The sequence below is a fragment of the Ranitomeya imitator genome, chromosome 7 (genome assembly GCF_032444005.1).
Source record: "Ranitomeya imitator isolate aRanImi1 chromosome 7, aRanImi1.pri, whole genome shotgun sequence".
Taxonomy (NCBI): Eukaryota; Metazoa; Chordata; class Amphibia; order Anura; family Dendrobatidae; genus Ranitomeya; species Ranitomeya imitator.
The window spans coordinates 104,559,530-104,631,618 of NC_091288.1; positions in this window are offsets into that span (position 1 = coordinate 104,559,530).

A 72,089-nucleotide genomic window follows, 5' to 3' on the forward strand; every position below is an offset into this window, starting at 1 on the left:
CAAAGACTCCTTAACATAACTCCGCATGGCGGTATGTTCAGGCACAGACAGGTTGAAAAGTCGACCCTTAGGAAACTTACAGCCTGGAATCAAGTCAATCGCACAATCACAGTCCCTATGCGGTGGAAGGGAACTGGTCTTGGGCTCATCGAATACATCCTGAAAATCAGACAAAAACTCTGGAATTTCAGAAGAGGAAGAAGAGGAGATTGACATCAAAGGAACATCATTATGAACCCCCTGACAACCCCAACTTGTCACAGACATAGACTTCCAATCCAACACAGGATTATGTACCTGCAACCACGGAAAACCCAGCACGATAGCATCATGCAGATTATGCAACACCAGAAATCGACAATCTTCCTGATGGGCTGGCGCCATGCGCATGGTCACCTGTGTCCAAAACTGGGGCTTATTTTTAGCCAAAGGTGTAGCATCAATGCCCCTTAAAGGAATAGGATTCTGCAAAGGCTGCAAGGGAAAACCACATCGCCTGGCAAACTCAAAGTCCATTAAGTTCAAGGCGGCGCCTGAATCCACAAACGCCATGACAGAAAATGATGACAATGAGCAGATCAAGGACACAGATAACAGAAATTTAGGTTGTACAGTACTGATGGTAAATGAACTAGCGATCCTCTTTGTCCGCTTAGGGCAGACTGAAATGACATGAGAAGCATCGCCACAATAATAACACAACCTATTCTGACGTCTGAATCCTTGTCGTTCCGTTCTAGACAGAATCCTATCACACTGCATTGGCTCAGGAATCTGCTCTGAGGACAACGCCACAGCGTGCACAGTTCTGCGCTCCCGTAAGCGCCGGTCAATATGAATGGCCAGAGACATAGAATCACTCAGACCGAAAGGCGTGGAAAACCCCACCATAACATCTTTAACGGATTCAGAAAGACCCTTTCTGAAAATTGCCGCCAAAGCATCATCATTCCATTTAGTCAACACAGACCATTTTCTAAATTTCTGACAACACAATTCTGCCACCTCTTGACCCTGAGACAGGGCCAACAAGGTCTTCTCCGCTTGATCCACAGAATTCGATTCATCATATAATAATCCTAAAGCCTGAAAAAAGGAGTCTACATTAAGCAAAGCCAGATTCCCAGATTCCAGGGAAAATGCCCAATCCTGTGGATCGCCACGCAGCAGGGAGATGACGATTTTAACCTGCTGAATGGAATCACCAGAGGATTGAGGTCTCAGAGCAAAAAACAGTTTACAGTTGTATTTAAAACTCAAAAATTTGGACCTGTCACCAAAAAACAAATCAGGAGTAGGAATCTTCGGCTCTAAAACAGGAGTCTGAACAATATAATCAGAAATACCCTGTACCCTAGCAGCAAGCTCGTCTACACGAGAAGCTAATTCCTGAACATCCATGCTAGCACAAGACTCCTCAGCCACCCAGAGAAAAAGAGGGAAGAGAAGACAAAGCAGACTGCAGAAAAAAAATGGCTCAACACCTTTCTTACCTTCTTCTGAGATGCATTTAACTCATTATTGGCCAGTTGTACTGTTATGATCCGGTGACCTTGGAGCCGCATGAATCATTCTCTGGAGTAGGTGGTAACTGTACTGACCGCAAATCCTGAACTAACACCGCACCTAGAAGTAGCCGTGGGGTGTGCCTAACAAATCCTAGACACCTCGACACTGCCGGAGGACTAAATACCCCTATAGATGGAAATAGGAATTCTACCTTGCCTCAGAGCAGAACCCAAAGGATAGGCAGCCCCCCACTATTTTGACTGTGAGTAGGAGAGGAAAGACACACGCAGGCAGAAAACAGGATTTAGCAAAAGAGGCCACTCTAGCCAAATAGGAAAGGATAGGACAGAATACTAAGCGGTCAGTATTAAAACCCTTCCAAAAATATCCACAGCAGATAATACAAAAAATTCCACCATCTAACTAAAGACGTGGAACGTATATCTGCAACTCCTGTATATCCAACTAGACTGAGTAAATACTGACACAATCTAAGCTGGGCAAGAAAAAACAAATGAATAGCACTGAATTATCAAGCACACAGCATGTGTGCCACAGAAACAAAACCAGACACTTATCTTTGCTGATTTGGCAGCAAGGCAGGAGGAACCAGACAGAGGTCCAACACCTCCCAAAAACCATGGACAACTGGCAAGGACTAATGAATCCTGCACACCTAAATACTCCAGTCAGAACTGCAATCAGCAGATGCACCTGACCAGGACTGCAACCCATGGACAACTGCATTACCACCTACAACCACCGGAGGGAGCCCAAAGGCAGAATTCACAAGACCTCACTGTTGCACTGCAGGTTAGCTCTGTTAGGGTATGTGTACACGTTGAGAGCTCCTCTGCAGATATTTCCGGAGCAGATTTGATAAATCCTCAGTGCAAAACCGCTGCGGTTTTTATTGCGGATTTATCGCATTTTCTATTGCGGATTCCGCTGCGGTTTTACATCTGCAGTTTTCTATTGGAGCAGATGTAAAAACACTGCGGATTCCGCACAAAGAATTGACATGCTGCAGAAAATAAAAGGCTGCATTTCCGCGCGTTTTTTTCCGCAGCATGGGCACAGCGTTTTTTGGTTTCCTATAGGTTTACTTTGTACTGTAAACTCATGGGAAACTGCTGGGGATCTGCAGCTGTGGAAACGCTACGGATGCAAAATCCGGAACGTGTGCACATACCCTGCTTCCTCTTTACTGCCATCTAGTGAAGCCTTTGCCTACCTGCATTGCAGCAGTATGACACAGGGATTATCTGCCATGCACTGTAATGCCGCAGCCATGTTGGTTGGAGCATTATAGTGATTGGCTAGCCGTACAGTGTCATCAGGTCTATATCAGACCTGGCACTGCCCTGCTCGTCACACTTTCACTGGAACCACCAATGTAGGGAGAGGTGCTGCTGAGCTAGGGCAGGATAGGTGGGGTATCAGTTAATGTGGGTATACCATTGTAGAATCCACAAATCCAGCTAAACCAACAGTCCTTCTAAGGCAGGGGTGGGCAATTAATTTTGCCATGGGGCCGCATGAGAAATTTGGATGGTTTTAGAGGGCCGGACTAATATAATTTACTAATTTTTACCCAATACTGTAGTATACATATGCTATATTTTCATGAACAAACAGTATGTTAAACAATGCAGAGATTATCCAGGCCCCATAATGTCCAGATTTCATTAGTGCCCCCATAATGTCCAGATTTCATTTGTGCCCCCATAATGTCCAGATTTCATTCATTAGTGCCCCCATAATGTCCAGATTTCATTAGTGCCCCCATAATGTCCAGATTTCATTAGTGCAGATAATAACCCAGTGCACAAGTATAGAGGAGCAGATAATAACCCAGAGCACAAGTACAGAGGAGCAGATAACCCAGAGCACAAGTACAGAGGAGCAGATAACTCAGAGCACAAGTACAAGGGAGCAGATAACCCAGAGCACAAGTACAGAGGAGCAGATAATAACCCAGAGCACAAGTACTGAGGAGCAGATAATAACCCAGAGCACAAGTACTGAGGAGCAGATAACCCAGAGCACAAGTACAGAGGAGCAGATAACTCAGAGCACAAGTACTGAGGAGCAGATAACCCAGAGCACAAGTACTGAGGAGCAGATAACCCAGAGCACAAGTACAGAGGAGCAGATAACTCAGAGCACAAGTACTGAGGAGCAGATAACCCAGAGCACAAGTACTGAGGAGCAGATAATAACCCAGAGCACAAGTACTGAGGAGCAGATAACCCAGAGCACAAGTACAGAGGAGCAGATAACCCAGAGCACAAGTACAGAGGAGCAGATAACTCAGAGCACAAGTACAGAGGAGCAGATAACACAGAGCACAAGTACTGAGGAGCAGATAATAACCCAGAGCACAAGTACTGAGGAGCAGATAAGCCAGAGCACAAGTACAGAGGAGCAGATAATCCAGAGCACAAGTACAGAGGAGCAGATAACCCAGAGCACAAGTACAGAGGAGCAGATAACCCAGAGCACAAGTACTGAGGAGCAGATAACCCAGAGCCCAAGTACAGCGGAGCAGATGACCCAGTGCGCAAGTACTGAGGAGCAGATAACCCAGAGCCCTTACCACCGACCACCGGCACCGTCCGACTCCACAAGTGACCTCAGTACAGCGCTGCAGTGCCACACAGAATACCGGCGCAACGGAGCAGAGCAGCAGCATGTGTCACGCTGAGGGACGTCACCTGCTGCTGGCGCTTCCCTGATGCGGAAGTGCCAGCGGCGGTCAGCGCCTCTCAGCGGACAGGAGTTTGAATGCAGGGCGCACAGGCGCAGGCGTGGCTGAAGGGAAGGGGAGCCGAACGGTGCCTCGGGCGGCAAGGGAAGGGGAGCCGAGCGGTGCCTGGGGCGGCGGGCGGCAAGGGAAGGGGAGCCGAGCGGTGCCTGGGGCGGCGGGCGGCAAGGGAAGGGGAGCCGAGCGGTGCCTGGGGCGGCGGGCGGCGGGCCGTTTACAACCGTCAGGCGGGCCGGATGCGGCCCGCGGGCCGCATCTTGCCCAGGTCTGTTCTAAGGACTAATTATGGGTTATATAGGTATCAGTGATAGGTAGGTTGGCAGAGTATGTGGCATACTTTATTACATACAGCAAGAGGGTCCATTCCATTACTGTCTGCTGCTGCCTATTACATATATTGACCGTATATACATATTCCTGGCCACTGATACCTGGGGCTATTTTTTTGCTCTTAATCCCGATTATTTTATTTAAAAGCAATACAGAGGACATGGAGTAAAAAACATTTGCTTGTTGGCTCTGAAAAATACAGCCAGATCCTTTCCATAGTACAGCGTTAAAATACAGCTATTTTAAACAGGGGTTTGGCTGTCACAGCAATCACATCTGAGTGCACATAATATTCTGCCATTTTTGTGTTACTGTAAAAAAAATTTAGAGTGTCTTATACAAGTTCTTGACACCAGTTTGCTTAAAAAAAAGTTACCTACAGGTCACATATTTTTGCACTGTGTTTTGTCCGCTACATGGATCGCCTATCATTGTTCTCAAAATTGTGCCATTTCAGGAATCGATTGCTTTTTTTGTTGTGTGTGTTAGGGGTCGAGTTCCCACTTCTGCACAGGGGGAATCTCGAGCCACCTCCGCTGCGGTCTCCCATTCTTGTCCAGCCGCAGTGGAGTCTGCTCAGCAAGGACGTCGGTCCCAGCGTCTTGCTCATTCTCACTCTGTTCTGAGAGTTACTGCTGCTTCTCCAGTCTCTGCTATTAAAGTCTGTGCTGGTCAGCAGCGAGCGGACTTCTCTGGGACTAAGTCCTTGTCTGCACGTACTGAGCATGCCCAGCGTAAGGTCTCCCGTTGGAGATCGAGGGTCATGTGCTCAGGCTCTGCAGCACATTCCATTGGTCCTCTTGGCAGGTCCTAGAAGGGCAAAAGTGCTGTGGCCACTTCCTGTGCTGCTGCTATATAAACTGCGCATGACCGCACGGCCATGCGCTAGTATTGTCAAACAATTGCTAATGTGTGTATGTTGTGAGTGCAAGTCGTCCTTGGATACCCCTACCCTATAGTATGACTGTTCGCGGAAGGTGTATGGCTGCTACCTAGCGCCCGACTTATCCTACAGCACTAGTCACACATTATAGCGTCCAGTTGCTGTGACCGCCAGTACGGCGCCGTGCACTTCCTCTGTGCTTTCCTTACCCAAGCCTGGGTGGTTAGTGGCGTTCGTCAGTGCGGCACTGCATGCTCTTCTGTTTCATTTCACACCCAGTTGCGGTGTTGCGCCAGCAAGGGTCTAATCGGACTTCAATCCCAGTTGAGGTTGAGTTCGCTGACTACTTGCTCGCGCTTTAGGTGCGGTACCGCGGTCCTGTGCCTTAACAGGATTGCTTCTTTCACGCTGGGTGAGGATAACCCACGCGTGTATACTCTAGTGTACCGCCATATAGTCTGCTAATTGCTAGCAGCAGGTTTTCACCTGCACGGTGGACCCCGGACTGCGAACGCATCTATACCATCTGTCTTGGTGCGTTCTGCCAGTCCTAACAGAATACTAGCGCCAGGGTCTGGCTAGTAAAATGGCGGACGACCAGCGTTTACAGCGGTACATCCAGCAGCTGGAGGGAAGGTTGGCGGCTCTTGAGCGTTCAACCTCAGCTGTGGATGTTACTGCTGTCGCTGTTCAGGCTGCAAGTGTGGCTGCAGCTACCTTGTCCACTGCCGCTCCTGTACCCGACGCTATCTCGCCTCCCGCTACCAGAGAAATTTTCTGGTGACAGTAAGTCCTGTAGGGGTTTCGAGAGTCAGTGCTCAATACATCTCGAGCTTCTGGCCTCTCGTTTCCCTACAGAGCGGGCTAAGGTGGGCTTTATAATTTCCTTATTGTCGGACAGGGCGTTGCAGTGGGCTACGCCGCTGTGGGAGCGTGGCGATCATGTGGTGCAGAGTGCTCCGTTATTCCTGAGCACTCTGATACAGGTCTTTCTAGGACCTCGTGTCACCCATGACACGGCGCTCCAACTGTTGGCACTGACTCAGGGCTTGTCCTTGGTCAGCCTTTTTGCCGTCCATTTCCGCACTCTGGCATCTGAGCTGGAGTGGTCGGATAAAGCCCTTATCCCTATATTTTGGAGGGGGCTGGCTGACCACGTTAAGGATGCTCTGGCCACTAGGGAGATTCCCGCCACACTGGAGGAGTTAATAGCAGTATCTACTCGCATTGACCTCCGTTTTCACGAGCGGAGGTTAGAGCGAGCCCAGGGTAGGCAGAGGTTTCGGCTGGCTCCCACCTTCGCCAAACCTTTGGAATTTCCAGTTCAGGCTCCTGAGTTCCAGGAACCTAAGGTGGTGTCACGAGCGGGATCTAAGTCCCAGACCGCTCATGCACTCCAGGGTTGCCATGTTTGCCAACAGTCAGGACATCTTGCCACCAGATGTCATCAGCGGTCGAGGAAACGTCAGCATCTAGTGGTAGTAGGTGGAGGTGCACTAGACACTGCGACGTTTGCCTCCAAATTGTCCTTTAAGGGGACAATTACCTTTGGCTCATCCTCCCACTCGGTAGACCTCTGCGTGGATTCTGGGGCGGAGGGCAATTTTATGTCTTCTGCCTTCGCCCAACGTCACGCAATACCCCTGGTTATGCTATCTCAACCAGTAACGGTACGAGTGGTGAATGGCTCGACACTCCCCGCACAGATAACACATCAGACCATCCCTGTTACTCTGTCCCTGTCGCCATCCCATCAGGAGGTTATTTCTCTGCTCGTCATTCCTGAGGGTATTGATGAGGTCCTGTTGGGGATACCTTGGCTACGGTACCACTCTCCTCACATCGAGTGGTCCTCAGGCAGAATTCTGGGATGGGGTGAGTCATGTGGGGGTAGGTGTCACCGAGAGTGCGTTCAGGTTGCTACTACTGAGGTACCCGCAGATCTATCCTCTCTCCCCAAGCAATATTGGTCTTACGCAGACGTGTTCTCCAAGAAGGCGGCGGAGACCCTTCCGCCCCATCGCCCCTATGACTGTCCTATCGATCTCTTGCCTGGTGCGGAGCCTCCCCGGGGTTGAGTTTATCCATTATCTCTCCCGGAGACGGAGGCCATGTCTCAGTACATTCAAGAGAATCTGGCAAGAGGGTTTATCAGGAAGTCAGTGTCACCTGCTGGGGCAGGGTTCTTCTTCGTGCAGAAGAAGAATGGGGAGCTACGTTCATGCATAGACTACAGGGGTCTTAACGCTATCACCGTTAAGAACAAGTATCCTTTGCCCTTGATATCTGAGCTCTTTGATAGGCTTCGGGGAGCAAGGGTATTTACTAAATTAGATCTGCGGGGTGCTTACAACCTGATTCGCATCCGTGAGGGGGACGAATGGAAAACGGCGTTTAACACCAGAGATGGGCACTATGAGTATCTGGTGATGCCCTTCGGGCTCTGTAATGCCCCAGCCGTTTTTCAAGACTTTGTCAACGACATCTTCCGGGATATGCTTTCCACCTCAGTTGTAGTCTATCTGGATGATATTCTCATCTTTTCTCCAGATATTGATTCCCACCGGAGAGATGTTGGCAGAGTCTTCGACCTCCTACGGGCAAACTCTCTTTACGCTAAGTTGGAGAAGTGTATGTTTGAGCAGGAGTCTTTGCCGTTCCTGGGCTATATCACCTCCGCCCAGGGATTGGCTATGGATCCTGCCAAACTACAGGCTGTGATGGACTGGCAAGAGCCCCATTCTCTTAAAGCGGTGCAGCGCTTTATGGGGTTCATTAACTATTACCGCCAGTTCATTCCCCACTTCTCAACTCTGGTAGCTCCCTTGGTAGCCCTCACCAAGAAGGGAGCGAATCCTAAATTGTGGTCGGAAGAGGTCTCCAAGGCCTTCACTTCTATTAAGTCCCACTTTGCTAGCGCTCCCATCTTACATTGTCCCGATGTGGATAAGCCATTCCTAATGGAGGTGGATGCCTCGTCCGTTGGTGCTGGAGCAGTCCTCTACCAGAAGGATGCTCAAGGTCGAAAGCATCCATGCTTCTTCTTCTCTAAGACTTTCTCGCCAGCGGAGAGAAACTACTCCATCGGGGATAGGGAGCTGCTAGCAATGAAGTTGGCCTTTTCAGAGTGGAGACATCTTCTGGAAGGTGCGCGGTTTCCCTTCCAGGTGTACACTGACCACAAAAATTTGGTCTACTTACAGACAGCCCAGCGGCTAAATTCTCGCCAAGCCAGATGGTCCTTGTTCTTTTCCCGGTTCCACTTTTCTCTTCATTTTCTCGCCGGGGAGAAGAATATTCGTGCTGATGCTCTCTCTCGCTCCCTTATGTCAACTGAAGAGGAGGAAGAGGAGCCTCGGCTTATTGTTCCCTCTGAGAGCCTGAGAACCGTAGCACCGGTTTCGCTTGAGTCTGTGCCTCCGGGCAAGACTTTTGTGCCCATTAATTTGCGACCGGAGGTTCTCTCTTGGGCTCATTCGTCCAGAGTGGGTGGACACTTTGGGACAAAGAGGACATCTGAGCTACTGGCGAGGACGTACTGGTGGCCGCATATGGTCCGGGATGTCAGGGATTATATTCTGGCGTGTGTCTCCTGCGCCAAAAATAAATCTCCGTGTCAAAGGCCAGCTGGGTTGTCCTATCCCTTGCCGGTGGCAGATAGGCCCTGGGAGATGGTCGGGATGGACTTTGTCGTGGGTTTGCCCAAGTCTCGCGGCTGTACCATCATTTGGGTCATCACCGATCATTTCTCGAAAATGGTGCATTTGGTGCCGCTACCACGGTTACCTTCTGCACGGGCCTTGGCTGCGTTGTTCATTAAGCACATCTTCCGCCTACATGGTATGCCTGACAAAATTGTCAGTGACCGGGGTCCCCAGTTTGCGTCTCGGTTCTGGAGAGAGCTGTGTCGTCTTCTCAGTATTGAGTTGAATCTCTCTTCCGCTTATCATCCCGAGACGAATGGGTTGGTAGAGAGGGCCAACCAGACCTTGGTCACATACCTTATATTTTGTTTCAGCCAGGCAGGATGACTGGGCATCCTTGCTATCATGGGCAGAGTTTGCGCTGAACAACGCCGTAGCCGACTCCACTGGACAAACCCCATTCCTCCTCAACTATGGTCAGCATCCACGGGTACCTGTGCCTATGCCCGTGTCTTCCGCAGACTCCAGGGTGGCAGACTGGGCTGTGGAGGCACAGGATATTTGGGACCGCACTCAGGATGCCATTCGGGCCTCTAAGGAGAGAATGAGGTCCTGCGCCGATGCTCATTGGCGCCCCGTCCTTTGCTCCTGGCGACTTGGTGTGGCTCTCCGCCCGTAACATCAGGCTGCGAGTTGAGTCCACTAAATTTGCTCCTCGCTACTTGGGTCCCTTCAAGGTCCTCGAACAGGTTAATCCTGTGGTCTACCGTCTGGCCCTTCCTCCACGCCTTGGTATCACCGACACCTTTCATGTGTCCCTCCTTAAGCCCGTATACATGTCTCGGTTTTCTGAGTCATCTGCCGGGACATCGGGTTCGTCTACGGACGATTTCGAGGTGAACGCTATCTTGGGGTGCAAGGTGGTACGTGGCAAAAAATTTTTTTTGGTGGACTGGAAGGGTTACGGCCCTGAGGATAGGTCCTGGGAGCCTGCCGAGCACATTCGGGCTCCGCAGCTCATTGCTGCCTTCGAACGTAGCGAGGCCCAAGGAGGGGGGGGGCCCTAGGAGGGGGGGGTAATGTTAGGGGTCGAGTTCCCACTTCTGCACAGGGGGAATCTCGAGCCACCTCCGCTGCGGTCTCCCATTCTTGTCCAGCCGCAGTGGAGTCTGCTCAGCAAGGACGTCGGTCCCAGCGTCTTGCTCATTCTCACTCTGTTCTGAGAGTTACTGCTGCTTCTCCAGTCTCTGCTATTAAAGTCTGTGCTGGTCAGCAGCGAGCGGACTTCTCTGGGACTAAGTCCTTGTCTGCACGTACTGAGCATGCCCAGCGTAAGGTCTCCCGTTGGAGATCGAGGGTCATGTGCTCAGGCTCTGCAGCACATTCCATTGGTCCTCTTGGCAGATCCTAGAAGGGCAAAAGTGCTGTGGCCACTTCCTGTGCTGCTGCTATATAAACTGCGCATGACCGCACGGCCATGCGCTAGTATTGTCAAACAATTGCTAATGTGTGTATGTTGTGAGTGCAAGTCGTCCTTGGATACCCCTACCCTATAGTATGACTGTTTGCGGAAGGTGTATGGCTGCTACCTAGCGCCTGACTTATCCTACAGCACTAGTCACACATTATAGCGTCCAGTTGCTGTGACCGCCAGTACGGCGCCGTGCACTTCCTCTGTGCTTTCCTTACCCAAGCCTGGGTGGTTAGTGGCGTTCGTCAGTGCAGCACTGCATGCTCTTCTGTTTCATTTCACACCCAGTTGCGGTGTTGCGCCAGCAAGGGTCTAATCGGACTTCAATCCCAGTTGGGGTTGAGTTCGCTGACTACTTGCTCGCGCTTTAGGTGCGGTACCGCGGTCCTGTGCCTTAACAGGATTGCTTCTTTCACGCTGGGTGAGGTTAACCCACGCGTGTATACTCTAGTGTACCGCTATATAGTCTGCTAATTGCTAGCAGCAGGTTTTCACCTGCACGGTGGACCCCGGACTGCGAACGCATCTATACCATCTGTCTTGGTGCGTTCCGCCAGTCCTAACAGTGTGGTAGTCTAGTTATTGACAACATTTTGCTGCAAAAAAAAAAAAATACAGGACAGATATTGTAACGTGGGATATCTGCGTCACATGCCTCACTTTTCTGTGGGCTAAAAATTGGGGCATTTTGTGTGCTACAATGAACTGTTTTTGCTGTGTCTTAGCCTACTTATTGACACAATGAAAGGTTCTAAAAAAAAGCCCAGATTATTTAAAGTGGGGTATCTGCATCACACGTTTTCTTTCCACTAAAAGTAGACAATTTAACACAGTGATTTTCTTTGTACACTTTCGCATTTTGTATTGATCCACTATTATTTTACTTTTAGCGGTACCTTCTTTCACCAGATAGGAGGTACCGCTATGGGTACTTCCTGTGCACCTACTTTTGCTAATTTCTTTTAGGGTGGTGGATACACAAGTACTTTGTGAAGATATTAATTTTGACATCAATCACATTTGATTTTGAGGCAGATACATTGATGATTAATTGATTTTATAGGAGGTTGCACAAGGAAATGACATCACATTTTTTTATTATAATATATTTTTATTTAGCTTACAAAAACGCATACAAAACTGCATGAAAAACCATAACAAAAACGCATAAAAATGAGCGGATTTTCCTCTGTGTTTTTCTGCCAAGAGATGCAGAAATTTCTGCAAGCAAATACGCAACGTGCGCACGTAGCCTAAGAGTTAGTAGATTAGAATAAAGAATAGTACGGGTAAACATCATTGGTGAAGACGTAGTGAAACAATGTACTTCTCTATATATCTACCAAATCAAAATATATTGTATTTATTACCAGAGTCAGAATAATAAAATAAATTAATTGGCAGTGTTTAAATGTATAAAGGATTGTGATTTTTATATCAAATGGAAATAGCTTTATTGATTGGGAATTAAGTGACATTTATTCTCTTAAAAATATGTTGGCATCAAAAAGGATAGATAAATGAATAATAAATATGAATAATTCCACCTACTTCATTGTATTGAATATTGTACTTTGAAGTAGAAGGTTATTCCTCTACAAATACTAAGTAAACATTATGATAGGCATGGTAGTATTATATCCCCGGCTTAATTAGTATAGAGGCGAAACACTGCTCCTGACATGCACAGATTAGTAACATTAATGCACGCTCTCGCCTTCTCTCAGGAAAGATTTTGGTCAGTGCGCATACACGGACTTGACAGTATGAAGACCCAGAAGAGAGGGACCTTACAGGCACTGCGTCATATCCCAGAAGGAAGGAAGCGAAAGGACGCACGCACCAAATATTCCTTATATCTCTTCCTGTGCTGATCACGCTGTGATAGGTTAGTACAATTTACAATAGACCTTTAAAGAACAAGGTGGATGTAATAACCCCAAAAGATGTTTACCACTGGCCCCTTCTGTGGTTAACAAGAATTGGCTATTACCTTATGACATCAGAACCAAGCCTTTAAAGGCTCCAGTTCCCTATGTGCTTGCTCATATAGCCTCAATCCCCTGATGATGCCAGATCTCTGGTGAAATATGTTGGGGAGGCTTTAAGATTTTTAAACTAGCATCAGTTAGTTGTGTATTGATGAAATATTAGGAAGTGAGGTAGCGGCCGTACCAAACTAATGCTTATTATAACTGAGATAGACAGCAATCTATTAATGGGACAGCAAATATCCAAACAATATTAATATTGAGATTAGTGATAGCATGTGAAATTCTCTGAATTAACCTGTATACACACTGACTTATGCAATTTGTACTTTATTGCTTTAAAACAGTTCATTAAAAATTATGTTTGGCGTTTTGGCTAGAGGGGTATTATTTGTTGTGAGATTGATGTCAACTGTTTTATGGCCGCTGACATCAAGCCCATGGGTTAGTAATGGAGAGGTATCTATAAGACACCCTCATTACTAACCCCATAGTCATATTGTCAATTAAAAAAAACACCCTGAATGAAGTACTTTAATTGAAATACAGACACTGACACCTTTTTTTAATTTAGAATAAAAAAAGCTAAATTATACTCACTTTTATGCCTAATCCACTGAAGCTCTTGTCTCCAGTAAAAGAATTAAAATAATAAACAACCATATCCCTCACCAATCTGACTTGAAGATAATTCTCAAACGCCCATGTCCCCTGTAAAAGCATAAAAATAAACAACCATATTCCTCTCTTGCTTGATAAGAAGATAATCCATTTGTCCCTTGACGAGTCTAGCTCTGCTACACCTAGATGCCAGGCTGAACGATGGCATGATTCGAGCATTCAGTCTGCCAGCCAGAAGAGACACTGAGCTAGCCTTCATAGCACAGTGTCAGTGCCTTGAGGTGTCATGAGGAAGTTCAGCAAAGTTCATAGCCAATTAGCTCAGTTCATCTCAATGACATCACCGCTAGGGTGAGAACTTTCTCACTTTCTGGCCGTGATGTTAGTGAGGTGAACGGTGTTCATCAGCTAAAAACCCAGCTCACCTTATTCACAGCACTGTGGGACAGGGATGCTGTGCTATTATGTATCAGTGACAAAATTTCGCTAGTTCACAACCAGGAGACAGCTTGTAATAGAAAAATTCGACAACTTTTCATTATACAATATATAACATTTATTTTCAGGAAATAAAGTACCCCTTTAAAGGAAGTAGTCAATAATTGCACTTGTAACTGAATGGAGTGTTTGGAAAAAGTTCTACTCCTTAAAGGAGGGTCATGTAACATAGCACCATTAAGTTAAAATAAAATGTGCTAAGAAAGTCAGAATTATAGACACAGTAGAAAGCACTTCTGTAGCTTTCAATTAAAATGCTTGGGGGACAATTTACCATAGTTAGCACAAATATTTACATGGATGATGAAGTATTTGCAAGACTCGTGTCTAGGTTGTTTAGAGCTAGTCTGAGACGTTTATTTGTTTATTTGCAATGTGATTTTTCTTTCACCTGAACATAAAATGTTACATTCAAAAAACCTTTCCTTTCTTTTTTCCGTCTCCTTTAATAGCTTTATAGTAAAAGTAATAAAGATGATATAGAGAAACAGAGGACAGGCTATTGTGTTTTTACAATGCTGAAAGTGTTTGTGCTCCAGTGTGGGTTTAAAGTAGCGCCAAAGGACTTTACTCTCCAATTTAAACTCACTGTCCAACCTTAACTTTTCTTGAGAAATTAAAGCTTTAGAAAAAAAACAGCCTTTCAACTCTTTTAGACAATCTAATATTGTGTTTATTATCTGTCAGTTCATTTCTCTGACAATGATAAGTGCATTGGGATCCCGACTTGCAAAACTCGTCATGACATTGTTACATTGCTATGTCCCCAATGGAACATTTTTTTCTTTAACGACAGTTTAGAAACATCTATTAAGTTTATTTTCTTTATTTATAGACAAAAAAAAATATTGAAGTAAAATTCAAATATCACAGCTAGCTTCCATCAATGGCATTTCAACCTCGGTTGAAAAAAATTATGTATCTTTATCACCTTAGTGATGGAGCCAATTTTGTACATTTTTAAAATCCATTGTGCTAATGACTCGAGAATGCTTGAACATGTCCCAGTAATTCAGAATTCTTTGTGCTAGTGATAAATTGAGGTTGATATGTTTTCTATTTTTTATGAAAATATCTGACATTTTATGAAAATTTAGAAAGCATCAATTTTCAAAATGTCAAAGCTTATACCCTTAAACTAGATAACATACAAATATAGGTAGGTATAGCAATATTGGGATTAAAGCTGCTATTATAGAAAGAGGTTAAAAACCAAACTAGACACACAACATATAACAAAACCTGAATGCTAAAAAACAGGTAGTTAATTACAGTTAATTACTAAATACTGACAATACAGCCAAGGTGGTATTGGGGAAAAAACACACTACCTCCTAATTACACATATGCCCAAGAGGGATATTACATATATATGACTTTGTGCAAGTTAAGTGTCAGAAAATACAGGTAATTGATATGCACCATAAGATTATCATAGGTAGCTGCCTGTATAACCACTGTTAGTCAGGGAGAGCGAAGTACACCCTGTATTAAATGCACCTAAGAGGAATTTTATATAATAGATGCAAATAGTTCAGTAAAAACACAGATCCACCATGGATCCATTAAGTGCAGCTCCTATAATGCCAGAGGTGAGTATACAGCTGTGCTCAAAAGTTTACATACCCCTGCAGAATTTTTGCTTTCTTGGCCTTTTTTCAAAGAATATGAATTACAGCACCAAAACTTGTTCTCCACTCATGGTTAGTGGTTGGGAGAAGCTATTTATTGTCAAACCACTGAGTTTTCTCTTTTTAAGGCTATGTGCACACGTTCAGGATTTCTCACAGAAAATTCCTGAGAAAAACCGGACATTTTCTGCAAGAAATCTGCAAGAAAACTGAATGCGTTTTTGCCGCGGTTTTGCCGCGTTTTTTTCCAGACATTTCCCAATGCATTTTGTAGTGGGAAATCCGCAAAAAAATCTGCAAAATTAATGAACATGCTGCGGTTTTTACCACGATGCGTTTTTTTAGCGGAAAAAAACGCATCATGTGCACAAGACATGCAGAATTCATTCTAAACGATGGGATGTTTATTGTATGCGTTTTTTTGCGGTTTTATGGCGTTTTTATCGGGAAAAACGCGAAAAAACAGCAACGTGTGCACACAGCCTAAATCATAATAACAACCCAAACCATCCAAATGACCCTGCTCAAAGCTCACATACCCCATTTCTTAATACCATGAATTGCCCCCTCTAACATCAATGACAGCTTGAAGTCTTTTGTGGTAGTTGTGGATGAAGTTCTTTATTTTCTCAGGTGGTAAAGCTGCCCACTCTTCTTGGCAAAAAGCCTCCAGTTCCTGTAAATTCCTTGGCTGTCTAGTATGAACTGTGCGCTTTAGATCTCCCCAGAGTGGTTCTATGATATTGAGGTCAGGAGACTGAGATTGCCACTTCAGAACCTTCACTTGATTCTGCTGTAGCCAATGAAAGTTCGACTTGGCCTTATGTTTTGGATTGTTGTCATGTTGGAACTTCCAAGTATGTCCCATGCGCAGCTACTGGGCTGATGATTACAAATTTACCTGTAGTATCTGCTGATAACATGCAGCATTCATCTTTCCTTCAACTTTGACCAAGTTAACTGTGCCTTTGTAGCTCACAAATGTCCAAAACATTAGCGATCCACCTCCGTGCTTACAGTAGGATTGGTGTTCCTTTAATCATAAGCCTTGTTGACCTCTCTCCAAATGTAACGTTTATGGTTGTGGCCAAAAAGTCCAATTTTGGTCTCATAAATCCAAATTACCTTGTTCCAGAAATTTTGAGGCTTGTCTTTGTACTGTTTTGCATATTGTAGCCAAGATGCTTTGTGGCATTTATGCAGTAATGGCTTTCTTTTGGCAACTCGACCATGCAGCCCATTTTTCTGCAAGTGCCTCCTTATTGTGCATCTTGAAACAGTCACACCACTAGTTTTCAGAGAGTCCAGTATTTCAGCTGATGTTATTTGTGAGTTTTTCTTTGCATCCTGAACAATTTTCCTGGCAGTTGTGGATGAAATTTTTGTTGGTCTACCTAACCGTGTTTCGTTTAGGTAGAGCCCCAGATTTCCCATTTGTTAGTCACAGTTTGAACACTGCCGACTGGCATTATCAATTCCTTGATATCTTTTCGTATCTCTTTCCTGTTTTCACAGTTCAACTACCTTTTCCCATAGATTCACTGACAATTCTTTTGCTTTCTCCATGACTTGCAATCTAGAAATGTCAGTGGCTGGATGAACGATGCAAGAGTCTGTCTGGATCCCATAAACTCAGCTTTTATGCACACACTAATTACAAGCAAACAGGTCACAGTTGAGGATGTTACCTTTAGTTGCCAGTCAAACCCATTTGTGTCAATTTCCGTGCATGTTGTCAGGCCAAAATCACATGGGTATGTAAACTTTTGATCAGGGTCATTTGGATGTTTTGGGATGTCATCATGATTTAAAAAGAGAAAACATAGTAGATTGACAATAAATGGCTTCACCCAACCACTAACCATGAGTGAAGAAAACGTTTTGGTGCTATCATTCATATTCTCTGAAAAAAGGCCAAGAAAGCAAAACATCTGCCGGCTTATGTAAACTTTTGAGCACAATTGTAATTCCCCACATTCCCATTCCATATTGTTGATTTCAAACAATCATAAACGTAGAAATAGATACCACACAAACTAGATAATAAACAACATTTTCCATGTCTACTTTATGTCAATATCATTTTCAAAAATTCTTTTACTTCTACAGGATATTAGAAGGGTTAAAATTTATGAGCAATTTTTCATTTTCGAGGAATTTTACAAATTCTAATTTTTATAGACCTGTTATGTTTTGAAGTGACTTTGAGAGCTCTAAATACAGTATTGCAGAACTCCCCGCCCCCAAAAGAAACTATACCTTTTAAAATAATGCACCCCTCAAATTATTCAACAACTGTTGTCAGGAAATGTACTAATCCTTCAGGTGCTTCACAGGAATTAATGCAGAGTGCAAGGAAAAATTATACGTTTTTCACAAAAATGTTGCTTTAGACCCAAACTTTTCACTGTTACAAGGGGTAATAGTAGAAAATGGACACAAAATTTGTTGTACAACGTCTCCCAAACATATGGAAAAAGAGAAAAAAAGCCAGCTCACCAGTCCTCGAGAGAAGCACGGAACTCAGTCTTTATGCGCCGTGAAAGCCATGAAAGAAAAAGCAAATGTTCCAGCTTCATGTGAATAAAAAAATAAATCTTTAATCCAAAAATTTAAAAAAGTATATGCTCCTCGGACCTCACCATGACCCAGTGAGGATAGCGACGCTTTCGACTGCTACCGCAGTCTTTATCCAAGCTAATCTATCCTGTGCAAGACCAGTATAAAAGAACCCATATACCAATCAAAGAATACTTACAAATCACATGATCAAAAGGTCCTAAATATCCGGTAACAACGTAACAAAAAAATAAAATAAATGAAAAAAACATATAAATGATTACATAGTAAAATAAATTGGATAATTTAAATAGATGACAAAATTTTACAAATGCTGCAATAAAGTGGATACTAATAATGAAACATTATTTCATTTCTGAGATTTAAGCCGTCAGGAAAACGTGTGCCCAAAATAAAGATCCAATATGCTTCCCTGGTAAGCAGAAGTCTATGAATATCCCCACCTCGATATGATTTTTTAATTCTCTCCAAGCCTGTAACCCGAAAAGATAAAATGTCCCGTGAATGGTAATCAATAAAATGTTTGGCAGCAGAAGATATGCTGCGATTATTGTTTCTTGTGTTAGAAATGTCATATAAATGTTCCACAATGCGTTTTTTTAATTTGCGGATAGTACAGCCTATGTAAGACTTATTACATGCGACACAATCAATTTTGTATATAACAAAGCGAGTTTTGCAATTAATGAATTCTTGTATATAGAATAAATTTGTATTATTATAATCTTGAAAAGACTTGGTTGCAATCATGTGTCTACATGTGGAGCAATTAGATGTATTGCATTTAAAGCTGCCTTTGCATTTTAACCACGTTGTTTGCGGTCTGTCTGAGATGAATGTACTGGGTGACAGAATGTTGCCTAGAGTGGGAGCTTTTCTAGCAACAATGTTGCAACCATTCTGCAGAATTTTAGCAAGAATAGGATCCTCATATAAGATCGGTATGGATTGGTAAATTATACCTTTGATGTCATTAAATTGCAGGCTGTACTGTAAACATACAAATGGTTTATCCCCACATTGGCTATTACTAACATTGGTTGCGGCATTGCTGCTAACAGGTGGTGTAATGAGATCTTTATGTTTCTTTTTGGACACGATATTTAAAGCTCTATTTAACATCCAGTTAGAATAGCCACGCTGTTTAAACTTAGTGCATGACTTGATCAGATCCTGTTTCAGAGCCACATTATCATTACAGTTACGTTTCAACCTCGTGAATTCTCCAACCGGGATAGATTGCACAATGTGTTTTGGATGGCTGCTATTCGCATGGGGAATGGTATTACCTGCTGGTGGTTTAGAAAAAGACCATGTGGAAATCAATTGATTAACAACTCCCGACAGTTCCAAGTCCAAAAAAGTGTTGTTATTAATGTAAATGATGAAATCCTGTATGGCAGATACATCGCCAAATGATGAATGTATCGTCGATGTATCTGCCATACCATGAAATAAAAGGTAAAAAACTGTGGCTAAAGATGGTGAAAATTTGGCCCCCATCGCCACACCTGTGTGCTGTAAATAATAATCACAGTCAAAGGAGAAAAAATTATGAGTTAACAGAAAAAATGTGACTTGTAAAATATACTCAATTAAAACCCGAGAATAACCACTATATTTGTTTAGATGAAATTGTAAAGCTTCCAATGCTATATGTGGGGTATACAAGTATATAAAGAAACCACATCGCAGCTCAGCCAAGTAAAATCTGGTAACCATTCTTTGTGTGACAAAATATCCAGAATATCCCTGGTATCTTTGATGTGGCCAGGCACTCTAAGAACTAGCGGCTGCAATAAAGAGTCCAGCCACTGTCCCATAAGTTCGTTGGTAGAACCTATACTGGATACAATAGGGCGCATACAGTTGTGTATTGACACCCTTGCAATTCTCTCAGATAATACTCAGTTTCTTCCTGAAAATGATTGCAATCACAAATTCTTTGGTATTATTATCTTTATTTAATTTGTCTTAAATGAAAAAACACAAAAGAGAATGAAGCAAAAAGCAAAACATTGATCATTTCATACAAAACTCCAAAAATGGGCCAGATAAAAGTGTTGGCACCCTCAGCCTAATACTTGGTTGCACAACCTTTAGCCAAAATAACTGCGACCAACTGCTTCCGGTAACCATCAATGAGTTTCTTAAAATGCTCTGCTGGAATTTTAGACCATTCTTCTTTGGCAAACAACTCCAGGTCCCTGATATTTGAAGGGTGCCTTCTCTAAACTGCCATTTTTAGATCTCTCCACAGGTGTTCTATGGGATTCAAGTTTGGACTCATTGCTGGCCACCTTAGAAGTCTCCAGTGCTTTCTCTCAAACCATTTTCCAGTGCTTTTTGAAGTGTGTTTTGGGTCATTGTCCGGCTGGAAGACCCATGACTTCTGAGGGAGACCCAGCTTTCTCACACTGGGCCCTACATTATGCTGCAAAATTTGTTGGTAGTCTTCAGACTTCATAATGCCATGCACACGGTCAAGCAGTCCAGTGCCAGAGGCAGCAAAGCAACCCCAAAACATCAGGGAACCTCCGCCATGTTTGACTGCAGGGACCGTGTTCTTTTCTTTGAATGCCTCTTCTTTGTCCTATAAACTCTATATTGATGCCTTTGCCCAAAAAGCTCTACTTTTGTCTCATCTGACCAGAGAACATTCTTCCAAAACGTTTTAGGCTTTTTCAGGTAAGTTTTGGCAAACTCTAGCCTGGCTTTTTTATGTCTCGGGGTAAGAAGTGAGGTCTTCCTGGGTCTCCTACCATACAGTCCCTTTTCATTCAGACACCGACGGATAGTACGGGTTGACACTGTTGTACCCTCGGACTGCAGGGCAACTTGAACTTGTTTGGATGTTAGTCGAGGTTCTTTATCCAACATCCGCAGAATCTTGCTTTGAAATCTCTTGTCAATTTTTTTTTCCGTCCACATCTAGGGAGGTTAGCCACAGTGCCATGGGCTTTAAACTTCTTGATGACACTGCGCACGGTAGACACAGGACCATTCAGGTCTTTGGAGATGGACTTGTAGCTTTGAGATTGCTCATGCTTCCTTACAATTTGGTTTCTCAAGTCCTCAGACAGTTATTTGGTCTTCTTTCTTTTCTCCATGCTCAATGTGGTACACTCAAGGACACAGGACAGAGGTTTAGTCAACTTTAATCCATGTTAACTGGCTGCAAGTGTGCTTTAGTTATTGCCAACACCTGTTAGGTGCCACAGGTAAGTTACAGGTTCTGTTAATTACACAAATTAGAGAAGCATCACATGATTTTTTGAACAGTGCCAATACTTTTGTCCACCCCCTTTTTTATGTTTGGTGTGGAATTATATTCAATTTGGCTTTAGGACAATTCTTTTTGTGTTTTTTCATTTAAAACAAATTAAATGAAGATAATAATAACAAAGAATTTGTGTTTGCAATCATTTTCAGGAAGAAACAGTATTATCTGACAGAATTGCAGGGGTTATCATACAAAAACTAAATAACGACTTGACGTGTATCTACTCTTACATGATATTCCTATAAATATGATACACTCTTCATTTATTTGAAAAAAGTATATATTTTATTGTTTACATCATAGGACACATATAGTATGGGAAAGAAAACCACCAGGTGGCACAAGATTGCTGGAAACAGCACAAGGGTATGAAATTACATCAATAATTAATTCTAAGCCATTCCATATATACCGTATATACTCGAGTATAAGCCGACCCGAGTATAAGCCGACCCCCCTAATTTTGCCACAAAAAACTGGGAAAACTTATTGACTCGAGTATAAGCCTAGGGTGGAAATGCAGCATTTACCGGTGAATTTCAAAAATAAAAATAGATCATTATTTCCCCATAGCTGTGCCATACAGTGCTCTGCACCGTTCATATTTCCCCATAGCTGTGCCATATACGGTGCTCTGCACCGTTCAATGTGCCCCATAGATGTGCCATATACGGTGCTCTGCACCGTTCACTGTGCCCCATAGATGTGCCATATACGGTGCTCTGCACCGTTCACTGTGCCCCATAGATGTGCCATATACGGTGCCCTGCACCGTTCACTGTGCCCCATAGCTGTGCCATACAGTGCTCTGCACCGTTCATATTTCCCCATAGCTGTGCCCCATATACAGTGCCCTGCACCGTTCACTGTGCCCCATAGATGTGCCATATACGGTGCTCTGCACCGTTCACTGTGCCCCATAGATGTGCCATATACGGTGCTCTGCACCGTTCACTGTGCCCCATAGATGTGCCATATACGGTGCCCTGCACCGTTCACTGTGCCCCATAGATGTGCCATATACGGTGCCCTGCACCGTTCACTGTGCCCCATAGATGTGCCATATACGGTGCCCTGCACCGTTCACTGTGCCCCATAGATGTGCCATATACGGTGCTCTGCACCGTTCACTGTGCCCCATAGATGTGCCATATACGGTGCTCTGCACCGTTCACTGTGCCCCATAGATGTGCCATATACGGTGCTCTGCACCGTTCACTGTGCCCCATAGATGTGCCATATACGGTGCTCTGCACCGTTCACTGTGCCCTATAGATGTGCCATATACGGTGCTCTGCACCGTTCACTGTGCCCCATAGATGTGCCATATACGGTGCTCTGCACCGTTCACTGTGCCCCATAGCTGTGCCATATACGGTGCCCTGCACCGTTCACTGTGCCCCATAGATGTGCCATATACGGTGCTCTGCACCGTTCATTGTGCCCCATAGATGTGCCATATACGGTGCTCTGCACCGTTCACTGTGCCCCATAGATGCTCCACATAAATCTCTGCCGCCGCCGCCGCTGCTGCTGCTGCAATAAAAAAAAAAAAACACATACTCACCTCCCTTGATTGCAGCTCCCGGCGTCTCGTTCCGGCGCCTCCATCTTCCCGGCGTCTCTGCTCTGACTGATCAGGCAGAGGGCGCCGCGCACACTATATGCGTCATCGCGCCCTCTGCCTGAACAGTCAGAGCGCAGACGCCGGGAAGATGGAGGCGCCGGCCGGGAAGATGGAGCGACGCCCGGCGGCTGGAACGCGGACAGGTGAATATGCTATACTTACCTAGTCCTGGCGATCCTCGCGCTGTCCCTCTGCCTGGTCTTCGGTGCCGCAGCTTCTTTCTCTATCAGCGGTCACCGGCACCGCTGATTAGAGGAATGAATAGGCGGCTCCGCCCCTATGGGAGGTGGAGCCGCTTATTCATTTCTGTAATGAGCGGTCCCACGTGACTGCGGAAGAGGGGAAGAAGCTGCAGCACAGAAGACCGCGGGACGGCAGGGACAGCGCGAGGATCGCTGGGACTAGGTAAGTATACCTCAGCGCCCTCACCCCCTCACCCGCCGACCCTGCCACCCACCTTGACTCGAGTATAAGCCGAGAGGGGCACTTTCAGCCCAAAATTTTGGGCTGAAAATCTCGGCTTATACTCGAGTATATACGGTATATAGCAAGTGAAATACAAGTAGTGGCATTAAAAATATAACAAAATTTATTAAAAAGAAAAATAATTATAATATGCCACTAAAAAACACTAGATCATTGTATGATATCTGCTATATATATGTACATAGCACAGAAAAAATTATAATAAATTTATATATATATATATATATATATATATATACTCTCTATAAGATATATAATTTAATCACAAGAAATCCTCATAAAATACATAATAAATATCAGTAATCTCAATAAAAGGAGGGGGTATAAATAGGTATTACATATAATATTAAATAGTTACTAGAGGAAAAAAGGTGCTATTGCGCAAGCCTGGTAAGTACAAACATAGCCATCATATAGCCTGTGTTTTAAAGAAAAAAGTGCCATGCGCCATGTGCAATATACAGCCTAGCGTTACACCAGATAGTACCAATAAATACAGTACAGTCACTTGCTGAATGACAACATACCCAGGTGTTGGAGACCAGCTCAGCCCGACGCGCGTTTCGCCTTGGCTTTGACGAGGGAGAATGAAAGGTAGCTCGTCACATTACAATTTATAGTGTGGACGCCCAATCAGCAATTGAATCCTGGAGGAAGTAGCGTAATAAATGCGGGACTAGCATTACCATGCATGGTAACGCTGCTGCCATGTCCGCATCAGATGAGGCGTCTCCTCGGAGCGCCCCAGCTGACCGGAAATGACGGCGGCCTAGGAGACACAAGGGACGCGTCTCCAAGGAGCGCGTCACCCAACCGGAAGTAACGGCGGCCAGAGTAAACTGAGGGACGCAACTACTCGGAGCACCCCACAAGACCGGAAGTAATGGTATCCTATGGAGCACAGGGGACACAAAACCAAGGAGGGCATCATACCACCGGAAGTGACAACAGCCAACAAAGAATCATAGTACAAAACACATCTTCCTAAAGCGCTCCATATAACCAGAGAGGACATTGGTCTAGGAAACAAAGGACACATTTTAACCCCTTCCCGACCTTTGACGCACCGTATGCGTCATGAAAACCTGTGCCATTCCGACCTGTGACGCAGCATATGCGTCATGGCCGGATTGAACTCCTGCAGGCCGGGTGAAAGGGTTAACTGTAATTTCACCCGGCCTGCAGGGACAGGAGGAGTTGTACTTTAGCCCAGGGGGGATGGCTTCACCCCCCAGTGGCTACGATCGCTCTGATTGGCTGTTGAAAGTGAAACTGTCAATCAGAGCGATTTGTAATATTTCACCTAAAAAACTGGTGAAATATTACAATCCAGCCATGGCCGATGCTGCAATATCATCGGCCATAGCTGGAAACACTGATGTGCCCCCACCCCACCGATCGCCCCCCCAGCCCTCCGATCTGTGGTCCGCTCCCCTCCGTCCTGTGCTCCGCTCCCCCGTCCTCCAGTCCGCTCCCCCCGTGCTCCAATCCCACCCCCCGTGCTCCAATCCCACCCCCCTGCACTCCGATCCACCCCCCATACTCTGATCCACCCCCCCGCACTGCGATCCACCTCCCCACACTGCGATCCACCCCCCGCACTGCGATCCACCCCCCATGCTCCGATCCACCTCCCCGTGCTCCCCCCCCCCCACCCCATCATACTTACAAAGCCTCTCGGGGTCCGTCCGTCTTCTTTCCTGGGCGCCGCCATCTTCCAAAATTCGTTTCAAGTGCATTTTGATCACTGTGATAAAACCTCACAGTGATCAAAATAAAAAAAATACTAAATCCCCCCCCCCTTGTCACCCCCATAGGTAGGGACAATAATAAAATAAAGAATTTTTTTTTCTTCCACTAAGGTTGGGATTAGGGTTAGGGTTTCGGTATGTGCACACGTATTCTGGTCCTCTGCGGATTTTTCTGCAGCGGATTTGATAAATCCGCAGTGCTAAACCGCTGCGGATTTATCGCGGATTTACCGCGGTTTTTCTGCGCATTTCACATATCCGCAGAAAGAAGTGACATGCTGCGGAATGTAAACCCCTGCGTTTCTGTGCAGTTTTTCCGCAGCATGTGTACAGCGATTTTTGTTTCCTATAGGTTTACATTGAACTGTAAACTCATGGGAAACTGCTGCGGATCCGCAGTGTTTTCCGCAGCGTGTGCACATACCTTTAGAATTAGGCTATGTGCACACGGTGCGGATTTGGCTGTGGATCCGCAGCGGATTGGCCGCTGCGGATTCGCAGCAGAGTTCCATCAGGTTTACAGTACCAAGTACACCTATGGAAAACCAAATTCGCTGTGCCCATGGTGCGGAAAATACCGCGCGGAAACGCTGCGTTGTATTTTCCGCAGCATGTCAATTCTTTGTGCGGATTCCGCAGCGTTTTACACATGTTCCTCAATAGGAATCCGCAGGTGAAATCCACACAAAAAACACTGGAAATCCGCGGTAAATCCGCAGGTAAAACGCAGTGCCTTTTACAGACGGATTTTTAAAAAATGGTGCGGAAAAATCTCACACGAATCCGCAACGTGGGCACATAGCCTTAGGGTTAGGGTTGGAATTAGGGTTGTGGTTAGGGTTGTGATTAGGGTTATGGCTACAGTTGGGATTAGGGTTAGGGGTGTATTGGGGTTAGTGTTGGAGGTAGAATTGAGGGGTTTCCACTGTTTAGGCACATCAGGGGTCTCCAAACGCAACATGGCACCACCATTGATTCCAGCCAATCTTGTATTCAAAAAGTCAAATGGTGCTCCCTCACTTCCGAGCCCCGACGTGTGCCCAAACAGTGGTTTGCCCCCACATATGGGGTACCAGCATACTCAGGATAAACTGCGCAACAATTATTGGGGTCCAATTTCTCCTGTTACCCTTGTGAAAATTAAAAATTGCTTGCTAAAACATCATTTTTGAGGAAAGAAAAATAATTTTTTATTTTCACGGCTCTGCATTGTAAACGTCTGTGAAGCACTTGGGGGTTCAAAATGCTCACCACATATCTAGATCAGTTCCTTGGGGGGTCTATTTTCCAAAATGGGGTCACTTGTGGGGGGTTTCTACTGTTTAGGCACACCAGGGGCTCTGCAAACGCAACGTGACGCCCGCAGACCATTCCATCAAAGTCTGCATTTCAAAAGTCACTACTTCCCTTCTGAGCCCCGACGTGTGCCCAAACAGTGGTTTACCTCCACACATGGGGTATCAGCGTACTCAGGAGAAACTGGACAACAACCTTTGGGGTCCAATTTCTCCTGTAACCCTTGGGAAAATAAAAAATTCTGGGCTAAAATTTATTTTTGAGGAAAGAAAACGTATTTATTATTTTCACGGCTCTGCGTTATAAACTTCTGTGAAGCACTTGGGGGTTCAAAGTGCTCATCACACATCTAGATAAGTTCCTTTCAGAGTCTAGTTTCTAAAATGGGGTCACTTGTGGGGGGTTTCTACTGTTTAGCCACATCAGGGTCTCTGCAAACGCAACGTGACGCCCACAGAGCATTCCATCAAAGTCTGCATTTCAAAACGTCACTACTTCCCTTCCGAGCCCCGGCATGTGCCCAAACAGTGGTTTACCCCACATATGGGGTATCACCGTACTCAGAAGAAACTGGACAACAACTATTGGGGTCAAATTTCTCCTGTTACCCTTTGGAAAATTAAAAAATGCTGGGCTAAAAAATTATTTTTGAGGAAAGAAAACGTATTTATTATTTTCACTGCTCTGCGTTATAAACTTCTGCGAAGCACTTGGGGGTTCAAAGTGCTCACCACACATCTAGATAAATTCCTCTGGGGGTCTGGTTTCCAAAATGGGGTCACTTGTGGGGGGTTTCTACTGTTTAGCCACATCAGGGGCTCTGCAAACGCAACGTGACGCCCGCAGAGCATTCCTTCAAAGTCTGCATTTCAAAACATCACTACTTCCCTTCCAAACCCCGACGTGTGCCCAAACAGTGGTTTACCTGTTGTGAATTCTGCTCTTGGGTTCCCTCCGGTGGTTGAAGGTGGGAATGCAGTTGTCTCTGAGTCACAGTCCTGGCCAGGTGTATTTGATAATTACAATTCGGACTGGGATATTTAGGTGTGCAGGATCCTTTAGCCCTTGCCAGTTGTCAATGTTACTTGTGAAGTGATGGATCACTTTCTGGCTTCTCCTGCCTGCTGCCAAATTCAGCAAAGGTAAGTGTTTGGTTCTTTCTATTTGTTGCACACTGCTGTGTGCTTGTTTCAGTTTTTACTCCTGCTCTGATTGTAGGATTCACTGGAGTTGCAGATTTACGCTCCTACATCTATTAGTTAGATGTAGGAAGTTGTTGTAATTTCTGCCGTGGATATTTTTGAAGGGTTTTATACTGACCGCACAGAACTCTGTCCCATCCTGTCCTATTTAGCTAGAGTGGCCTCCTGTGCTAAATTCTGTTTTCTGCCTGTGTATGTTTGTTCCTCTCCGACTCACCGCCAATATTTGTGGGGGGCTGTCTATCCTTTGGGGATTTTGTCTGAGGCAAGATAGTATTCCTCTTTCCATCTTTAGGGGTAATTAGTCCTCTGGCTGTGACGAGGTGTCTAGGTGTGTTAGGTACACTCCACGGCTACTTCTAGTAGCGGTGTTAAGTTCAGGATTGCGGTCAGTACAGTGGCCACCATCTCCAGTGAAAGTTCTCATGCAGCTCCAAGGTCACCGGATCTGTTATGACCTGGTGGTTAGGAGCACCCGGCACGACCTGATAGTTAAACTCACACAGGACAAGCTCTGGGATGTGGGAGCTCTGCTGACCGCAACCCCTAAACCTATCACACAACTAGAAATAGCCGTGGAGCGTTCCTGACTCTCCCTAGACGCCTCTTCACAGCCTAAGAACTAGCTAGCCCTAGAGATAGAAAATAAAGCCTACCTTGCCTCAGAGAAATTTCCCCAAAGGAAAAGGCAGCCCCCCACAAATATTAACTGTGAGTAAAGATGAAAATCACAAACACAGAAATGAAACAGGTTTTAGCAAAGGGAGGCCAGACTAACTAAATAGACAGAGGATAGGAAAGGTATCTTTGCGGTCAGCACAAAAAACTACAAAAGACCACGCAGAGTGTGCAAAAAGACCCCCGCACCGACTCACGGTGCGGAGGCGCCACCCTGCATCCCAGAGCTTCCAGCTAGCAAGACAAAATCATGAAATCAAGCTGGACTAGAAAACCAAGAACAGAAAATAACAATCGGGGACTTAGCTTCTAGCAGGAAGAGACAGGTCTCCAGAAGATCCAAGAGCGAACTGAACCAGCACAGCAACATTGACAGCTGGCATGGAGTAACGATCTGAGTGGAGTTAAATAGAGCAGCCAACCAAAGGATAAACCACGTCACCTGTGTAAGGAACCTCAGAAGCAGCAGCTTCACTCAGCCACCAGAGGGAGTCCATGGACAGAACTCGCCGAAGTACCATTCATGACCACAGGAGGGAGTTCGACAACAGAATTCACAACAGTACCTCCCCTTGAGGAGGGGTCACCGAACCCTCACCAGAGCCCCCAGGCCGATCAGGATGAGCCAAATGAAAGGCCCGAACTAGATCAGCAGCATGAACATCAGAGGCAAAAACCCAGGAATTATCTTCCTGACCATAACCCTTCCACTTGACCAGGTACTGGAGTTTCCGTCTCGAAACATGAGAATCCAAAATCTTCTCCACCACATACTCCAACTCCCCCTCGACCAACGCCAGGGCAGGAGGATCAACGGAGGGAACCATAGGCGCCACGTATCTCAGCAACAACGACCTATGGAACACATTATGGATGGCAAAAGAAGCTGGAAGGTCCAAACGAAATGACACAGGATTAAGAACTTCAGAAATCTTATATGGCCCAATGAAACGAGGCTTAAACTTAGGAGAGGAAACCTTCATAGGAACATGACGAGATGACAACCAAACCAAATCCCCAACACGAAGTCGGGGACCAACACAGCGCAGGAGGTTAGCGAAACGTTGAGCCTTCTCCTGGGACAATGTCAAATTGTCCACCACATGAGTCCAAATCTGCTGCAACCTGTCCACCACCGTATCTACACCAGGACAGTCTGAAGGCTCAACCTGCCCTGAAGAGAAACGAGGATGGAAACCAGAATTACAGAAAAAAGGAGAAACTAAAGTAGCCGAGCTGGCCCGATTATTAAGGGCGAACTCAGCCAAAGGCAAGAAGGACACCCAATCATCCTGATCAGCAGAAACAAAGCATCTCAGATATGTTTCCAAAGTCTGATTAGTTCGTTCAGTTTGGCCATTAGTCTGAGGATGGAAAGCCGAAGAAAAAGACAAATCAATGCCCATCTTAGCACAAAAGGACTGCCAAAACCTCGAAACAAACTGGGAACCTCTGTCCGAGACGATGTTCTCTGGAATGCCATGCAAACGAACCACATGCTGGAAAAACAATGGCACCAAATCAGAGGAGGAAGGCAATTTAGACAAGGGTACCAAATGGACCATCTTAGAGAAGCGATCACATACCACCCAAATGACCGACATCCTTTGAGAAACAGGGAGATCTGAAATAAAATCCATGGAAATATGCGTCCAGGGCCTCTTCGGGACCGGCAAGGGCAAAAGCAACCCACTGGCACGAGAACAGCAGGGCTTAGCCCGAGCACAAGTCCCACAGGAATGAACAAAAAAAAGCACATCCCATGACAAAGAAGGCCACCAAAAGGATCTAGCCACCAAATCTCTGGTACCAAAGATTCCAGGATGACCAGCCAACACCGAACAATGAACCTCAGAGATAACTCTACTAGTCCATCTATCAGGGACAAACAGTCTCTCCGCTGGACAACGGTCAGGTCTATCAGCCTGAAACTTCTGCAGCACGCGCCGCAAATCAGGGGAGATGGCAGACAAAATTACCCCCTCTTTAAGAATACCCACCGGCTCCAGAACACCCGGAGAGTCAGGCACAAATCTCCTTGACAGGGCATCAGCCTTCACATTCTTAGATCCCGGAAGGTATGAAACCACAAAATCAAAACAGGAGAAAAAGAGCGACCATCGAGCCTGTCTAGGATTCAACCGTTTGGCAGACTCAAGATAAGTCAAAGTCTTGTGATCCGTCAAGACCACCACGCGATGTTTAGCTCCTTCAAGCCAATGTCGCCACTCCTCGAATGCCCACTTCATGGCCAACAACTCTCGATTGCCAACATCATAATTGCGCTCAGCAGGCGAGAATTTTCTAGAAAAGAAGGCACATGGTTTCATCACCGAGCCATCAGAACTTCTTTGCGACAAAACAGCCCCTGCTCCAATCTCAGAAGCATCAACCTCGACCTGAAACGGGAGCGAAACATCTGGCTGGCATAACACAGGGGCAGAAGAAAAACGACGCTTCAACTCCTGAAAAGCCTCTACAGCCGCAGAGGACCAATTGACCACATCAGCACCTTTTTTGGTCAAATCAGTCAACGGTTTAGCAATACTAGAAAAATTAGCGATGAAGCGACGATAAAAATTAGCAAAGCCCAGGAACTTCTGCAGGCTCTTCACAGATGTCGGCTGAGTCCAATCATAAATGGCCTGAACTTTAACAGGGTCCATCTCGATAGTAGAAGGGGAAAAAATGAAACCCAAAAATGAAACCTTCTGAACTCCAAAGAGACACTTTGACCCCTTCACAAACAAGGAATTTGCACGAAGGACCTGGAACACCATTCTGACCTGCTTCACATGAGACTCCCAATCATCCGAAAAGACCAAAATGTCATCCAAATATACAATCATGAATCTATCCAGGTACTCTCGAAAGATGTCATGCATAATGGACTGAAACACAAATGGAGCATTAGAAAGCCCGAATGGCATAACCAGGTACTCAAAATGGCCCTCGGGCGTATTAAATGCTGTTTTCCATTCATCGCCCTGTTTAATTCGCACAAGATTATACGCCCCACGAAGATCTATCTTGGTGAACCAACTAGCCCCCTTAATCCGAGCAAACAAATCAGACAGCAGCGGCAAAGGATACTGAAATTTGACTGTGATCTTATTAAGAAGGCGGTAATCAATACAAGGTCTCAAAGAGCCATCCTTCTTGGCCACAAAAAAGAACCCTGCTCCCAATGGTGACGACGACGGGCGAATATGACCCTTCTCCAAGGATTCCTTTATATAACTCCGCATAGCGGCGTGCTCTGGCACAGATAAATTAAACAGACGTCCCTTAGGAAACTTACTACCAGGAATCAAATTACTAGCACAATCGCAATCCCTATGAGGAGGTAGGGCACCGGATTTGGGCTCTTCAAATACATCCCGGTAATCTGATAAAAACTCAGGGACTTCAGAAGGAGTGGAAGGCAAAATTGACAACAATGGAACATCACCATGTACCCCCTGACAACCCCAGCCGGACACAGACATAGATTTCCAATTTAACACTGGATTATGGACCTGTAGCCATGGCAACCCCAAAACGACCACATCATGCAGATTATGCAACACCAAAAAGCGAATATCCTCCTGATGTGCAGGAGCCATGCACATGGTCAATTGAGTCTAGTACTGAGGCTTATACTTGGCCAAAGGCATAGCATCAATTCCTCTCAATGGAACAGGATACTGCAAGGGCTCCAAGAAAAAACCACAGCGCCTGGCAAACTCCAAGTCCATCAAATTCAGGGCAGCGCCTGAATCCACAAATGCCATAACAGAATAGGACGACAGAGAGCCAATCAGAGTAATGGACAAAAGAAATTTAGACTGTACAGTACCAATGGTGGTAGACCTAGCAAACCGCTTAGTGTGCTTAGGACAATCGGAGATAGCATGAGTGGATTCACCACAGTAAAAACACAGCCCATTCCAACGTCTGTGTTCTTGCCGTTCAGCTCTGGTCAAAGTCCTATCACACTGCATAGGCTCAGGCCTATGGTCAGAGAATACCGCCAGATGGTGCACAGGTTTGCGCTCATGCAAGCGCCGATCGATCTGAATGGCCAAGGACATAGACTCATTCAGACCAGCAGGCGTGGGAAATCCCACCATGACATCCTTAAGGGCTTCAGAAAGACCCTTTCTGAAAATTGCCGCCAGGGCACACTCATTCCACTGAGTAAGCACAGACCACTTTCTAAACTTCTGACAGTACACCTCTGCTTCATCCTGACCCTGACACAAAGCCAGCAAGATTTTCTCTGCCTGATCCACTGAATTTGGTTCATCATAAAGCAATCCAAGCACCAGAAAAAACGCATCAACATCACGCAATGCAGGATCTCCTGGCGCAAGGGAAAATGCCCAGTCTTGAGGGTCGCCACGCAACAAAGAAATAATGATTTTTACTTGTTGACCAGGGTCACCAGAGGAGCGGGGTTTCAAAGCTAGAAACAGTTTACAATTATTTTTGAAATTCAGAAACTTAGATCTATCCCCAGAAAATAAATCAGGAATAGGAATTCTAGGCTCTAACATAGGATTCTGAACCACAAAATCTTGAATGTTTTGTACCCTTGCAGTGAGATGATCCACACAAGAGGACAGACCTTGAATGTCCATCTCTACACCTGTGTCCTGAACCACCCAAAGGTCTAGGGGAAAAGAAAGACAAAACACAGTGCAAAGAAAAAAAAATGGTCTCAGAGCTTCTCTTATCCTTCTATTGAGATGCATTAATACTTTGGGCCAGCTGTACTGTTATGACCTGGTGGTTAGGAGCACCCGGCACGACCTGATAGTTAAACTCACACAGGACAAGCTCTGGGATGTGGGAGCTCTGTTAACCGCAACCCCTAAACCTATCACACAACTAGAAATAGCCGTGGAGCGTTCCTGACTCTCCCTAGACGCCTCTTCACAGCCTAAGAACTAGCTAGCCCTAGAGATAGAAAATAAAGCCTACCTTGCCTCAGAGAAATTTCCCCAAAGGAAGAGGCAGCCCCCCACAATTATTAACTGTGAGTAAAGATGAAAATCACAAACACAGAAATGAAACAGGTTTTAGCAAAGGGAGGCCAGACTAACTAAATAGACAGAGGATAGGAAAAGTATCTTTGCGGTCAGACTCAGCACAAAAAACTACAAAAGACCACGCAGACTGTGCAAAAAGACCCCCGCACCGACTCACGGTGCGGAGGCGCCACCCTGCATCCCAGAGCTTCCAGCTAGCAAGACAAAATCATGAAAGCAAGCTGGACTAGAAAACCCAGAACAGAAAATAACAATCGGGGACTTAGCTTCTTGCAGGAAGAGACAGGTCTCCAGAAGATCCATGAGCGAACTGAACCAGCACAGGAACATTGACAGCTGGCATGGAGTAACGATCTGAGTGGAGTTAAATAGAGCAGCCAACCAAAGGATAAACCACGTCACCTGTGTAAGGAACCTCAGAAGCAGCAGCTTCACTCACAGCCACCAGAGGGAGTCCTGTTGTGAATTCTGTGGCAGAGCTCCCTCCTGTGGTCACAAGTGGTACTTCGGCTGATTCTCTCTGGGAGCTTCCGTTTGTGGAGGAAACTGGTACTGCTGCTTCTGAGTTTCCTCCCTCAGGTGATCTGGTGAGGTCGTTAGGTGCTTCTCTACTTAACCCCACCTAATGCTTTGATTCATGCTTCCTGTCAATGTTCCAGTGTTGGACTTGTGTTTCTCTGGATCATTCCTGTGGCCTGCTGCTCTGCATAGCTAAGTGCTTCTTTGCTATTTGTTGCTATTTTTTCTGTCCAGCTTGTCTATTTGTTTTGCTGGAAGCTCTGGGACGCAAAGGGTGTACCTCCGTGCCGTTAGTTCGGTACGGAGGGTCTTTTTGCCCCTTTGCGTGGTTTTCTTTAGGGTTTTGTGTAGACCGCAAAGTTATCTTTCCTATCCTCGTTCTGTCTAGAATATCGGGCCTCACTTTGCTGAATCTATTTCATCCCTACGTTTGTCTTTTCATCTTACTCACAGTCATTATATGTGGGGGGCTGCCTTTTCCTTTGGGGTATTTCTCTGAGGCAAGCTAGGTTTATTTTTTCTATCTTCAGGCTAGTTAGTTTCTCAGGCTGTGCCGAGTTGCATAGGTAGCGTTAGGCGCAATCCACGGCTGCCTCTAGTTGTGTTTGGAGAGGATCAGGGATTGCGGTCTGCAGAGTTCCCACGTCTCAGAGCTCGTTCTATTATTTTGGGTTATTGTCAGATCACTGTATGTGCTCTGACCTCCATGTCCATTGTAATACTGAATTGCCTTTCATAACAGAGTCCATGGACAGAACTCGCCGAAGTACCATTCACGACCACAGGAGGGAGTTCGACAACAGAATTCACAACACGGATCATAACATTTACCTCCACATATGGGGTATCAGCGTACTCAGGAGAAACTGGACAACAACTTTTGGGGTCAAATTTCTCCTGTTACCCTTGGGAAAATAAAAAATTGCGGGCTAAAAAATCATTTTTGAGAAAAGAAATTTTTTTTTTTATTTTCATGGTTCTGCGTTATAAACTTCTGTGAAGCACTTGGGGGTTCAAAGTGCTCACCACACATCTAGATTAGTTCCTTTGGGGGTCTAGTTTCCAAAATGGGGTCATTTGTGGGGGATCTGCAATGTTTAGGCACACAGGGGCTCTCCAAACGCGACATGGTGTCCGCTAATGATTGGAGCTAATTTTCCATTTAAAAAGCCAAATGGCGTGCCTTCCCTTCCGAGCCCTGCCGTGCGCCAAAACAGTGGTTTACCCCCACATATGGGGTATCAGCGTACTCAGACCAAACTGGACAACAACATTTGGGGTCCAATTTCTCCTATTACCCTTGGCAAAATAGGAAATTCCAGGCTAAAAAATAATTTTTGAGGAAAGAAAAAATTTTTTTATTTTCATGGCTCTGCGTTATAAACTTCTGTGAAGCACCTGGGGGTTTAAAGTGCTCAATATGCATCTAGATAAGTTCCTTGGGGGGGTCTAGTTTCCAAAATGGGGTCACTTGTGGGGAAGCTCCAATGTTTAAGCACACAGGGGCTCTCCAAATGCGACATGGTGTCCGCTAACAATTGGAGCTAATTTTCCATTCAAAAAGTCAAATGGCGCGCCTTCCCTTCCGAGCCCTGCCGTGTGCATAAACAGTGGTTTACCCCCACATGTGAGGTATCGGCATACTCGGGAGAAATTGCCCAACAAATTTTACAGTCCATTTTATCCTATTGCCCATGTGAAAATGAAAAAATTGAGGCGAAAAAAATTTTTTGTGAAAAAAAAGTACTTTTTCATTTTTACGGATCAATTTGTGAAGCACCTGAGGGTTTAAAGTGCTCACTATGCATCTAGATAAGTTCCTTGGGGCATCTAGTTTCAAAAATGGGGTCACTGGTGGGGGAGTTCCAATTTTTAGGCACACCGGGGCTCTCCAAACACGACATGGTGTCCGCTAAAGAGTGCAGCCAATTTTTCATTCAAAAAGTCAAATGGCGCTCCTTCCCTTCCAAGCCCTGCCGTGCGCCCAAACAGTGGTTTACCCCCACATATGAGGTATCAGCGTACTCAGGACAAATTGGACAACAACTTGGGTTGTTCAGTTTCTCCTTTTACCATTGGGAAAATAAAAAAATTGTTGCTAAAAATCATTTTTGTGACTAAAAAGTTAAATGTTCATTTTTTCCTTCCATGTTGCTTCTGCTGCTGTGAAGCACCTGAAGGGTTAATAAACTTCTTGAATGTGGTTTTGTGCACCTTGAGGGGTGCAGTTTTTAGAATGGTGTCACTTTGGGGTATTTTCAGCCATATAGACCCCTCAAACTGACTTCAAATGTGAGGTGGTCCCTAAAAAAATGGTTTTATAAATTTCGTTGAAAAAATGAGAAATCGCTGGTCAAATTTTAACCCTTATAACTTCCTAGCAAAAAAAAAATTTGTTTCCAAAATTGTGCTGATGTAAAGTAGACATGTGGTAAATGTTATTTATTAACTATTTTGTGTCACATACCTCTCTGGTTTAACAGGATAAAAATTCAAAATGTGAAAATTGTGAAATTTTAAAAATTTTCGCCAAATTTCCGTTTTTACCACATATAAACGCAGAATTTATTGACCTAAATTTACCACTAACATGAAGCCCAATATGTCATGAAAAAACCGTCTCAGAACCGCTAGGATCCGTTGAAGCGTTCCTGAGTTATTACCTCATAAAGGGACACTGGTCAGAATTGCAAAAAACGGCCAGGTCATTAAGGTCAAAATAGGCTGGGTCATGAAGGGGTTAAAGGGAGCGTCACCTGACCGAAGTCATGTAGGTGCTGAGACAAACTGATGACAGATCAAAAAAATTTACCACTAAAGAAATAGAATATGTGAGTGGAAACACGAAAATATAAAACAATAAAGTGCCTATTAAACTGCATATATATCAATATACATAATCAAACCCGCATAAATGTACATATACGCAAATATGCATGCATGTACATGTATGCGAAATCTGTAATAAGAAAGGTACTCAACAAATATGTATGTATACAAAGAAAAAATATAGTTCTTACCAATAACGGTATTTCTCTGAGCCCATGACGGCACCACGGAGAGAGGGGATCCGCCCACCAAGGACAGGAAACCTACGGATAAAAAGGCGGTACCACTCTCCTGCATCAGTTGTTTTACATAGAGAACGATGGGAGACTACTAAACATTTGTTAATTTTAACTGTTTATCATAACTAGATACCGCGTGACTTTAAAACTATAAATATACTATGGCACTATTTTGATGTGAGCACCCACAAGTGAAGGGAGGGAATGTACGGGTGCCGTCATGGGCTCAGAGAAATACCGTTATCGGTAAGAACTATATTTTTCTCTGATCGCCCATGACGGCACCACGGAGAGGATTGCATAGATAGTACATTCAGGGAGGGACCACCGCCTCCAGAACCCTTTTACCAAAAGTAAGGTCTGAAGAGGAGATTAGGTCCAATCTATAGTGCCTATAGAATGTGGATGGTGAGGACCAGGTAGCAGCTCTACATATCTGGTCAATGGAAGCTCCAGCCTTCTCCGCCCAGGAAGTCGCTACTGCCCTTGTTGAGTGAGCCTTAACCTCCCCGGGAATGGACATCCCACTTGCCGAGTATGAGAGACTGATGGCGTCCGTGATCCATCTTGCTATGGTGGCTTTAGATGCTTTTTTCCCCTTCCGGGGACCCTGGAAACACACAAACAGAGAGGAATCCTCCCTACTCTCCCTAGTGACTTCTAGGTAATGTAAGAGACATCTTCTTACATCTAGCATATGTAGTGTTTGTTCCTCCTTATTTTTAGGATTGGGACAGAAGGAGGGGAGAGATATCTCTTGAGACCTGTGAAATTTTGAAGCCACTTTCGGGAGATATGCTGGGTCTGTTTTTAAAATGACCCTATCCTCTAGAAATTGTGTGTAAGGAGGGTTAACTGAGAGAGCCTGTCAATCGCTAACCCTACGGGCAGAAGTAAGGGCGACTAATAAAGCTGTTTTGAGAGATAGGTTTTTTATTGTAGATTCGTGTAATGGTTCGAATGGCGGACTAGTCAGGGCTTTAAGGACCAAGTTTAAGTCTCATTGAGGAACAACTTTTACTGGAAGAGGCCTTGATCTTCCTGCCGCCCTGATGAATCTAGAGACCCACCTATTTGAAGCCAAGTCAAAGTTAAATAGAGCTCCCAATGCCGCCACATGAACTTTTAGGGTGCTAGTGGCTAAACCCATCTCTAACCCATTTTGTAGGAATTCTAGTATGGAAGCAAGGGGAATTTCTTTCCCTATTTTTCACCTGAAGAAGACAGAAATTTTTTCCATACTTTGCCTTATTGCTTTGTTGTAACCGGCTTCCTACTTTGTAACAGAGTTGAGATTAACCCTGGAGAGAACCCCCTGCTTTCTAATAATTTCCTTTCAAAAGCCAAGCTGTCAAGTGCAACTTCTTGACTCGAGGGTGACAGACTGGGCCCTGCGACAATAGATCCTGGCGGTCTGGCAATACCCAAGGGTCGGATATTGACATCTTCCTCATCCATGAGAACCAAGGTCTCTTCGGCCAGAACGGGGCAATTAAGATGACCAACGCCCCGTCCTCCCGAATCTTCCTCAGCACTGCTGGAATCAGAATAAGAGGAGGGAAGGCATAGACCAGATGGTGACCCCAAGATATCAGGAAAGCGTCCACAGCTACTGGGTTCCCCAGGGGAGATAGGGAGCAGAAGGAGGTTACTTTTTTGTTTAGATGACTCGCAAAGAGATCTATTTTGGGAACACCCCATCTTTCTGTGATCTGGGTGAATATCACCTGATTTAGTTCCCATTCCCCCTGTTTTAGGCTGGACCGGCTGAGGAAGTCTGCTTTGTAGTTGTCTACTCCCCTTATGTGTAGGCTTGTTAGGGATAAGAGGTTGCTCTCGGCTATTTGCAGGATTGATTTGGTCACTTCCATTAGATTTTTGGAACGGGTACCCCCCTGGTGATTTAGGTAAGATACTACCACCCGATTGTCCGACATTACTCTTACATAGTGAGAGTGAAGGACCCCCAAGAATTCCTGAAGGGCATATTTTACTGCAAGGAGCTCCTTCATGTTGGAGGATTTGTTTACTGTAGATGGAGACCAAATGCCCTGGGTTACAAGGTCGCCCAGATGAGCCCCCCACCCTGAAGGGCTTGCGTCCATAGTCAGGACTTTCGAGATCTGAATTACCCATGGGACTCCCTGGGAAAGATTTTCCTGCGATTTCCACCATGTCAGAGAGTGACTGGTGCGAGGAGATAGAGTTAACTGCCCGTCTAAATGCCCTTCTAGATGGATTTGCTCCGACAATATCTGCCATTGAAGATCTCTTGAATGTAATTGGGCCCACTGGACTGCGGGGATGCAAGAGGTCATAGAGCCTAAGAGGGACATGGCCTGATGGAGTGTTATGGAGGGGAGAGATTGGGTTCTCGATACTAAACTTCTTAGTTTTTGTATCTTCTTTTCCGGGAGCCGACATTCCATCTTTTTGGAGTCTAGAGTGAGACCCAAGTACTCCTGGACCTGAGAAGGCATTAGTCTGGATTTTTCTATGTTTATTAGCCAACCCAGATTCTTTAAGGAATGTATCACTATTGCCAGTTGATCCTCGCAATTTTGCGGGGAGGAGCCTATCACCAAGAAATCGTCCAGATATGGAACGATTAGGGTATTTTCTTCTCTGAGGTGAGCCATTACCTCTGCTATCAGCTTTGTGAAAACCCTCGGGGCTATGGCAAGACCAAATGGTAGAGCTGAAAATTGGAAGTGATTTATGACTCCCCTGATGTGAACTGCCATCCTGAGGAATCTCTGGTTATCCTTATGTATTGGGACGTGATAATATGCGTCCTTTAGGTCCAGGACCACCATGAAGCATTGGGGAAACAACATCCTGATAGATGATTTTATCGTTTCCATCTTGAATGCTTGAACTTCCAGGTAATCGTTTAGTTTTTTTAGATTGATAATGGTCCTGAAGGAACCATCTGGTTTCTTCCTCAGGAATAGAGGGGAATAGTACCCTTGCCCTCTTTCTTGAGGGGGAACCTTCAGGAGTACTCCCTTTTTTACTAACCCGATGACCTCGTTTTCCAGTGCCAGCTGTTCTTCTGCCGAAGATCTTATAGATGTCATCGTAAAAGAGGGACGGGGGCGTCTTTTGAATGTCAGCCTCAGACCTGATTCTATAATATTCAGAATCCATTGACTGGAGGTGATCTTTTTCCAGGCTGGGAGAAAGAGAGATAATCTCCCTCCCACCTGGGGCGAACCTTCATTGAGAAGGTTTCTTGTTATCGCTGGGGTTTTTGTTAAAGATTAACCCCTTGTTTTTGTTCCTCTTATCCTCCCACTTTCCCTGGCCTCTCCCAGGGTTCTTGCGGGAAAACCTCTTGTTCCGAAAGAGCTTCCGGTAAGAGGGGAGACCAAAAGAGGGAAAGGACTTTTTCTTGTCCCCTGCTTTTTCCAAGATGTCGTCTAATGTGGAACCGAACAAAAACTCTCCTTCGCAGGGGATAGTACACAGTTTTGTTTTTGTTTGCAGATCGCCAGGCCAATTCTTAAGCCAGAGGGCACGCCTGGCCGCATTGGCAAACACTGCTGACCTGGCAGCTAATCTGATAGAGTCTGCCGAGGCGTCAGCCATAAAAGCCGCAGCTCCCCTTATTACAGGTAATGTCTTCAGCATCGAGTCTCGGGAAGTTTCCCCTTTAATTGACCCTCTAGTTGATTTAACCAGATCATTAGGGAGCGGGATGTGCAAGCTGCTGCCACTGCCGGTTTCAGGCCTCCTCCCGCTGACTCCCAAGAGCCCTTGAGGAAGGCGTCCGCCTTCTTGTCCATAGGGTCTTTTAGGACCCCCATGTCCTCAAACGGGAGAGCGAATTTCTTTGATGCTTTAGCTATTGCTACATCTAATTTGGGGGCTTTTTCCCAAAAGGAGCAGGATTCATCCTCGAAGGGGTATTTCCTTTTTGGAGTTAGGAGAGTCTTTTTCATGGGTTTTTTCCATTCCTTCTTAATTAACGCTGCAATTGCTTCATTAAGCGGGAAAGCTCTTCTCTTTTTTTGTTCTAAGCCCCCAAACATGATGTCTTGTGCTGACTTTTTAGGGTGGGAGTCTACTAATCCCATAGTACTCCTCACTGCCTTTATGAGGCCATCGGTGTCCTCTAGCGGAAAACAATTGTGACCTCCTGAGGAAGAAGTGGATGATGAAGATGAGGAGGAGGAGGAGGAGGATACTGAACTTGCACTATCGCTGTCAGATTTAGAGACTGGGGACGGGGACCTGTGTCTGGTCCTTCTCCGTTTTTTTCCCCTTTTAAGGGATCTAAAGGTGTCTTCCACCTGTTCTTTAATCAGGTTTTTAAGATCTGTTGCAAACCCAGGCAGGCTTTCGGATACAGTCTGCTGTATGCAGGAATTACATAGCTGCTTCTCCCATGCGGGTGGAAGATCCTCTTTACAGATGGCACAGATTTTGTGCTTTGTTTTACCTACGCTTTTCCTCCCCTAAAAAGAGACAAATAATAATCTTACTGTCTCTAACTTTCACGAAGATCAACTTACCACCTCCAGGACCCATAAATACCAGTTGGGGATTCTCTGCCTCTGGCTTTTTCCCCGACGCCGTGCTGTACTCCTTGCTGTGTTGAGACCTTTGGCGTTCTTTGCTGGTGTCCTGGTGACCTTTCTGCTGTCGCCTCTTTTGCTGCTGCTGCTGCGGCGATGCTATAGGTGGAGGTGATTCAGGCAAGGGAGATGCCGGGTCGCTCATACTGCTGCTGGTCTGCTGTCACTGCCAATAACGCATGCTGCGCTGCTGCTGCGACAACTAGTAGCTCCTAAGGCTCTTGCCGATATACTGCAGAGCCACTGGGAGGAAGTAGATTCTCCCTTTTAAAGCTCCCGCCGCTTTTTTTTTTTTTTTCTCGGCGCCTGTGCAGTAGCGCTCAGCCGACGGCGAGGAGCGTTGAACGCCGGCGCTTGCGCAGTAGCGCTCAGCCGATGGCGAGGAGCGTTGAACGCCGGCGCCTGCGCAGACGCTTCTGCGGCGCCTTTGGAACGCACAAGCGTCAGATCGGCGTCGCCTGCGTAGCGGCGTCCAGACAACAACGAGGAGCGCCGAACGCCGACGCCTGCGCAGTCGGGTTCCTCCAGCGTCTCGCGAGACCAGCTTAACTCCGGGCATGCGCCAGACTCTCAAGATGGCCGCCCAGAGTGCAGATATGGCGCTGCTGACCGGCACCCCCGGTCCTATGCAGACCCTACCGCACGGCTCTGCATGCCCGATGGCAGTGCAGTGTGCAGGGGAGGGCCGCGCCACACCTCCCGCAACCACAGAGGGACCCCCCTGGATGTTGCCGCTGCTGCATCTTACCTGGGGAGGTGACCGCGAACTCCTTGTCACCTCCCCCACTCACCCTAGAGGCCCACTAGCCCCCAGCGGTGGTGCTTCGGGTCACCACCCCAGCCGAGGCAGAGGGACCCCAGCTGCCTGAGTCGGACTGGTTGGCCCCGGAATTCCAACGTCGAACTGGTAAGTCCGTAGGTCTCCCATCAAGGACAGGAAACCAACTGATGCAGGAGAGTGGTACCGCCTTTTTATCCGTAGGTTTCCTGTTCTTGGTGGGCGGATCCCCTCTCTCCGTGGTGCCGTCATGGGCGATCAGAGAAAAGTAATTAGTGTTAGAATAAGGCTAGTGATTAACACAGCAGAATAATGAACAGATACATAATATAAAGCATCAAAGTGCCACTCAAACAAATAGTGTTATTATATATATAAGAGAATATATACATAAAAATACACACCATCAGTGTATATATAAATAAATAAATACATTAAACATATAATATAAAAATAAACAAAAGAAAAAAAGAAACACTAAAACATACAAGTATACATAGATCACAAAAAAAGAAGAGAAGAAATATATACATATATGTATACGTAATGACACATATGCACACATATATATCTCCATACAAAAAACATATTATACACATAATTAATACATAGTGAATAATAAATAATATACATATATACTGTCAGAATCAAGACCATATGTCTCAGTGATCCGATGTTAGCACTATATTCCCACAGAACTGGACCCAAAAGCTGATGGGAGGAACAAGATAAGATCCAATTATATCAAATGGCGAAAGATCTAAAAAATAACAACAAACAACAAAAATTACGATCCATAATAAATACGATTAAAAACATTAAAAACCAGAAAACAAAACCAAAAATATATATACTAAAATATGAGACAATATGAACCATATTTCTCATAAGGCATAAATATGTAGAGAAAAATTAGAGAAAAATTATTACAAGAAGGGAACGAAGCTTATTGCTTCATTGAGGCCTTTAGGTGCTATAGTATCCAATTTGCAAATCCATTGTACCAATTTCTGCGCTAGGTATTTTTTCCAGTTACCCCCTCTTGATCCAATATTAATTTTATCAATGCCACTTACTCTAAGTAGGGTAGAATCACAGTTGTGGAACAACTTAAAGTGTTGGGGTATAGTCTTTAGTTCCGCAATATTAGTAGCTTCCTCCGCAGCTTTAATGTCCAAGACATGTTCCCTCGTTCTTCTTCTTAGTTCACGTGACGTAAGTCCAACATATAACTTGTTGCATGGGCAACTAGCGCAATAAATCACGCCAGTAGTTTTACAATTAATGCTTTGAGTTATTTTAAATGTTCTGGAGTTTGAAGAATCCGAAAAATTCTGTGTTGAGTTTATATTTGGACAGGAGACACATGATCCGCAGGGTTTACATCCCCATGCTACTTTCTTAGAGTCAAAAATAGTCCTTTCTTTAGGTCCTTCCAGATTACTATGGACAAGGATATCCTTTAAATTACGTGATCTCCTGTATGTGATCGCTGGACGTTTGGTAATGCAGTTGTTAAACACATTATCTAATCTTAGAATGTCCCAATATTTATTAAGTGCATCCCACATCTCGCCATTTCTAGCGTTGAAAGTTGATATAAATCTGACCATATTATCTTCCTTTTGTCTTTTTGGTTGGTAAAGGAGTTCTGTTCTTTTCGTAAATTTTGCACAACGGTATCCTCTTTGTATTGTTCCTGCAGAATAGCCCCAGTCCACAAACCGTTGTCTCAATTGGCTGGCCTGTTTTTCAAAGCAGGTCTCATTTGAACATATCCTCCTCATTCTAAGAAATTGTCCTGTGGGAATACTCCGGACCAAATTTCTAGGATGGGATGAGCTAGCGTGCAACAAAGTGTTGACAGCAGTGGGCTTCCGATACACATCTGTCTGGATCCCTCGTCAGTAACATCAAATGATTCAAAAAAGATTACCGCACACTCAAGACTGGTAAGATGCAAAAGGTGTATGCCAATTTTATTGAAGAAAACAAAAAAAAAAGAAGTGGTTGCCACATTCATATTCATTTGAAATAGACAAAAACCCGACGTTTCGACACTCCCGGGTCTTACTCATGGGGTTACTGAAAGGCAAAGAAACTGTATAAGACAATGTTTTACATAGGGCAACATTATAGAAAGAAAAAAAAAAGGTGAGGGGGGGAGAAAATTACAAGAGGAGAACAAAACAAGAAAACAAAACAGTACATGCAATAATAAAACACCAATAAGAGAACGAGAACTATTATGTACAAAGCAACCTAGAAGGCGAGTTAGTATGGTCAGGAACAACAAAAGGTTCTAGTAACAGGGTATAATAATAAACAAGGTATAATAATAGAGAAGCATGGTAATGAACTGTACAGTGTATTACCTCAAGTCCTTTGACATTGATGCATAATAGTGGCAGTGGTAGGGGGTGTACGACCGATCCCTTGTTAAGGCACAACCTGTCATAGTGGCAAGATGACATAATAATTAAATAGGAATGAAGAGTAGGGAATGTCGATAGAGCCTAACGGAGGAGGGTGGGATCCAGACACGTGTATCCAGTGTGGCATATATTACAGAGTAGTGTCAGGTTATAGAGATAGGAGAGGAATAATAATGCTACGGAGGCCCAAAAGGAGCAGATAGGAGATAATGGAGTTAGTCCAGCCATAGAACTGATAGGTGTAGGGTACTGGGATAAAGTACCATAAAGGGGAACCACAAGAGCATTTGAAACTAGCAACACACGGGACAGAGTAAACTTATGCTGTACCTTATAATAAAGCCAGTCCGGGCAGAAGTGTCCCGGGAGCACAGAATCTGGGTGGTGAGGGCCGTTAGACACCTAGTGGGTCTGTAAAAATAGGTACAGGTACGAGGGGTCAGAGGATGATATCAGGAAAAAAGTGGCTGTAAATGGCCAGAGAAGAGGCGGCATATGTATACCTGAAAAGGGTCCCTGGGAGGATTAGCGGCGCATCCCGCGCCTTGCTGCGATGTCCTGGGGGGAGACCCGGAAAGTGAGAGTGGCTGGGGCTGCCGCCCTCAAATAGCGCCTGCCCGGAAGTACCGGACCGGAAGTGACATCGGAGCCACGCCTCCGCACTGAGCTCTGTGTGAGAGTATGGGCAAGAAGTTGCCCTTGAGTGGGAGTGGCTAAGCGCTTCTGAGTGTGTAAGGGGAAGGGGGTGGATATGAGAGCATTGTCCTGGTAATGGATGCTAGCAATGTAATTAACCTGTGATGAACTGCAGGGCCCGCTGTAGGAAGATGGAAGTTGGTAAAGGGAGGGGGGCAAAAAAGACTAGTTATATGTTGCGGCAGAAAATAAATAGTAGTTGAGATGGATATGAGGGGATAAAAAATAAATAATAAATAAACAAGGAGGAAAGAAAAAAATGAAAATAATGAAAAAAAAAAAATCCTGAAAAAAAAATTCTGAAAAAAACCATGAAAACATGGGTGAAGATAACAAGGTAAAAAATAAAAACCAATAAAAAATAATAACAATTGGGGGCAAAGATGAATGAAAATGAATACCAAAAAATGGAAAAAGGAAAATAAGTAAATGAGCCAAAATAAAAGAATAAAAAATTAAAATGAAAAAATAAGAATAAATATAAAAAAACAAAAAATAAAAAATAATAAATAATAAAATAAAAATAATAAAGGATAAATAAGAAAAATGCTCAAAAAAAGAAAAAAGAAAACAAGATAAATGAAGATCAAAAATTGATGAAAATCAAAAATCTAGAACTATGTGCTAGATAACTCACCTACTGGATGGTGGACTCAACGTGTCTGGAAGGTAAAGAATTAGAGAATTAGCATAGTGTTATAGTAACCAATCAATTTCTCTGTTGAGGCCTTTGGGACTTAGGGTCTCTAGTTTGTGGATCCAATAAGTCTCTCTCATTTTGAGCTGTCTAATGTGGTTACCACCTCTCCTGGGTCTAGGGACCTGCTCGAAGACCTGGTATTTAAGCTGCGCCACCGTGTGTCGACATTTGATAAAATGATCAGGGATCGGTAACCAAGTTTTGCTGCAGCGAATGGTCGATTTGTGGCTTGCTATATGATCTTTTATGTGCTGGGTGGTCTCTCCTATGTACAGGAGTCCACATGGGCACTTTATAATGTAAACAACAAAGTTAGAGTTGCACGTATAGTAGCCACGGATCGGGAAGGTCTTACCTGTCCTGGGGTGTGTTATGCTGTCCGACTTGATGACATTAGAACAGGAGGCGTAGTTGAGACAAGGAAATGTCCCTAAACGATGTGGAGCTAGTACAGTCTGGTTAGTTGTAGGGCGTAGGCTGCCTACGTCTGCCCGAACCAGTTTATCCTTAATATTGGGGGCTCTCCTATTACACATAAGAGGTGGTGAGGAAAAGCTGGTGATGTTGGGGTAGGCCTTACCCAGGAGAGGCCAATGCTTGTTAATAACTCTCTCGATTTTGGGCATAAACGGGTGAAATGTGTGCACAAATGGAACCCTGTTCTCGTTGGTATTGACTAGAGGTGGTGGTGGAGGTTGTAGAATCCGGGCTTTTTCTTGGTCAAGTCGAAACGTCGGGATTTTGTCTATTTCAAATGAATATGAATGTGGCAACCACTTCTTTTTTGTTTTGTTTTCTTCAATAAAATTGGCATACACCTTTTGCATCTTACCAGTCTTGAGTGTGCGGTAATCTTTTTTGAATGATTGACTTGACCTCACGGTCAGTTTACCAGCACCTCCTTGTCCCTGACCTGAGTGCACACCATTTTCCTTGTCTAAGTAACATCAAATGAGACATCCAAAAATTCAATTCCATGTCTCCCAGATTTGCATGTGAGTCTGATGTTGAGATCATTTTGATTAATTGTAGATATAAAGTCATTGAGTTCCTCATTTGTGCCCTGCCATAGAAAAAATATATCGTCAATAAAACGATTCCATGACAAAACCTTCTCAATTTGAGGAGTGTTGTCAGAAAGAAATAGGTCCCTCTCCCACAGCCCCAGGAACAAATTAGCATACGAGGGCGCACAGGACGCCCCCATAGCTGTGCCCTGGAGCTGCAGGAAGAAGGACACCTTGAAAAGAAAAAAATTATGTGTAATCACAAAATGGAGTAAATCAATGACCAATTTGGCAATATCTTCCTCAACATCTGACATCTCCAAAAAGTATTTCACTGCTCTAATCTAGGGTTGAGCGAAACGGGTCGGCCACTTTCAGAAGTCGCTGACTTTTGGCAAAGTCGGGTTTCATGAAACCCGACCCGACCCCTGTGTGGGGTCGGCCATGAAGTCGGCGATCTTCTGAATCTGGAATCGGAATTCCGATACCGATTCCCGATATGTTTAAGATATCGGGAATTGGTATCGGAATTCAGATTTAAGTGTAAAATAAAGAATAAAAATAACAAATATCGCTATACTTATCCTCTGACGCGCCCTGGTACTAACCGGGAACCTTCCTTCCTTCGAATCAGCGCTTCCAGGACCTTGCGGTGACGTCGCGGCTTGTGATTGGTCGCGCGACCGCCCATGTGACCGCCGCGCGACCAATCAGAAGCCGTGACGTCACCGCGACGTCACCGAAGGTCCTGGAAGCGTTGATTGTTAGGAAGGAAGGCTGCCGGAAAGAAGCAGGGCGCGTCCGAGGGTGAGTATATACCTAATAATCACAAGCCGCGACATCACCGCGACGTCACCGCAAAGTCCTGGAAGCGCTGATTCGAAGGAAGGAAGGTTCCCGGTTTGTACCAGGGCGCGTCAGAGGGTAAATATAGCGATATTTTTTATTTTTATTCTTTATTTTACACTTAAATATGGATCGCAGGGCCTGAAGGAGAGTTTCCTCTCCTTCAGACCCTGGGAACCATTGGAAACCCAATGCACTGCATTGGGTTTCGAGTTTCGGCCGACTCCGACCCCAACTTTTTTATAGGATCAGCCGATTTCACTCGACCCGACTTTTGAAAAAGTCGGGTTTCGTGAAACCCGACCCGATCCTATAAAAGTAAAGGTCGCTCAACCCTACTCTAATCCCATCGTCATGCCGTATTGAGGTATACAATGATTCTACGTCACAAACCACCATGACAGTATCATCATTAATTTGTACTCCATCCAGAGGGGGTAACTGGAAAAAATACCTAGCGCAGAAAGAGGTACAATGGATTTGCAAATTGGATACTATAGCACCTAAAGGCCTCAATGAAGCAATAAGCTTCGTTCCCTTCTTGTAATAATTTTTCTCTAATTTTTCTCTACATATTTATGCCTTATGAGAAATATGGTTCATATTGTCTCATATTTTAGTATATATATTTTTGGTTTTGTTTTCTGGTTTTTAATGTTTTTAATCGTATTTATTATGGATCGTAATTTTAGTTTTTTGTTGTTATTTTTTAGATCTTTCGCCATTTGACATAATAATTATTAATTATCTTGTTCCTCCCATCAGCTTTTGGGTCCGGTTCTGTGGGAATATAATGCTAACATTGGATCACTGAGACATATGGTCTTGATTCTGACAGTATATATGTATATTATTTATTATTCACTATGTATTAATTATGTGTATAATATGTTTTTTGTATGGAGATATATATGTATGCATATGTGTCATTACGTATACATATATGTATATATTTCCTCTCTTCTTTTTTTGTGATCTATGTATATTTGTATGTTTTAGTGTTTCTTTCTTTTTTTCTTTTGTTTATTTTTATATTATATGTTTAATGTATTTATTTATATATACACTGATGGTGTGTATTTTTATGTATATATTCTCTTATATATAATAACACTATTTGTTTGAGTGGCACTTTGATGCTTTATATTATGTATCTGTTCATTATTCTGCTGTGTTAATCACTAGCCTTATTCTAACACTAATTACTTTTTCTTTGTATACATACATATTTGTTGAGTACCTTTCTTATTACAGATTTCGCATACATGTACATGCATGCATATTTGCGTATATGTACATTTATGCGGGTTTGATTATGTATATTGATATATATATGCAGTTTAATAGGCACTTTATTGTTTTATATTTTCGTGTTTCCACTCACATATTCTTTTTCTTTAGTGATAAATTTTTACGATCTGTCATCAGTTTGTCTCAGCACCTACATGACTTCGGTCAGGTGACGCTCCCTTTAAAAATGCGTCCTTTGTTTCCTAGACCATTGTCCTCTCTGGTTATATGGAGCGCTTTAGGAAGATGTGTGTTAGGGTTGGCGGAACGCACCAAATATATAATTTATTAAATGGAATTGGTGCGTTCGCAACCCGGGATCCACCGTGCAGGAAAGCACCTGCTGCTAAATAATGGCGGCTCTATATGGCGGTATATACCAACTCTGTTAGCTTCACAGAGTAACCGCGAGAGGAAAGCTCTGTGCCCTGTTAGACTTTCACAGAGGCACAGGCCAACTACCCAGATGTGAGCAGTGAGTGGTCATGCATGCATACAAAACTCCTCGCCGGAGATGCCAGCATTCTAGGGGCTTATTTCAGCCGGGTCCCTGAACACATTCAAACACATGACCACATTGGCGCAAAGCATATAGCATAAGACGATACTAGCGCATGGCCGTGCGGTCATGCGCAGTTTATATAGTTTCAGCACAGGAAGCTGCTACTGAAGTTTTTGCCCTTTCAGGACCTTCCAGAAGGACCAATGGAAAGTGCTGCAGTACCTGAGCATGTTTTGCCCTTTCAGGACCTTCCAGAAGGACCAATGGAATGTACTGCAGCACCTGAACATGTGACCGAACATGTGGCCCTCGACCTCCAATGGGAGACCCTGCCCTGGGCATGCTCAGTGTGAGTAAACAAGGACTTCGTCCCAGAGAGGCTCGCTCGCCGCAGATCAGTGCAGGGTACCATAGGAAAGCCAGAAAAGGCAGTAGTGACCCTATGCAGCGAATCAGCCCCAGCGAGACGCTGGGAGCGACGTCTCCGCTGAGCAGAGCCCACTGCGGCCGATACCGAATGGGAGACTGCAGCAGACACGGATCGAGATTCCCCCTGTGCAGCAGAGGAAACTCGACTCCTAACATTACCCCCCCTCCTAGGGCCCCCCCTCCTTGACCCTCACTACGCTCAAAGGCTGCGATAAGCAGCGGAGCCCAAATGTGCTCCACAGGCTCCCAGGTTCTATCCTCTGGGCTGTGACCCTTCCAGTCCACCAGATAAAATTTCTTGCCACGTACCACCTTGCACCCCACAATAGCATTCACCTCAAACTCATCCGTGGATGAACCCGATGTCCCAGCAGATGACTCGGAAAACCGGGACAAATGAACGGGCTTTAAGAGGGAAACGTGGAAAGTATCGGTGATACAAAGGCGTGGAGGAATAGCCAAATGGTAGACCACAGGGTTGACCTGTTCCAGAACCTTAAACGGGCCAATGTAGCGAGGAGCAAACTTAGTGGACTCAACTCGCAGCCTGATGTTACGGGCGGAGAGCCACACTAAGTCGCCAGGAGCAAAGACCGGAGCGGGGCGCCGGTGTGTATCAGCCGAAACCCTCATTCTCTCCTTGGAGGCCCGGATGGCATCCTGGGTGCGGTCCCAGATGCCACGTGCCTCCACCGCCCAGTCTGCCACCCTAGAATCGGTGGATGACACGGGCATGGGCACAGGGACACGCGGATGCTGGCCGTAATTAAGGAGAAAAGGAGTTTGACCAGTGGAATCGGTTACGGCGTTGTTCAGGGCAAATTCCGCCCAAGGTAGCAAAGATGCCCAGTCATCCTGCCTAGCAGAGACGAAATGTTGCAAATATGTCACCGGAGTCTGGTTGGTTCTCTCCACCAACCCATTCGTCTCGGGATGGTATGCAGAGGAGAGGTTTAACTCTATGCTGAGTAAACGGCAGAGCTCTCTCCAAAACCGAGATGCGAACTGGGGACCCCGATCGCTGACAATCTTATCAGGCATACCATGCAAACGGAAAACGTGTTTAATGAACAACACCGCCAAGGCCCATGCTAAGGGTAACCGAGGAAGCGGCACCAAATGCACCATCTTGGAGAAATGGTCGGTGACAACCCAAATAATCGAGCAGCCACGCGACTTGGGTAGACCCACCACAAAGTCCATCCCGACCATCTCCCAGGGCCTGTCTGCCACCGGTAGAGGGTAAAGCAACCCAGCAGGCCGTTGCCGAGGAGACCGATTCTGGGCGCAAGAAACGCACGCCTGAATATAGTCCTTGACATCTCGGGCCATATGCGGCCACCAGTATGTTCTCGCCAGGAGCTCAGATGTCCTCTTGGTCCCAAAATGCCCACCCACTCTGGAGGAGTGAGCCCAAGAGAGAACCTCCGGTCGCAAGTTAGCTGGTACGAAAGTCTTGCCCGGGGGCACAGACTCTAGCGAAACCGGAGCTACAGTTCTCAGGCTCTCAGAAGGGACAATAAGCCGAGGCTCCTCCTCCTCCTCCGATGACACCACGGAGCGGGAGAGAGCGTCAGCACGAACGTTCTTCTCCCCGGAGAGGAAATGGAGAGTAAAATGGAACCGGGAGAAGAACAGGGACCATCTAGCCTGGCGAGAATTCAGCCGCTGGGCCGTTTGCAGATACACCAAGTTCTTGTGGTCAGTGAAGACTTGGAAGGGAAAGCGAGCTCCCTCCAAGAGATGTCTCCACTCCGAAAAAGCCAACTTCATGGCCAGCAACTCCCTGTCCCCGATGGAATAATTCCTCTCCGCTGGTGTGAAGGTCTTGGAGAAGAAGAAGCAAGGATGCTTCCGACCTTGAGCATCCTTTTGGAAAAGGACTGCTCCAGCACCAACGGATGAGGCATCCACCTCCAAGATAAATGGCTTATCAACATCGGGGCGATGTAGGATGGGAGCGCTAGCGAAGTGTGACTTGATCGAGAGAAAGGCTTTGGAGACCTCCTCTGACCACAACTTGGGATTTGCTCCCTTCTTGGTGAGGGCAACCAAGGGAGCTACCAAAGTTGAGAAGTGTGGAATGAACTGGCGATAGTAATTAATGAACCCCATAAAGCGCTGCACCGCTTTAAGAGAATGGGGTTCCTGCCAGTCCATTACAGCCTGTAGCTTGGCAGGATCCATAGCCAAACCCTGGGCAGAGATGATATAACCAAGGAAAGGCAAGGACTCCTGCTCAAACACACACTTCTCCAACTTGGCGTAGAGGGAGTTTGCCCGTAAGAGGTCAAAGACTTTGCGAACATCTCTCCGATGGGAGTCAATATCTGGAGAGAAGATGAGAATATCATCCAGATAGACTACGACCGAGGTGGTGAGCATATCCCGGAAGATGTCGTTCACAAAGTCTTGGAAAACGGCTGGGGCATTACAGAGCCCGAAGGGCATCACCAGATATTGATAGTGCCCATCCCTGGTGTTAAAAGCCGTCTTCCATTCATCCACCTCACGGATGCGAATCAGGTTGTAAGCACCCCGCAGATCTAACTTTGTAAATACCCTCGCTCCCCGTAGCCTATCAAACAGCTCAGATATCAGGGGTAGTGGGTACTTGTTCTTAACGGTGATAGCGTTAAGACCCCTGTAGTCTATGCATGGACGTAAGTCTCCAGTCTTCTTCTGTACGAAGAAGAACCCTGCCCCTGCCGGTGACACTGACTTCCTAATGAATCCTCCTGCAAGATTCTCCTGGATGTACTGGGACATTGCCTCCGTCTCCGGGAGAGATAACGGATAGACTCGACCCCGGGGAGGCTCAGCACCAGGCAAGAGGTCAATAGGACAGTCATAGGGGCGGTGAGGCGGAAGGGTCTCCGCAGCTCTTTTGGAGAACATGTCTGCATAGGGCCAATAGTGCTTGGGGAGAGAGGAAAGATCTGTGGGTACCTGTGTAGTAGCAACCTGAACGCACTCCCTCAGACATCTACCCTTGCAAGATTTACTCCAACCCAAAATTCTCCCAGAGGACCACTCAATATGAGGAGAATTGTAGCGAAGCCATGGTATCCCCAACAGGACCTCATCAATTCCCTCAGGAATGACTAATAGGGAGATTATCTCCTGATGTGATGGAGACACAGATAGCGTGAAAGGAATGGTTTGGTGGGTAATCTGTGAAGGTAGTGTTGACCCATTTACCACTCGAACGGTTACCGGCTTAGCGAGCATCACCAAGGGTATTGCGTGACGCTGGGCAAAAGCGGAAGACATAAAGTTACCCTCTGCCCCAGAATCCACGCATAGCTCGACCATAATTGTGGATGGGCCTATGGTAATTGTCCCCTTGAAGGACAACTTTGAGGCAAACGTCGCCGTGTCTAGTGTACCTCCTCCAACTGCCACTAGACGCTGACGTTTCCCCGACCGCTGAGGACCCTTGGAGGCAAGGTGTCCTGACTGCTGGCAAACATGACGGACCTTATGTGCACGGGCAGACTGAGACTTGGATCCCGCTCGTGTCACCTCTAAGGCCTCATGTGACTTGGATGCCTGGACTGGAGATTCCAAAGGTTTGGCGAAGGTGGGAGCCAGCCGAAACCTCTGCCTACACTGGGCTCGCTCCAACCTCCGCTCGTTAAAACGGAGGTCAATACGAGTAGATACGGCTATGAGCTCCTCCAGTGTGGCGGGAATCTCCCTAGTGGCCAAAGCGTCCTTCACATGGTCAGCCAGCCCCCTCCAAAATACGAGCATGAGGGTTTTATCTGGCCATTCCAACTCAGAGGCTAATGTCTGGAAGTGAACAGCAAAATGGCTGACCATGGTTGAACCCTGAGTCAAAGCCAGCAGTTGGAGCGCTGTATCATGGGTGACTTGAGGTCCTAAAAAGACCTGTTTCAGAGTGTCCAGAAACCTAGGAACACTCCGCACCACATGATCGTTGCGCTCCCACAGCGGCGTAGCCCACTCCAATGCTCTGTCCGACAGGAGAGAGATTATGAATCCCACCTTTGCCCGCTCAGTAGGGAAACGTGCAGCCAGAAGCTCGAGGTGTATACCACATTGGCTCACGAAACCCCTACAGGACTTACTGTCCCCAGAGTATCTCTCAGGCAAAGGAAGGTGAGATAGGGTCGGAACAGAGGTGGCAGTGGGTAAAGCTGCTGCAGCCACGCTAGCAGCCTGAACAGCTATTGCGGTAACATCCACCGCCAAGGTTGCACGCTCAAGAGACGCCAACCGGCCCTCCAGCAGCTGGATGTACCCCTGCAATCGCTGTTCATCCGCCATTACTTAGCCAGATCCTGGCGCTAGTATACTGTTAGGGTTGGCGGAACGCACCAAATATATAATTTATTAAATGGAATTGGTGCGTTCGCAACCCGGGATCCACCGTGCAGGAAAGCACCTGCTGCTAAATAATGGCGGCTCTATATGGCGGTATATACCAACTCTGTTAGCTTCACAGAGTAACCGCAAGAGGAAAGCTCTGTGCCCCGTTAGACTTTCACAGAGGCACAGGCCAACTACCCAGATGTGAGCAGTGAGTGGTCATGCATGCATACAAAACTCCTCGCCGGAGATGCCAGCATTCTAGGGGCTTATTTCAGCCGGGTCCCTGAACACACTTAAACACAATCTCCTCGCCGGAGGTGCCAGCATTCTAGGGGCTTATTTCAGCCGGGTCCCTGAACACATTCAAACACATGACCACATTGGCGCAAAGCATATAGCATAAGACGATACTAGCGCATGGCCGTGCGGTCATGCGCAGTTTATATAGTTGCAGCACAGGAAGCTGCTACTGAAGTTTTTGCCCTTTCAGGACCTTCCAGAAGGACCAATGGAAAGTGCTGCAGTACCTGAGCATGTTTTGCCCTTTCAGGACCTTCCAGAAGGACCAATGGAATGTACTGCAGCACCTGAGCATGTGACCGAACATGTGGCCCTCGACCTCCAATGGGAGACCCTGCCCTGGGCATGCTCAGTGTGAGTAAACAAGGACTTCGTCCCAGAGAGGCTCGCTCGCCGCAGATCAGTGCAGGGTACCATAGGAAAGCCAGAAAAGGCAGTAGTGACCCTATGCAGCGAATCAGCCCCAGCGAGACGCTGGGAGCGACGTCTCCGCTGAGCAGAGCCCACTGCGGCCGATACCGAATGGGAGACCGCAGCAGACACGGATCGAGATTCCCCCTGTGCAGCAGAGGAAACTCGACTCCTAACAATGTGTTTTGTACTATGATTCTTTGTTGGCTGCTGTCACTTCCGGTGGTATGATGCGCTCCTTGGTGATACGTCCCCTGTGCTCCCTAGGTTATCATTACTTCCGGTCTTGTGCTCCAAGTAGTTGCGTCCCTCAGTTTACTCTGGCCGCCGTTACTTCCGGTTGGGTGACGCGCTCCTTGGAGACGCGTCCCTTGTGTCTCCTAGGCCGCCGTCCTTTCCGGTCAGCTGGGGCGCTCCGAGGAGACGCCTCATCTGATGCGGACAAGGCAGCGGCGTTACCATGCATGGTAATGCTAGTCCCGCATTTATTATGCTACTTCCTCCAGGATTCAATTGCTGATTGGGCGTCCACACTATAAATTGTAATGTGAAGAGCTACCTTTCATTCTCCCTCGTCAAAGCCAAGGCGAAACGCGCGTCGGGCTGAGCTGGTCTCCAACACCTGGGTATGTTGTCATTCAGCAAGTGACTGCACTGTATTTATTCGTACTATCTGGTGTAACGCTAGGCTGTATATTGCACATGGCGCATGGCACTTTTTTCTACACAGGCTATATGATGGCTATGTTTGTACTTACCAGGCTTGCACAATAGCACCTTTTTTCCTCTAGTAACTATTTAATATTATATGTAATACCTATTTATACCCCCTCCTTTTATTGAGATTACTGATATTTATTATGTATTTTATGAGGATTTCTTGGGATTAAATTATATATCTTATAGAGAGTATACATATATATTTATATAAATTTATTATAATTTGTTCTGTGCTATGTACATATATATAGCAGATATCATACAATGATCTAATGTTTTTCAGTGGCATATTATAATTATTTTTCTTTTTAATAAGTTTTGTTATATTTTTAATGCCACTACTTGTATTTCACTTGCTATGTATATATTTGGAATGGCTTATAATTAATTATTGATGTAATTTCATACCCTTGTGCTGTTTCCAGCTATCTTGTGCCACCTAGTGGTTTTCTTTCCCGTACTATATGTGTCCTATGATGTAAACAATAGAATTGCAGGGGTGTCAATACTTTTGGCCACAACTGTAGGTGGAAATGTACTTTTTTTGTGGATCTTAGGTAGTCCATGTAAAATCGCATGACAGGATGAGGAACTTTCAAAAAATCAAGCTGGAACATTTGCTTTTTCTTTCATGGTTTTCACAGCGCATCAAGACGTAGTTCCGTGCTTCTCTAGAGGATTGGTGAGCATGCTTTTTTTCTCTTTTTCCATTTGTTTTGCTTTGATTGCCGTGCACCTGGTTCCTACATTTTTGCTCCTGTATTTCGGACTCACCACCCCATTCCATTTGTGAGGTTCACGTCTATCCTTAGTTTCTTCTCTATTTTCTTTTGCTTCACCATGGCGGATTCCATCAGGAACCGCATCCAGAAAGCTGCACAAGTTTTTTCCGGTGTTTAGAATAATAAGGAGGAATCCTCAGATATTGTGGATATTCTAGCATAGTTACAAAATACTTTAATTCAAGAAACTAAGAGTTGGTGGGATCTTACTACTCTACAAAATTATGTCTCAAAAGACATGATCCCCAGGGGACTAAGAATCAAAAAGAAATCCACCACTAACTTCTGTGAGGCATTTTCCAATGAATGGAATTCAATCTTAAGCACCTGTTCATTAAATTTAATGCAGTTAATCATCAAATATGAGGAACTCAAGCTATCTGATATTCAAAAAGACATTGACAATTTTAAAGCAACATTGAGTTCACGTAATATTTCACTTGCTGAAAATGTTTTCTTTAAAAAAACGCAAGAGGATTTGACCAATTTAGAAGATGACATCATGCTCAGAAAAAAAGCACAAATTCCAGTGAGATCTAGAGGACTATGCAACTAACAAAGTGTATGACTCGCATGATTGGAATTCTTCTTTTTCTAGAACACCCAGATCCATTCTGAGACATACTAATTATAAGAAAAAACAAAATAAGCATTTTGTTAGTTTTAGTTTTCAAGAGGGTGATTCTGGTGATATTGGTCTCAGCACATCGGATATTTCTTTAAATGAATCTGCATGCTGTAGTTCTACCAAGCAGGTCAACAAATCAAAAAACGCAAAAGGCATTTTTCAGTGAAGCCATTAAAAGTATTATCTTATGGACTAAATTTTGCTCCTGACCATGATTTCAACCTTTTTTCTACTATACTTGATATTAACAAATTTGTTCGAAATCTAACAAAAAGAAAACATTTTTGGTCTGATGAAATACCTGAGAGCAATAATCAATATGAAACCAAAGTTAATGAGTTTCATTCAATGGACTTCCATGAACAGGTTGCTTTGTTATCTTTACAGGAGCTACAAGATCACAATAATTTATCTCAGGACTGTGTTAACCAATCGGATCAGTTCAAACTAAAAAATCCTTTTTTTATCCCATTCAGTCCAGGGCGGATTGCATGAACAAATTTCAAGAAGTCCTGGAACGTGAACTTAAAATTCTGAAATTCACAGAACCAGTCACTAATGTGACTCACAATGTGACCAGACACCAAAGACGCATTATCAAACAAATGCAAAATATGAAGGACATAGTCATAAAAATGAGTGACAAGGGAAGAGTAGTTGTTATCATGGATTCTTTGCGATATAGAAATGAAATTTTGCATTTATTATCTGATGAAACCACTTATAAAAAATTAAGAACAGATCCCACTATTATGTTTAAAAATAAGTTGGACAATATTATAGATGAGGGTTTCTCTTTGGGTGTCATTTCGAAGAAACAATTTGATTTTTTGAAAGTTCCTCATCCTGTCACGCCAATTTTACATGGACTACCTAAGATCCACAAAAAAAGTACATTTCTATTTATGCCCCCTATTGTATCCAGCAGCGTCGGACTGGAGTAGTTTGGGCCCACCAGAGAAAATCATTCTAAGGGCCCACCATGCTTAAGGGGTACTAGCTGCAGAGTCTTCCCTTTTTCACTGGATCCTGCATAAAAAAAACGGTCCGTCGGGCAGAGAAAATGTTCAGAGGAACGTTATTTTTGCACGTCGGAAAATCGGTCAGCGACGCATCCTGTGCTGCCCGTCACTGGCTACAATGGAAGCCTATGGGCGCAGGATGCGTTGAAATAAAAAAACGCAGTTTTTTTATTCTCACCTACCGGCGTTCCCTTGCAGCGTCACCAATGCTCCCGGCAGCAAGTGTTCCTAGTAATACATTGCGACTTCTCGTGAGATTTCGCAGTGTATTACTAGGAACGCTAGCTACCAAGAGCATCGCTGCGTGGGAACGCCGGTAGGTGAGAACACTGCGATTTTTAAATAAAAATGTAACCTGGTTTCTGTTGTGTATGCTGTTATGAACTGGTGATTCAGAAACACAATAGACCTGGTTGTTAAGAGCACACAAGTGACCTGATAGTTACAAATAACATAGGACAAGCTCTGAGACGTGGGAACTCTGCTGACCGCAATCCCTAATCCTATCATACCACACTAAAGGTAGCCGTGGAGCGCTCCTGACAAAACCTAGGCGCCTCGGGCACAGCCTGAGAAACTAGCTAGCCTGAAGATAGAAAAATAAGCCTACCTTGCCTCAGAGAAATTCCCCAAAGGAAAAGGCAGCCCCTCACATATAATGACTGTGAGTTAAGATGAAAATACAAACACAGAGATTAAATAGATTTTAGCAAAGTGAGGCCCGACTTACTGAATAGACCGAGGATAGGAAAGATAGCTTTGCGGTCAGCACAAAAACCTACAAACAACCACGCAGAGGGGGCAAAAAGACCCTCCGCACCGACTAACGGTACGGAGGTGCTCCCTCTGCGTCTCAGAGCTTCCAGCAAGCAAGAAAAACCAATATAGCAAGCTGGACAGAAAAAATAGCAAACAAATGTAAGACAAGCAGAACTTAGCTTATGCAGGGCAGACAGGCCACAAGAACGATCCAGGGGAGAGCACGACCAATACTGGAACATTGACTGGAGGCCAGGAACAAAGAACTAGGTGGAGTTAAGTAGAGCAGCACCTAACGACTTAACCTCGTCACCTGAGAAAGGAAACTCAGAAGCCGCAGCCCCACTCACATTCACCAGAGGAAGCTCATAGACAGAACCAGCCGAAGTACCACTCATGACCACAGGAGGGAGCTTGACCACAGAATTTCACAACAGTATGCATTTTCGCAGCGGAAAACCTCTGCGAAGATGCATACACAACAGGTGCACATAGCCTCGACGGATCCGTCAGAAAGACGGGCCCAGTGCACACGTTTTTCACAATCTGCACAGGATCCGTCATTTCAACGTCTTGATGGATCCTGTGCAGATTTTGAAGATGGAAGTGTGAAAGTAGCCTTAGTTTCCATCTAGTTAAGCACCCTTACCGGCAGCAGATAATTTTATGTAAAACCTAGAACAATGATATTCTATAAGCACAGAAAGATTTTATTATTTAGACATGTGCCACATACACACAATAGACATGACACATACACACCAGTCATACGCTAGACACAGGATACAAACATGTATCATAACCGCATCCAAGACTTCTCCCGTGCTTCCCCCATACTCTGGAACTCTCTACCCCAACACATCAGACTCGCGCCTACCATAGAAACCTTCAAAAAGAACCTGAAGACTCATCTCTTCCAACAAGCCTACAGCCTTCAGTGATCCTCAACCTACTGAACAGCCGCACAGCCAGCTCTTCCCTCTCCTAGTGTATCCTCACCCACCCCCTGCAGACTGTGAGCCCTCGCGGGCAGGGTCCTCCCTCCTTATGTACTCGTGTGCCTTGTTATCTGCTCATGTTTAATGTATTTGTCTATATTTGCCCCGTATTCACATGTAAAGCGCCATGGAATAAATGGCGCTATAAAAATGTATTATAATAATAATAATAATAATGTGACACACACACCAGTCACACGCTAGCCACATGACACACTCACGCACCATACATACACCAGTCACACACTAGACACAGGATTAGAGATGAGCGGACCCCTAGATGTTCGGGTCCGGCCGAACAGTTAAAAATTAGTCCAGGTTCGGGTACCAGAACAGTACCTGGACCCTATTCATTTGATTGGGGGGCCAATACATCCAGTGTTTACCACTCTGTCAGATGCAAGACAGAGCGGCAAACACTGCTTCTGATTGGCAGTAAAATCATTACTGCCAGGCAGACAGCTGATGTTCACAAACTGTCAAATGATGCAAGCCCACAGCTGTGATGGGAGGTATAAAGTTTACCTCCAGTCACTGGCGTCGGCTAACCTCATCGAGGTTATGGCAAGTCACTGAGTCTATGTTCTCAGCCAGGCCCCTGAACTGCAGTGACCTTGGTGAGATCCCCACTAGCGCAGTGAGAAAGTCCCACAGTGCAGAGGCGGTGAACTCACCAATGGGCTTTTTCTCACTCCCCCCTCTTCTCCACACAGCCCCGGATCACCTCTTATTCCACAAAGCTCATCATCCCCCCTTTTCCACACAGCCCCTCATCGTCCCTCCTTCTCCACACAGCCCCCTAATTATCCCTCCTTCTCCACACAGCCCCCTCATCATCCCTCTTTTTCCACACAGCCCCTCATCGTCCCTCCTTCTACACACAGCCCCCTCATCATCCCTCCTTCTCCACACAGCCCCCTCATCATCTCTCCTCCACACAGCCCCCTCATCATCCCTCCTTCTCCACACAGCACCCTCATCATACCTCCTTCTCAACACAGCCCCCTCATCATACCTCCTTCTCCACACAGACTCCTCATCCCTCCTTCTCCACACAGCCCCCTCATCATCCCTCCTTCTCCACACAGCCCCCTCATCATCCCTCCTTCTCCACACAGCCCCATCATCATACCTCCTTCTCCACAAAGCCTCCTCATCATCTCTCCTTCTCCACACAGCCCCCTCATCATCCCTCCTCCACACAGCCCCCTCATCATCCCTCCTTCTCCACACAGCCCCCTCATCATCCCTCTTTCTCCACACAGCCCTCTCATCATCCCTCCTTCTCCACACAGCCCCCTCATCATCCCTCCTTCTCCACACAGCCCCTTTCAAGTTACATCAAATAAATTCATCCTCTGACCACTCACACTGAATCTTGGGTCTTCATTCCTATCTGTGCAAGGGTCCATTGTGCAGACCCTCATTCCTCTCCTCACACAGTTCCATAGTGCAGCCCCCTCGGTCCTCTAGTAGTCACAGGGCTCCAGCAGCCTCAGTCAGCACAGCGCTGCTTCCTGTTATCAGGTCACTGGTCTGATGGAGGCCCCGCCCCTTCCAGTGACATCATGCCCTCAAAAAATCAACTCCGTTCTAGACGCTGTCTGCAGTGTCTCACCCTGTGGCTCTGTGCTGTGCGTGGCGCTGTGCGGGTTATTCTATACCCGGTGCTTGCTGCCTGCACTGCTCAGTAACATGTGATGTGAGGTGAGAGCTTTCTATCACCTGCTGCTGCCGCTTCTATTGATCTCATGAGCACTGCACAGGTGAGAGAGCGGCGCCAAGACAACAGTAGAAGCCGCAGCAGGTGATGAGAAAGCTCTCACCTCACATCACATGTTACTGAGCAGTGCAGGCAGCCGGCACCAGGTATGGAATAACACTCACTGCTGGGTGCATGCAATCATAATGCGCTACATTGCAGGGAAGAGCAGGAGTCTGGTGAGGGGGAGGGCCCTCTGGGGGGTGGGCCCACCGGAGGATTCTCCGATCTCCCGGTGGGCCAGTCCGACCCGGGTATCCAGTATAGGTTCTACCAATTAACTTATGGGACAGTGGCTGGACTCTTTATTGCAGCCACTAGTTCTTAGAGTGCCTGGCCACATCAAAGATATTCTGGATATTTTGTCACACAAGGAATGGTTACCAGATTTTACTTGGCTGAGCTGCGATGTGGTTTCTTTATATACTTGTATACCCCACAATATACCATTGGAAGCTTTACAATTTCATCTAAACAAATATAGTGGTTATTCTCGGGTTTTAATTGAGTATATTTTACAAGTCACATTTTTTTTGTTAACTCATCATTTTTTCTCCTTTGACCGTTATTATTATTTACAGCACACAGGTGTGGCGATGGGGGCCAAATTTTCACCATCTTTAGCCAATCTGGTTATGGCTTTTTGGGAATATCAGTATTTGTTCATAGCCTCTAACAGTTTTTTACATTTTATTTCATGGTATGGCAGATACATCGACGATACACTCATCATTTGGAGAGGCAGTGTATCTGCAATACAGGATTTCATCATTTACATTAATAACAACAAATACAACATTAAATTTACTTTTGTTCATGAAATTTCCAAAATCACTTTTTTGGACTTGGAACTGTCGGGAGTAGAGTTGAGCGACTTATACTTTTTTAGGATCGAGTCGGGTTTTACGAAACCCGACTTTGTCAAAAGTGTAAGGTGGTATAGTATGCGGGAAGGGGAACCTGACTTTCAGCAGGGTCAGATTCTGGCTGTGTAGAGTGCAAGGGGAATGTAGTGGTCTGGGTCAATGTACCAGCAGACTCATCTAGCAGTGGCTGGGCAATGGGCAGGATGAGGAGGAAACACAGATATAGGCCCAAATAAGAAAGTAGGCTAAATCCAGTTCAAAATTGGTAACAGGACTAAACAGGCGGCATTGCTTTGTTCAGCGGAGGACAACTGTAATGAGAGGCTGACACAGTTAGTAGGCCCCAAAAAGTAAGTAGGCTAAATGCAGTTCAAAATTGGTAACAGGACTAAACAGGCGGCATAGCTTTGTTCAGTGGAGGACAACTGTAATGAGGGGCAGACACAGTTAGTAGGCCCAAATAAGAAAGTAGGCTAAATGCAGTTCAAAATTGCTAACAGGACTAAACTGGCGGCATTGCTTTGTTCAGTGGAGGACAACTGTAATAAGTGGCTCAGACAGACTTAGTAGGCCTAAAATACAAAAGTAGGCTAAATGCAGTTCACAATTGGTAACAGGACTACACAGGCGGCATTGCTTTGTTCAGTGGAGGACAACTGTAATAAGTGGCTCAGACAGACTTAGTAGGCCTAAATAAAAAAAAGTAGGCTAAATGCAGTTCACAATTGGTAACAGGAGTACACAGGCGGCATTGCTTTGTTCAGCGGAGGAGGACAACTGTTATGAGAGGCTCACACAGTTACTGGGCCCAAGTAAGTAAGTAGGCTAAATGAGGTTCAAAATTGGTAATATGTGTACACAGGCGGCATAGCTTTGTTCAGCGGAGGTGGACAACTGTTATGAGAGGCTCACACAGTTACTAGGCCCAAGTAAGTGAGTAGGCTAAATGCAGTTCAAAATTGGTAATAGGAGTACACAGGCGGCATAGCTTTGTTCAGTGGAGGGGGACAACTGTTATGAGAGGCTCACACAGTTACTAGGCCCAAGTAAGTAAGTAGGCTAAATGCAGTTCAAAATTGGTAATAGGAGTACACAGGCGGCATTGCTTTGTTCAGTGGAGGACAACTGTAATAAGTGGCTGACACAGTTAGTAGGCCAAAATAATGAAGTGGGCTAAATGTCAGCCAAAAAAATGTTCATAAATAAACTGGTGGCATAGCTAGGTACAGGGGTGGGCTCCTCAGCTAAGTAGCAGACAGTGGTAGTTGGTGCAAATTATTAACTGGTCTAAATGGAGGCCAGGGCTCCTGTATATTTTAACTATCATCTATCATTTCAACAAATTTGTATTGGCAGTGCCATTGAAGGATTTCACAGCACAGTTTTGCAAGTGGTAGAGCACTGTTCAAGCTGGGGGGAACACTCTCTCGTGGGCGATGGTACTGGCACAGGGCCCCTTATATTACAACTGAAGACTCTTTCTGATAGCACACTAGCAGCTGGGCAAGCGAGCTCCTGTAATGCATATTCTGCCAATTCAAGCCAGGTGTCTATTTTTGATGCCCAGTAATCAAGGGGAATGACCTGTGAGGGAGAACATTGATAAGGGAGGAAAAATAGTTGGTAGCCATACTGGACAAATGCTGTCTCCTGCCACTTTGAATTGATGCAGCAGTACCTGTCGTGTCTGCGGTCATTGCAAAATCACTCCACAACCTGGTCATAAAACCCCTCTGTCCAACACCACTTTGGATTTGTGCACCTCTAACACCTCTGCCATGTTGCCCCCCACAGCTCGTGTGAGAACCATCACCGCCTCTGTGTGCTGGGAATGCCTGAACCAAACGGTCTACAAGAGTTGCTTGTTTGGTAGCCAATATTTGCTCCAGGTTCTCATGTTGCATGATATATTGTAATTTTCCTTTGTATCGGGGATCCAGGAGGCAGGCCAACCAGTAATCGTCATCGGTCATCATTTTGATAATGCGAGTGTCTCTTTTTAGGATACGCAAGGCATACTCTGCCATGTGGGCCAATGTTCCAGGTGTCAATTCACTGCTTGTGCTGGGTTGAGGAGACCTATCTTGCAAATCAACTTCACTTGTGGCCCGCAAAAACCCTGTACCTGACCTTGCAACGCCACCAGTTTCTATTGCCCCCTGAGAAGCATCCTCCTCCCATAAATATTCATCCCCATCATCCTTTTCCTCCTTCTCCTCTTCATCTGCCACCTCGTCCAGGATAGTTCCCTGACCAGACAATGGCTGACTGTCATCAAGGCTTCCCTGCTCCTCGGCTGCAGATGCCTGCTGCTTGATGTGCGTCAAACTTTGCATCAGCAGAGGCATTAGTGGGATGCTCATGCTTATGTTAGCGTCGTCTGCACTTACCAGCTGTGTGCATTCCTGAAAACACTGAAGGACTTGACAGAGGTCTTGGAGCTTCGACCACTGCACACCTGACAACTCCATGTCTGCCATCCAACTGCCTGCCCATGTATGTGTATCCTCCCACAAATAAATGACAGCACGCCTCTGTTCGCACAGCCTCTGAAGCATGTGCAGTGTGGAGTTCCACCTTGTTGCAGCATCGATTATTAGGCGGTGCTGGGGAAGATTCAGCGATCGCTGATGGTTCTGCATACGGCTGGAGTGTACGGGCGACCGGCGGATGTGCGAGCAAAGTCTTCGCACCTTCAGGAGCAGGGCTGGTAACTCTGGATAATTTTTCAGGAAGCACTGCACCACCAGGTTCAAGGTGTGAGCCAGGCAAGGAATGTGTTTCATTTCTGAAAGGGCTATGGCAGCCATAAAATTCCTTCTGTTATCACTGACTACCTTGCCTGCCTCAAGATGTACAGCCATGACTGAGTTTCTTGCTGCAAGTACTCAGCCAGTACTTCCGCGGTGTGTCTGTTGTCGCCCAAACACTTCATTTGTAGAACAGCCTGCTGACGCTTACCACTAGCTGTTCCATACTGGGACACCTCGTGTGCAACACTGGCAGCTGCGGATGAAGTGGTCGTGCGACTGCACTCTGTGGACGAGCTTTCACTTCTGGAGGAGGAGGAGGGGTGGCAAATGCCTACAGCCAACTGTTTCCTAGACCGTGGGCTAGGCAGAACTGTCCCAATATGGCTGTCCCCTGTGGACCCTGCATCCACCACATTAACCCAGTGTGCCGTGATTGACACGTAACGTCCCTGGCCATGCCTACTGGTCCATGCATCTGTTGTGAGGTGCACCTTTCTACTGACTAATTGCCTCAGTGCATGGACAATGCGGTCTTTGACATGCTGGTGGAGGGCTGGGATGGCTTTTCTCGCAACTGTGTCGACTGGGTAGGTCATAGCGTGGTACTGCATAGGCCATCAGGGCTTTGAAAGCTTCGCTTTCAACCAAACGGTAGGGCATCATCTCTAACGAGATTAGTCTAGCAATATGAGCGTTCAAACCCTGTGTACGCGGATGACAGGATGAGTACTTTCCTTTCCTAGCGAGAGCCTCTTGTAGGGTGAGCTTGACTGCAGAGCTGCATATGGTGGAACTAGCACTGGGCGTAGTGGACACGGCAGATTGAGAGAGGGTTGGTGATGGTATTTTTGATGTTGGCCTACCTACAGTGCTTCCTACCAAGAACCTTGTGATTCCCTGACTGCTTTGGCCTTGCGACGATACGTCCACATTTGCTGCTGGCGGTGTCCTAACCGGGGGGCTTACTGTGAGGGAAGCAATGTAGCTTTGCTGACTACCTTCATTCTGAGCAGGTGCACCAACGGTACGGGATGTTTGGTAGTTAGTCCAGGCATGCAAGTGCATGCTGGTTAAATGTCTATGCATGCACGTTGTATTAAAACTTTGGAGATTCTTCTGTTATGAAAGGCAATTCAGTACTACAATGGACATAGCGGTCAGAGCACATACAGTGATCTGACAATAACCCAAAATCGTAGAACGAGCTCTGAGACGTGGGAACTCTGCAGACCGCAATCCCTAATCCTCTCCAAACAACACTAGAGGCAGCCGTGGATTGCGCCTAACTCTGCCTATGCAACTCGGCACAGCCTGAGAAACTAACTAGCCTGAAGACAGAAAATAAGCCTACCTTGCCTCAGAGAAATACCCCAAAGGAAAAGGCAGCCCCCCACATATAATGACTGTGAGTTAAGATGAAAAGACAAACATAGAGATGAAATAGATTCAGCAAAGTGAGGCCCGACTTTCTTAACAGATCGAGGATAGAAAAGGTAACTTTGCGGTCTACACAAAACCCTAAAGAAAACCACGCAAAGGGGGCAAAAAACCCTCCGTACCGAACTAACGGCACGGAGGTACACCCTTTGCGTCCCAGAGCTTCCAGCAACAAATTAGACAAGCTGGACAGAAAAAATAGCAAACAAATAGCAAAGAAGAACTTAGCTATGCAGAGCAGCAGGCCACAGGAATGATCCAGGGAAAAGCAAGTCCAACACTGGAACATTGACAGGAAGCCAGGATCAAAGCATTAGGTGGAGTTAAGTAGAGAAGCACCTAACGACCTCACCAGATCACCTGAGGGAGGAAACTCAGAAGCCGCAGTACCACTTCCCTCCACCAACAGAAGCTCACAGAGAGAATCAGCCGAAGTACCACTTGTGACCACAGGAGGGAGCTCTGCCACAGAATTCACAACATTCTTCCCTCTGCTAAAGGTCTTTGAGCATTTCTTACAGATAACTTTTGACTGATCATTCAGATCTTGGTTAAAAAATTGCCACACTACACTCTTCCTACTATGGAATACCTATTCAGGCATTGCACGCTGTGCTACTTTCACCAGATGGCCACACTGACCTAAAACTGTTTTTGTTTTAGACAAATGTTTTTGGCCTGATACGGGTCTGCCAGATGACAGCTGTTGTGATGTAGATGGCTGCTGCGGATCATCCTCCTCCGCTTTTGAGCTACTGGCAGAGGCACCCTCTTCCCCCAATTGCTGCCAATCTGGGTCAACAACTGGATCATCTATCACCTCCTCTTCAATGTCATGTGCACCTTCCTCTGTGTCACCGTGTAAGGTGCTATAGCGTTCGGGACGGGGCACCATAGTCTCAGCAGGGTCAGATTCTGGCTCAGTACACTGCGAGGGCAATGTAGTGATCTGAGTCAATGGAACAGCATAATAATCTAGCTGTGGCTGGGCATCAGTGTACTCCATGTCCGATTCATCTTGTAATGGGCAGTTAACAATTTCCCTTTCTAACATCGGCACGGTATGTGTAAAGAGCTCCATGGAGTAACCTGTAGTGTCGCCTGACGCATCCTTCACTTTTGGTTTGGGTGAAGGACACAAGGAAACGTCTTGTTCCTGACCGGAAGCAGCCACTAACGACTCACTGCTTTTATATTTGGAACTTTCTGAAGAGGAGGCGAAAGAGCTAGAGGCTGAGTCAGCAAGGAAAGCCAAAACTTTTTCCTGCTGCTTCGGCTATAAAAGCCGTTTTCCTACTCCCAGAAAAGGGAGCCTTCGAGGCCTTGTGTAGCCAGATGATGACGCTGGCTCAACACCTCCAGCCTTAGGTGCTATTGTGCTTTTGCCACTACCACCAGATGCACCACCACCAATATCAGAACCAGCTGGCAACCACCGCCCATGGGCTCTTCCACCAGACTTCCTCATTTTTTGGAAAATCAAACCAAAATAACAACCGTAATATGGTACTGTAAAACAATGTAGAAGGTGTATATAAACTTGTTGAGAATTTAAATCTCCCTTTTTTTTTGGGGGGGGGGGACTGAACCAAACCTCTGTGTATAAAACAACACATTGTAAGTGGCAGAAAGTGGCTGGCTGATATACTACAAACTAACAGGATTGCAGTATATCCACTTTGTAAGAATTTGAATCTCACTTTTTTGGGGGGAGACTGAACCAAACTCAGGCCCAGTGCATAAAACAACACAATGTAAGTGGCAGAAAGTGGCTGGAAGATATATGAAAAAATACAAGGACTGTAGTACAATTTCAATCTTCCTACAATGATCTCAGGAAAACTATGGCTATGTGCACACGTTCAGGCTTTTTCGCGTTTTTTTCATGTGTTTTCGCGGTAAAAACGCTATAAAAACTCATTAATGCATGCATTCTAAATGATAGGATGCATAATGTATTTTGCATGTTTTGTGCACATGATGCGTTTTTTTCCGCGAAAAAAACTCATCGCGGTAAAAAAAGCAGCATGTTCATTAATTTTGCGGATTTTCTGCATTTTTCCCGCTATTCTATGCATTTGGGAAAAAATGCACCAAAAACGCATAAAAAACGCATGAAAAAACGTGAAAAAAACGCATGCGGATTTCTGGCAGAAATGTCCAGTTTTTGTCAGGAAAATTTCTGTAAGAAATCCTGACGGGTGCACATGGTACATGGTACATGGGTACCCGCAGCAATAAAAAGGATTGCTGGACTGCTGGACCCAAAAGTGTGGACAAATAAACAAAATAACTGTGCAGAAAGGAGCAACAGGATGTTTGCTTTTAAAAAAGCAGTTGGTTTGCACAGCAGTTTGCAAACAGCAATGCAGCTATCGGGGAGCCTTATAAGGCAGCCTAATAAGCTACAGAGCTGATGCACAAAAATATAGTCCCTGCAAACAAATGGTGGTGTTGGACAGTGGAAATCGCTACAGCACAAGCGGTTTGGGGGTTAATCTTCCCTCCCTAACTATATCCCTTCTTCTGATGAAGCTGCAGCAACCTCTCCCTATGCTAAGATCGGCAGAAGTAAGATGGCGGCCAGTGTGCATGCCCCTTTATAGCCCCTGTGATGCCGCACAAAGGAAGCCAATCACTGTCATGCCCTTCTCTAAGATGGTGGGGACCGAGACCTATGTCATCACGCTGCCCACACTCTGCGTCCTCCTTCATTGGCTGAAAAATGGCACTGAAAGCGTCATACGAAACGCGACTTTTGCACGCAGATCGCCGACCTCATGGCCGATCCCACACTAGGATCGGGTTGGGTTTCATGAAACCCGACTTTGCTGAAAGTCGGCGATTTTTGAATTTGTCCAATCCGTTTCGCTCAACCCTAACCTTGACTTTATTGTGCTTCTTTTTGAGCCACTCCTTTGTTGCTTTGGATGTATGTTTTGGGTTATTGTCTTGCTGGAAGACCCAGCCACAACCCAATTTTAATGTCCTGGTAGAGGGAAGGAGGTTGTCACTCAGGATTTTACGGTATATGGCTCCATCCATTCTCCCATTGATGCGGTGAAGTAGTCCTGTGCCCTTAGCAGAGAAACACCCCCAAAACATAATGTTTCCACCTCCATGCTTGACAGTGGGGATGTTGTTCTTTGGGTCATAGGCAGCATTTCTCTTCCTACAAACACGGCAAGTGGGGTTAATGCCAAAGTCCTCAATTTTTGTCTCATCTGACCACAGCACCTTCTCCAAATCACTCACAGAATCATCCAGGTGTTCATTGGCAAACTTCAGACGGGCCTGCATATGTGCCTTCTTGAGCAGGGGGACCTTGCGGGCACTGAAAGATTTAAAACCTTTACAGTATAATGTGTTACTAATGGTTTCCTTGGTGACTGTTTTCCCAGCTGCCTTGATATCATTAACAAGTTCCCCCCGTGTAGTTTTAGGCTGATCTCTAACCTTCCTTATGATCAAGGATACCCCACGAGGTGAGATTATGCATAGTGCCACAGAACGATGTCAATTGACAGTCATTTTGCATTTTACATTTTCTTACTATTGCACCAACAATTGTCTCCTTCTCACCCAGCATCTTATGTATGGTTTTGTAGTCCATTTCAGGTTTGTGCAGGTCTACAATCTTGTCCCTGACATCCTTATAAAGCTCTTTAGTCTTGCCCATATTGTTGAGATTAGAGTTTGACTAAGTCTGTAGACAGGAGTCTTTTATAAAGGTGACTATGTAAGACAGCTGTCTTTAATGCAGGTAACGAGTTGATTAGGATCATCTAACTGGTTTGTAGGAGCCAGAACTTTTAATGGTTATTAGGGCATCAAATAAAATTTCTCAGTGAAAAATGCAAATAAATGTATATAATTAATACAATGTGATTTTCTGGATTTTATTTTTGATATTCTATCTCTCAATGTTAAGATTAACCCCTTTCTGCCATTAAATGTACTATCCCGTTGAGGTGACCTGGGACTTAATTCCCAAGGACGGGATAGTATGTCATAGGCTATCAGCAGCACTCACGGGGAGAGTGCGGCCGATCGTGCCCGGATGTCAGCTGATTATTACAGCTGACATTCGGCACTATGTGCCGGGAGAAGTCACAGACCACTTCCGGCACATTAACCCCCGAACACTGCGATCAAACATGATCGCAGTGTTCCAGTGGCATAGGGAAGCATCGCGCAGGGAGGGGGCTCCCTGCGTGCTTCCCTGAGACCCTCGGAACGCGATGTGATCACGTTGTTCCAAGCATCTCCTCCCTGCAGGCCCTGGATCCAAGATAACCATGGGGCTCCTTCTGGCTCCTGCAGGGAGGTGGCTTGCAAGCGCCTGCCGAGAGCAGGCGCCAGCAAGCCTGCAGCACTGCCTGTCAGATTGCTGCTCTGACACAGTGCTGTGCAAAGAGTCAGATCAGCGATCTGACACTATACCATGATGTCGCACCCTGGGACAAAGTTAAAAAGTAAAAAAAAAAATATTATCATGTGTAAATAAAATTTAAAAAAATCCTAAATAAATAAAAATATACCGTATTTTCTGGCGTATAAGACGACTGGGCGTATAAGACGACCCCCAACTTTTCCATATAAAATATGGAATTTGGGATAAGCCCGCCGTATAAGACGGGGGTCATCTTATACGCCCAGTCATCTTATACGGCGTGTGGTTCCCAAGGTCTGGAGGAGAGGAGACTCTCCTCCAGGCCCTGGGATCCATATTCATGTAAAAAATAAAGAATAAAAATAAAAAACATGGATATACTCACCCTCGGACGGGCCCTGGATCACAGCGCTGCTAGCGTCTCCCTCCATTCCTGAGAATGCGGTGAGTGAAGGACCTTCAGTGACGTCGCGGTCACATGAGCGGTCAGGTGTCACATGACCGCTCATGTGACCGCGACGTCACTGAAGGTCCTTCACTCTCCGCATTCTAAAGAACGGAGGGAGACGCTAGCAGCGCTGTGATCCAGGGCCCGTCCGAGGGTGAGTATATCCATGTTTTTTATTTTTATTCTTTACATGAATATGGATCCCAGGGCCTGAAGGAGAGTCTCCTCTCCTTCAGACCCTGGGAACCATCCAGGATCGCTCCCTGCACACGCCGCACCCGGCGTATAAGGCGACCCCTGACTTCTGGGACAATTTTTAGGGGTTAAAAAGTCGTCTTATA